The 72,089-nt window shown below is 44.8% G+C and overlaps 1 protein-coding gene across 1 annotated transcript; it reads right to left on the bottom strand.

Annotated features, from left to right (window-relative positions):
- Window positions 1-33,031: 33,031 nt before the first annotated feature.
- LOC118079120 (neuronal acetylcholine receptor subunit alpha-7) lies at window positions 33,032-69,418 on the bottom strand. The gene is made up of 8 exons (XM_035103153.2): window positions 69,379-69,418; window positions 63,279-63,388; window positions 48,810-48,889; window positions 44,562-44,729; window positions 41,243-41,437; window positions 36,804-36,890; window positions 35,893-36,002; window positions 33,032-33,810 (listed from the first exon to the last, which is right to left on the bottom strand). Exons 1-8 carry the CDS (start codon window positions 69,379-69,381, stop codon window positions 33,292-33,294), a joined length of 1,272 nt encoding a protein of 423 aa, XP_034959044.2. The 5' UTR covers window positions 69,382-69,418; the 3' UTR covers window positions 33,032-33,291.
- Window positions 69,419-72,089: the final 2,671 nt, after the last annotated feature.

Below are 72,089 nucleotides of genomic sequence, written 5' to 3'. Positions count from 1 at the left end.
TCTCCCCTCGGGGTGCCAAAATTCTTCATAAACTTTAATTAAGGCTTCATAATATTCCATACAAGATAACCCAAGTTTATTTTTACAAAAACCTTTAGGATGAAAGACTCAATGTGCTGAGTCAATGAGGAATAGCCCTTTCTCTGTGAGGAGGCCACAAATATGGAGACGCCAGGCTAATCAACACACCTGCAAAGCCTCAGTCAAAGCCTTGCTGGGATCCTACCTGCCCTACATCGCTGGCTGCATATTGTCTCTCCAATCTGAAACTTGCAGGAGTTGGTCTCACAGTAAACCTTTGCTCATCTCCAGCCGCAGGAGAAATGTGGGTGTCTCAGCCTTGCCAAAGGGACTCTAAACTCAGGAACATGTGAGAAGCCTTGGATCCAGCTGTGGAACACTGCGAGTGCTTGCATTCTTGTTAAATGTGCAGGGAATACCTCACCCGTTCTCCATGTACTCACTTGTTTTTTCAGGGTACCCTCTAAAGTTACATGTATAATATTTTTTTCAAGTTAAAATTATAACAACCATTTCACATTATTAAACATGAGTCATCCTCTATTGAATTGTCTCTGACAAGACAAATAACGCCATTATCATTGGTATTTTCCCTCCACAAATATGCTTTTAAAAGAACAAATAAGTTTAAAGGAAATAACCTCTTTTTGACATTGATAAATAGGGAATAAGCAAAGGGAGAAAGTCCTGGCTGTGTTTGTTATGTACTTCCTTTTTTATTGTAAGTCTCTACTATTATTTCGTTATGCTGAATTGCAGTCTGAATGACAAATATTTCTTTAGGGAGTTGAAAGTGCCCTGAATAATATATCCCCATGGTTTTTGTGTTCCACAAAATAGTAAATCAAAATGGGTGGACCTCTGAAGGACAACCCAATTTGCCTGCTGCCTGAAATCAGTTTTTCAAACACCACGAGGCTTCCTATTCTGCATTGCTATCTTCCTCTCTCTCTCTCTCTCTCTCCTTGCTTTGCTCCACTAAGGTTGGTTGACAATTTTGTAGTATCTCTCCCTGTTGAGTGCAGGTCAGGTGAAAGGAGAGATGGGATCCTGATCCAAGTAAGTAGCACAGGAAAAATCACATTTCACAGTGCTCCTGATGTCTGTCTTTTCACCCTGTCAAGAGGAGAGAGGAGCAATGAATAAACTTCCCAAGAACAGTTCATATATTTTGGCCTCAGTTCCTGAAAAAAGCCCACAACCCACATCTTGTCCCTGTTCACATCTTTTGGGAACACCTTGTGAAAAAGTTGTTGTCCTTCTTCAGCGTTCCACTCCCTCCTTTAGAAGTTAAATCTGTCAGTGGGGAGTGAATGCCTTGATATTCTTCTGAATGAATATACAATACATGCACACACTTGAATGCCCATGCCCCATTTGGTAAGCAGACTGAGGGAGACCCACCTTGCCCCTTCTTGAACAGTTTACTGGCTTTTAGAGCGGAGTGAGGAACTAGATCCAGCAGGTGGGCTGTATTCTTATCCCCCTGCCTCCCTGAGCAAAGCATGGCAGGTAAGTGGAGCGATGGCATCAGGTGACCTATTCCTGTCCAGGTTGTAGGGTTGCCATATTTGGAAGAGCAAAAAAGAGGACACATTTGCCGACTTCTACTTTAAACTAGGGATCTCTATGATGACTCTCATCATGAAAAAGAGGACATATCCTGGAAAAAGAGAACATATGGCAACCCTACCAGGTAGTTTGACATCAAAGTGTCTGGGGCTCTACAGGTCCACCCACCTGCTGATCCACAGGGCCTGAAAAGCTCATGTTGGGCCTGCCATGTTGAGATGTTGCCCCGCCTGAAGCCATGTATCATGTTGTGTGTAGGGCAGGCGGAAATGACTTGGCCAAAATAAGCCTTGCCAAATGAACAGGAAGGGGGGGGGGAGCCAAATTGGTCCTGCAGGTCAGCAGCTCTCCCTTCCCCTCCCCTGCCTTCATCTTTGGTTTGTTTTCTTGATCAATTTGGAATCACTGCTGACCTGCTGACTGGAATTACTTGATCAATTTGGAATCACTGCTAGATGACTTGGGGCTTACCCCCCCCCCCGACCTCTCTCTTTCAGAAATGTAAGATGTGGAACAAAGCTCATCAGAATATGCCCCCCATTTATTTATTTATTGCCCCAGCCTGCACGTATCACTGTACTGTACTGAATGTGTGTGAAAGGTCATGCATTTCAGCTCTGAGTAGCAAAACACAGGCACATTTACAAATTCATGTGCAGGTGTGTGTGCGTGAGTGAGTGTGTGACCAGTTCCAGAAGGGACAACCGGTTAGGCTTCAACAGAGTGTAATGGATTGCTTCAGGTCATTTCAGAATGGGGGGGAACGATGACAAAATTGCCCCCCCCATCCTGTATTTTGCCAGAGCAAAAGTGGCAACTCTTCTTTCTTCTTCATGAACATCAAACTTGTTCTACTGGCAAAACCATAGTTTTATCACTACCGTAGATTATCTGCTGAAATTTGCTATTTCTTCCCATCAGATGAAATAAAGGCAGGAGAAGGGATGGTAGATATGGAAAATAACAGCATATTTTTCCTTTCCTTTCCTTTCCTTTTTGAGAGCCAAAATTTAAGATATGATAATCTTTATTGTCATTGCCCCCCTGCAGGAACAACGAAATTACTTGGCTGCTCCATCTACTCAGATAAGGCACTTCACATAAATTTAAAATAACTACAAGACATTAATTAAACAATACAATACGAAGTGGCAAGTAAAAATAAGATGACTTCAAAGTCCAGACTTTCCATTTAAGGCCGAAATTGCTCTAGGGAAGAAACTGTTCTTGAGATGGCTTGCTCTCGCCTTCATTGTTCTGTATCTCCGTCCCGATGGCAGGAGCTCGAAAAAGCGGTGACCAGGATGCGATGGATCTCTTGATATGTCTAGTGCTTTCCTGTGGCACCTGGTGATATAGATTTGTTCTAAGGTGGAGAGTGAGCAGCCAATATTGCTGTACCAAGAGCTCAAGTTCATCTGGTTTATTTCCCATGCTCTGTGCATTAGTATACAGACATTGAAGACCATTGATCACTCCCCCTAGTCTCTAATTTAAGAATTTTTTTCCTCCCACCACTAAGTCTGCGTGCTGTTTGCTCCATTTGGTCCTTGACATTGAGTTGCATGGCAAAAACATTCCTCCCAATCCTTGTGAGGTGCAGCCCATCACTTGCCAGAAGTCCATCTTCAAGAAACTGCAGACCGTGATCTAAGAATCCAAACCGTTCTTCTTGCACCATTTGCGAAGCCAGTTGTTGACTTCCCCTATTTTGCCCTCTCTCCCTGGGCCACATCGTTCAACTGGGAGGACAGATGAGATGACAATTTGTGCATTTAATTGCTTCAACTTCCTGCCCAGAGCCTCATAATCACTTTTGATCTTTTGAGGCTATGGCTTGCAGTCTCATTGGTTCCCACATGGTATTTGTCAGTGGGTTTTATGATTCCTTGCAGCCGTTCTGTTAAATCTTGGATCTTGGCCCCAGGGAGACAGCACACCTTTCGAGACATCTTGTCAGGCCCACAGATCACTGCTTCTGTACCCCTCACCACTACACGCCTCCTCATAGGCTTGGTCAGTCCATGTGCTGTCCCTTCCCAGGTCACTTGCATATTCCCGGAGGACTGACTTTGCTGCTGCTCTTCATATTTCTGATGAACTGTTTACCCATTACAGTGGTGCCTCGCTAGACGAAATTAATTCGTTCCACGGGTCAATTCGTGTAACGAATTTTTCATCTAGCGAGTCCGTTTCCCATAGGAATGCATTGAAACTTAATCAATGTGTTCCTATAGGCTCTGGGGGAATGGCAGCAGCATGCGACGGGGCTTCGGAGAAGGTCTCCGAAGCCCCGTCCAATGCCGGCTGTGTGCGAGGCGGCGGGGGGAGAAGCTATCTTCTCCCAGCCACCGCCTTGCCTGCCTCCCCTGACATGGAGCAGCTTTGGAGACCTCCGAAGTTGCGTTCAATGCCGGCTGTGTGCAGTGAGAGGCGACGGCGGAGGAAGAGCTTCTCCCACTGCCGCCTCCCGCCTGCCTCCCCCATGCCGGCTGTGCACGGCGAGAGGCGCTGGCGGGGGCCGCTGGTGTGTGGCAAGGCGGCGGGGGAGAGAAGCGCTTCTTCCCCCTCCGCCTCCCGCCTGTCTTCCGTGGCGGTGTGATGGCTCCGGGGGACGGAGCCGAATCGCAACGGGCGCTGCTTGCCCCCACATTTCGGCTCCGTCCCCCCTGGCAAAGGGAGATTAGCTGTCAGCTTCCCGCGCTGACAGCTGATCTTCCTTTGCCACTTTCTATGGCCGCGCTTCATAAGACGAAGCGGCGGTCATAGAAAATTTTGTTGTCTTATGAATGCCTCGCGCAACGCAAAATTCTTTCATCTAGCGAGTTTTTCGTTGTGTGAGGCATTCGTAAAGCGAGGCACCACTGTATTTAAGTCAGTGAGGTTAGTTGTATAAGTCCCTGAGAGGGTGGGCACAATGTGGGCACACACTTTAATGGAACGTAAAACATTCCTGTAAAAGAACCAGGTATAATCAGTGGCTGAGCTTCATGCTCTGGCACCGGGTGCGGAGAGCATCCTAACCCTAACCCTAACACGCTCCCATCATCCCCCCCCCTCCTAAGCGCCTGGGTATAATATTGCATGGCTTTCAGCAATATTACTTATAGGGTGAATTTCATATTGGATGCATTACTCCCCATTAAAACTCCCTCTAAAAGCAACAGTAGCTAGATGGTGAAAACACAAAGATTATTAACATTGAAGAGCAGAGTGAGGTCTTTCATTGAGAAATCTGTGGTAACTCAATGAAAGTTTGGTGTTGACAGACTGGGACTGTCTGTCAAGCTTCTGCAGTATACTTGAGTCTGCTCTTACATGTGAATACTTCTGGTTTTTGTACTTCTGGTTTTCCCATCACAAAAGTATGTTAGCTTAGAAGTGGGGAAATGGTAGTGAAGGAGGAGGAGGAGGAGGAGGAGAAGGAGGAGGAGGAGTTTGGATTTGATATCCCGCTTTATCACTACCCAAAGGAGTCTCAAAGCGGCTAACATTCTCCTTTCCCTTCCTCCCCCACAGCAAACACTCTGTGAGGTGGGTGGGGCTGAGAGACTTCAGAGAAGTGTGACTAGCCCAAGGTCACCCAGCAGCTGCATGTGGAGGAGCAGAGACGCGAACCCGGTTCCCCAGATTACGAGACTACTGCTCTTAACCACTACATCACACTGGCTTTCAGTGTGAGCTGTCTGGTGTTGAATTTAGTCGGTTCCAAATATATAATGGAATTTGGGGCTCAACTTGTATTGGATGTAGGATCCTGAAACTCTGAATCCATTGACGTTGCTGGAATTAACTGTATCTGAGGCAACTATCATGCTATATACAACTGCCAAAACGTCAATCCTATGTACAGTTATTAATGGGACTTATTATTTCATCCCATCAGGGTTCCTTCCTCTTTGTTTCCTGCTTAATTTTCTTAATGTTCAGCTGAACTTCCTGGAAAGCTCAGTTGGTTGGAGCAGATGCTGATACTTTTGATTCCCACATGGGACAGCTATATATTCCTGTATTTAAAAGAGTTTAACTAGATCAGGCATCCCCAAACTTCGGCCCTCCAGATGTTTTGGACTACAATTCCCATCTTCCCCGACCACAGGTCCTCTTAGCTAGGGATCATGGGAGTTGTAGGCCAAAACATCTGGAGGGCCGAAGTTTGAGGATGCCTGAACTAGATGGTCCTCAGGGTCCCTTCCAGTTCTACAATTCTATTATCCTAAGTGCCCTCCTTTCTTTCTAATTTGAGAACAAGTGGAAGGGTCAGTATTTTATTTTATTAAACATGGATTGATTTTTTTATTATAATAAAAAACACCCATGATTGTAGAGCTTGGGGAAAAGAATACCCCCCCCCAAAAAAAGCTGTCTGAGAACAAATTGGTGTGTGTGTGTGCATGCATCTCTGTCTGTCTGTCTGTCTGTCTGTCTGTCTGTCTGTCTGTCTGTACAGCACACTAAATTTAGAAAATAATTACTTTCACTTGCTTTAGCTGTATTCTTATTTGAGTACAACCCCCCCCCCACACACACACCATGGTGGCTTGTAATCCAAGGCAGCCATGGTGAAAACTGAAGCAGAGCACTCTTTATTCTGGATTAGTCCTTCCAGAACCCTTTGCCTCTGGCCCCCTGCTGGCATGCAGCCCCACAACATCAGCCTGGGGGAAGAGGACCCTTGACAGCAAAAGGCTGCCCACTCTTAAGGACTGGCTCAACAGCAGAGCGTCTGTATGGCATGCAGAAGGTCTCTGGTTGAGTCCCTGGCATCCCCAGGCAGAACTGGGAGAGAACCCTGCCTGAAACTCCGTGTGGAAAGTGCTGAGCTAGATGGACCAATGTTTGGACTCACTGGAAGGCCACTTCCTACATGTTCCTATGATATGACAGAGCAATAAACCCAACTGAAATGTCAACACATTTTCTTAATTTTTAAACTAATCAGGATATCTATCAGAGATGCAGCCAACCTTTTACAGACATCAATTTTCACAAATGAATGAATTTTCAAATAAAGTTCTGGAAAGTTTATAAATTTTGGCTACATTGTGTTCTGACATTTTAATTTCATGAAAGTATTTATGATAGCTTTTTGTTACCATAGCTTCCCTCTAGAAAAGTGTTAAAATCTCTTCTAATCCTCAAAATAGCAATCAGTGACAAGGGTTCCCTAGCTGAAATATCCCCAACTGAATTTAGGAGACAATATAATCAAGGAAAGCAGTATAGTCATGGTCTGCAAGCTGGCTGAGCCACAGAGACACCGATAATTCCCTAAGTTTTGGAGAGAGTTGCATTATTCATCAGGTGGTTGATAATGAGCTCACATTACTTGAAACTTTGGATCTGTTTAGAAGCCACATTGCACTTTATAAGACTTATCATAATGTGGGGGGGGGGGAAGGCTCTTCAGTACACAGCCTGGGCCTGACCTCTGATCACCTAAAATACGCTAGGTAAAGGTAAAGGTAAAGGGACCCCTGACCATTAGGTCCAGTCGTGACCGACTCTGGGGTTGCGCGCTCATCTCGCATTATTGGTCAAGGGAGCCGGCGTATAGCTTCCAGGTCATGTGGCCAGCATGACAAAGCCGCTTCTGGCAAACCAGAGCAGCACATGGAAACGCCGTTTACCTTCCTGCTGTAGTGGTTCCTATTTATCTACTTGCATTTTTGACGTGCTTTCGAACTGCTAGGTTGGCAGGAGCTGGGACCAAGCAACGGGAGCTCACCCCGTCACAGGGATTCGAACCGCCGACCTTCTGATCAGCAAGCCCCAGGCTCAGTGGTTTAACCACAGCGCCACCTGGGTCCCTAACATACGCTACCACAACACAAATAATGAATTCCTCACTATGGAGATAAAAGTATGATGCAGAGTATATGTCTTTTCAGTTATAAAAAGTCCTCTGTTGCCAAGCTAATAAAATGTGATAGGTCCCCCACCCCCAAGATTCTCTCGATAATTTTAAAAGTTTATGAATGCTTGGATGTCTGAAAAGGAATTAAATGGAAATTGTAAAAAGGAATCAGATGTGCTTTGTGTACCAATCAGCTGTTTTTCATAGCTGGGACGATCTGGTTTAGGGCTCTGAATGCAGATGTGAAATGAAGATTCATCAGCTTCTGATGCTGCTAAGGCCACTCAAAAGCAGTATAAGTGAGTGCAGTATAGAACTTGAGCTAAAGAGACTTCACCTTAGACTGGCCTCCCCTACCCAATGTCCTCCAGCTGTTGTTGAACTGCAAGCCCATAATCCCAGACCATTGGCTAATCTGGGTGATGCCAATGGAGCTGGCAGTCTAAGAACATCTGGAATTGGGGAAAGCTGGGTGAGATGCCATTTAAGAAAGGACCTACAAAAGTTGACAGATTTAGCAATGGTTATAATGCGCCTTAGGTGAGCTTTAATCATATAATTGTAGATTTTAAATTCTAGTCCAAATCCCTGCAATGCAGGAATCCTGCCCACAGTTGTCACAGCTGTATGGGCTTGAATCACCAACCTTCTGGTTAACAGCCAGATGACCTGGCCCATTGTGCCACAAGGCCTGTTGGATCCAATGCAACAGTTCACCTCGTGGGAGCCAGTGTGGTGGTGTTAAGAGCGGAAGACTCATAATCTGGGGGACCGGGTTCACGTCTCCACTCCACCAAAAATTGGGAGGGGACACCAAATTGGGAGGGGTGGCTAATACCCCAGAGGACAGATCACAATTCAAAATGACCTTAACAGATTAGACAACTGGGCCAAAGCAAACAAGATGAATTTTAACAAGGAGAAATGTAAAGTACTACACTTGGGCAAAAAAAGGAGAAAGGCACAAATACAGGATGGGTGACACCTGGCTTGAGAGCAGTACATGCGAAAAGGATCTAGGAGTCTTGGTAGACCACAGACTTGACATGAGTCAACAGTGTGATGCAGCAGCTAAAAAAGCCAATGCAATTCTGGGGTGCATCAATAGGAGTATGCATCTAGATCTAGGGAAGTAATAGTACCACTGTATTCTGCTCTGGTCAGACCTCACCTGGAGTACTGTGTCCAGTTTTGGGCACCACAGTTCAAGAAGGATACTGGCAAGCTGGAACGTGTCCAGAGGAGGGCAACCAAAATGGGAAGGGAGAAAGGTTGTTTTCTGCTGCTCCAGAGAAGCGGACACGGAGCAATGGATTCAAGCTACAAGAAAGAAGATTCCACCTAAACTTGTCTGCTTTAAGAGCTACACTAGAGATCTATTGTACCTTAGCTGTAGGTGTGGCTGAGGATTTGTCGCTCAGCAGAAGACAGGACACTCCATGGCTTTTTGTGATCCATGTCAGAAGTTCTACATCCCCTGTGGGGACCAATGGGGGGGGCAGCAAATGCCTGTCACACTCCCTGATGGGCTGCAGCGAGGGGCCAGGCCAGTTCAGGTGCTAAGGAACAAGACTCAGGAGGGCAGTGAGAAGTGACCTACAGATGGGCTGGAGGTTAGGTGACAGGCCAGGCGGGTGAGGAGCAAAGGACCAGTAATAAGGACAGAGTCGGAACAGAATATGTGCCCAAAGGGGCCTGTTCCTTCACCTTCAGTGGGACTGCCTGGAAATTAAGACATTTTGAGATTAAATTGGATCCGAAATACAAAAACATCATACCTGGTCACGTTGAACTTACACCACAACTCTTTTTACTCCCTATCTTTGAAGGGGCTAATAAACAGTGTGAAACAAAAGAGCTTGTCTGTTAACTGCAACCTGTCTATCCATTGTACCAAAATGGAAAGAATTCATAAGGATTCGTACAAAAACATCTGGAAATGGGCTATAGCCAAAAAGCTAACACACAATCTCCACGTTGCTATAAGCACAGAGAAACCAGACACTTTATGATTTGATGGCCTTTTATTTCATATATTAATGACAATCATGGGACAGGCCAATTATCATCCATTCAGCCACAGATATGGATATCATAGCATAAACAAATGAACATCACATAGCATTGCTGTGACAGGATGGTGGCCCTTCTCTTCATTTCTTTGGGAATGACCGCTCCTCACATAAAATGGGAGGCGCATTTTGCGTGGTCGCGGACAGCCCCCTTGACCCCAAAAGGCGACTCCCTGGAAGTTCGGATCTGGCACCACCTCACCAGGCAGGATGCAGGGGGTCTCTGCCTACCCCAGCCAACTGCCCAATCCTGCCTGGGGGAGGCATTTGCCAGGGGTCTGGCCAGGTAAGGGGAGGGTCTTACAGCTCACACAATAGAAGTTGAATCCTACTTACAGGCACCAGTTGGCTATGGAGCTTCTCCCACCCTCCACACCCTCAGGGACCATTTCATTGCAGCGCACTGACTTTCTGTTGCAGATTAACCTGCTTTTTCCACAGGTCGCTGTTGAAGGGCTGGAAAGGAATTTCCCTGCATTGGCAGGTTTCACCTTTCCCGTAGCAGTACGTCACAACTTTGACGGTGTCAGGCCTTGGGCAGAATTCTTTAGGCTATCTTCCCGATGGGAGGGGCGTGAGGCGGTGACCTCACCCCCTTTGCGGCGAGTTGAACGGGGTCCCCCCCTTAAGGGGTATGGGGGGGAAGCATTGTCCATGCCAAGAGGTTGACGTTGCTCCCCCCTTCCAGCAGCAGGCAGCGAACAGGGGGCGGGCTCTTTCTGCTTGAACATATGTTCTCCAGAGCCACCCCTACCCCCCATACATTCTGGATAACCCCGAAGCCTCCCAGAACCCCGGCTGGGGCCTGGGAGAGGATAACGCCCAATGCCTGAGCCAAGGTCTCCCTACATCTGAATCTCAATAAAGTTGTGGCCAATTTTTTAATCCCATAGCACGTTGTCTTGCAGCATTATTCCGCTCAGGGGTCGCCTGGGTTTGGGGGGACTCTGCCTGTCCACGCAAATTGTAGTCAAACATAACTATGCATATGTGCTAAGTTAGTGCACAAAGGAGTTAAGACAATACAGCTGGATTCCTAGACTCAGCTGTCACACCCCCTCTTCTCTGACAAGGGAGGAAGTGAAGCCGCCTCTTCCTGTTCCCTTTCTCTCCATGCCATGTAACTCACCAAGGAAGATGTGCCTAAGCAAGCTCCAAGCTTGGAGCATGTGTTTGAAACTATCTTTCTGTATTTTCTACCCCATAGTATTCTGCCTATGTTCTCCTTGCTGCTGCTTGGATAAATGCATGAATTTGACCTTTGAATCTGTAAGCAAAGCATTTTTAAAAAATATATTTTTATTGAGTTTTCAAAAGTTTAACATGTATATTTCAATACATAATTTTATCTTTCTCTGAATTCCCATCCCATTTTCTATTGTGTTTCAATTTCTCCTCTTCTGCTGCATAATACCTTCTAAAGCATGTTAAACTCACTTAGCATTGGAGAGTGAGTTTACCCTGCTGTGCTTTGAATCCAGGCACCCAGCCGATTATTTTGTTATTTACTGCACACACAATGATTCATATTTTCCTCACACAATTTCCACTACGATGGCAAATGAAATTCTACTCAGACTCATTCTGATCACTTGTAGTTGCACAATGAAATGAAATGAAACCAACAAGCATTAGAATTTTTAAATGACTTATAATTGAACAGTGCCACTGAGGGCTACAGAGATCGGAGAGTGGGGGAATCTGTGATGTTTCCTTTTCATTATTATGCTTTATGTTTTCATTTTTAGCTTTGTAAACTTATAGAATCCAATCATCCTTTTTAAAAAATAAAGAATTAATGGAAGGCTGCATTCCAAAGCAACAAATAGAGGGTTGGAAAGGGGCAAAGACCACAGTCAGGCAGGGTCACAACCCACAGTCTTCAGGCAGGGTGGTAGTGCTAAAGGAAAGCTGTTTGGACTGATAAAGCTTGGCTTTAAGGGCATTATGGGGCCTGGTGTGTCCCAATTAGTTTGTAAAATCAGCTGGCACTGTGCAAGCCAGAAGATCATCTGATTCGCTTCTGTGGCCCTCCATTTTCTGCTGGACTCCAACTCCCATTTTTCCTGCCCATTGGCCATGCTGAATGGGGCTGATGGGAATTGGAGTCGCAACAATGTCTAAAACAGTGTTTCTCAACCTTGGGTCCCCAGCTGTTTTTGTACTACAACTTCCATCATCCCTGGCCACTGGTCCTGCTAGCTAAGGATGATGGGAGTTGTAGTCCCAAAACAGCTGGAGACCCAAGGTTGAGAAACACTGATAGAAGGTCACAAATTTCTCATTCTTGCCCTACGGCCTCATCCACCTGACCTCCTGAAGAGCCAGAGTGCAGATGCTGCATGAAGGAAGGCTCTGGAGACTGGCTGCTCATATCCTTACATTGCTAGCGGTGGAGTTCAGCTGTTCAATGACCAGCCATGCCCAGACGGGGGTGGGATTATGATATCACCAGCTCTGCATTGTAGTACATGTATCATCTTCTGACTCACAGTGACACCCACCAGTAAGGCCACTGACTCCCTCTCCTCCAACACACCTCATTGGCTGCCATGATTGTTTTTGCCCTCACTGCTGCTTCACCAGATCCTCAACCTCCCAATGCGTGAGTTGACGGGTGATTCCCCACCCCACCCCACCCCCGAGATTGTAGGAACTTGGTGTGGTTCAGAAAGAAACGGATCTTGAATTCAGCAAGAGCCCCGTCTTTGGTCATTCATTTGTGATAGCGGTTTAATCACACCAACATCTCATCATTTGATGCTTACCATTTAATAAGCAATGAGCATCCATGCTCATGAACTTGATTCTGAATGCTCATTGAAGACATCCAAATGACTAGCATTAAAAGATTCCAAGGAGCATCTCTGTCTCTCTATCTAGCTATGAATCACAGTCTCTTTAAATTACTTCTGTCCATTTGAGATTATAATGCTAGTAAATTCTTTATCACATTCTTATAACAGCTAGCAGCTCCTTAGCAGATAATAGTGATTTCTCTGTAAAATCTCCCTCTATTTTTAAGTCAGCACATGTGATTGTGTTCCATTAAATTTGAGTGTAAGTTCATTGCATGGACTATACTGTAGCTCCTCCAGGAACAGAAGAACTGGGTCTTTTAAAGGTAGGATGTAATCAACTTGTGCTCTTAAACTTTCATGTCTTTTTAGGTAGAAACACATGGCCAAATATGGTGACAGCTACTTTCCCTTCTGCTGGACTGCAATGATTTGCCTTGTTTAGTTTATAACACTCCATAGAATCATAGAGTTGGAAGAGACCACAAGGGCCATCCAGTCCAACCCCCTGGGAAACTTTCCCATTTCCTATACTCCAGGGATGGAGAACATCTGGATCTCCAGACATTGTTGGACTCCAATTCCCATCAGCCCCCAGCCAGCATGGCCAATGGTCAAAGATGATGGGAAATGTGGTCTGGAGCGATGCCGGTTCATCACTTGGCTTTGAATTCCCATCATCTCTGAGCTGCATATCCAGCTATTCAGTGTTGCTGATAGTGTTTAGATTTGCAAATGATATATAATAAGCACAATCAGTTTCATTCTGAGGCATAGCATTCTATTAAATGTTTTCCCCCAATTTTTTAAAAGCTATTTTTGAAGTTGTTGATCCACCTCAATCACCATGAAGAAAATGAAAAGGATCTGTTATTTATGGCTAAATGCTATATAATTATTTTCCACAAAGGGCATCAAAGTTCATTCCATAACTACTACTCTGCCATGAAAGATCCTCTTTTTGCTTGAAGAGCGGGAAACAGATAATTTGGGTATTAATAAGGACTGCATAATATGTACACCAGCTATTTGACGACAAGAAGGTTACACATCCAGATGGTTGGATACCATTTCATGATAGCACTGAGAGGAGGGGGACATATATTCCCCAAATGTTTATACAGACAAAGTCTGAAGTGAAGGTAATGAAACATGAAGAATTGACAGGAGTAATTAAAGCCAGGGGAATATGAATGAGACTAGTGAAGGGCATGGCAGCCAATTCTTCCCCATATCAGTGTCAAAATACTTACACCAAACGACAGAGAACTTGGAAGAGGGCGACTGGTTAGAGAAAAGATTTATGCTATGCTGTACAAATAATATAATCTACCTTCCTTAAAACTCAGTCATGAAGATATCATAAAACCCTTTAAAGCCATCTTCAAAAATGCATACAGAATCATCATTATGTAGCCATTGTTAATAATATCTCTTCCACCTTCAACCCTTTCCTTGTACTTCCAAAGGGGGAGTGGTGTCTATTGAAAAGAGGAGCATCAACAGGTGACCATGTCAGACCATGTCAGACCACTGGACCATCTAAGCAGGTTTTCTGTATTCTGATAGGCACCTGTTCGCCAACCCATTAGGCAAGTGGAACCCTTTGCCGCAGGTGGCAGACCATGAGTTAGGGTCCCCTGGCTCACCCACGTCTGCCAGCTCCACCCACCAAGAGAACCACTCAGTGCTGTTTTCCCAGCTGGCCAATTTAATGTTGCTGTGGTGAATGGAACTGTGGTGAATGGAACCAGCCACTACAGCCCTAAAAAACCAGCCACTACAGCAGCAGCTAAAAAAGCCAATGCAATTCTGGGCTGCATCAATAGGAGTATAGCATCTAGATCTAGGGAAGTAATAGTACCACTGTATTCTGCTCTGGTCAGACCTCACCTGGAGTACTGTGTCCAGTTCTGGGCACCACAGTTCAAGAAGGATACTGACAAGCTGGAACGTGTCCAGAGGAGGGCAACCAAAATGGTCAAAGGCCTGGAAACGATGCCTTATGAGGAACGGCTTAGGGAACTGGGTATGTTTAGCCTGGAGAAGAGAAGGTTAAGGGGTGATATGATAGCCATGTTCAAATATATAAAAGGATGTCATATGGAGGAGGGAGAAAGGTTGTTTTCTGCTGCTCCAGAGAAGCGGACACGGAGCAATGGATTCAAACTACAAGAAAGAAGATTCCACCTAAGCATTAGGAAGAACTTCCTGACAGTAAGAGCTGTTCAGCAGTGGAATTTGCTGCCAAGGAGTGTGGTGGAGTCTCCTTCTTTGGAGGTCTTTAAGTGGAGGCTTGAGAGCCATCTGTCAGGAATGCTTTGATGGTGTTTCCTGCTTGGCAGGGGGTTGGACTGGATGGCCCTTGTGGTCTCTTCCAACTATGATTCTATGATTCTAGCCCAGATACAGCTGCCTAGGACTCTAAGAGCAGCAGCACCCTCCCTCCCGCTGAAGCAAAGTGGCTCTAGTGCTCATAAATCCCTGCCTCCCTTAGCTGTGCCTTGGGCCAAGGAAGAGGCCTTCTGTGGAGTGAGGTGTTTGGGGCGAGGCAACCCTGGAGAGCAGCAGGAAGGACACCATGTCTTTCAGAGCAAGACAGTACTGAGGTTGGAGGAGGTGGGGGCAGGTGGTTAATGGGGGGGTGTGCAGTTGTCACTGTGCATAGGGAAGTAGAGGCAGCTGGTCTGCCTCTGGTCAGGTGGCAGAATGTCTTGTGCCAGACTTGGAGGCCTTTATAAGCATCACCTGTTACCTGATCCTTTTAACCGGAGGTGCCTGGCATTGGATTTGGGTCATTTGGCACACAAAGCATGTGCTCTGCTACTGATCCAGGGTATCTCCCCTTGATAGGAGTTTCAGCTGAAGGAGTTGAGGCTCATACTGTGGCTAAGGACTTAAATAAATAGCATGAGTCAATGATGCAGACACTGTCTTAAAGAGGAATGCCAACAGCTGCACCTGTGATTAAAAGAAATGTGAAAGTTGCTTTGGTTTCTCAGACCCCCTGTTCTAGAGAATGGAATCTACTGAAAATATTTTTCCCCTCTGCTCTAACCTAACCTCGTTTTCTTGTTTAAGAAAGCCAGAAACTTAAACTGTCATCAGAAACCAATCTGTCAAGGCAGAATGAAACTCTAAAAAGAGAGAAAAATATTTCATTTGGTGCATGAGGCTTAAAATAAGCTCTTTGCTTGTGCAATTTATTTCTCTATTTACTCTGTTTCACATGGCTCATATTGACAAACCAGAGTGGGAAATATGAAAGACTACAGTGTGTAAATCGTTTTACACTCCATCTGAAATCTAAATGTGTTTTAGAAAGATTTCCCTTCTGTGTACAAAGTATAAAGCCACTGATTGTTCCATTGCTTTGGACAGCAGAAGGCAGCAGAATGTAAATACTTATTTACATTCATACTAATTATATAAGAGCCTTCAAGATATTTCTGATACAGTTGTGCTCTGTTTTCATGTGAGGGAATCAATACTGCTATTTTTATTTTTCCTGCCTTACAGAGAATTTGGGGGGGGGGGTGTCAGTAGGTCTTGGAAGAGATTGTCCCCATTTGAAGAAGCATCAGCAGAGCACCTTCAGAGACCACCAGTTGAACTAAGGCAGGAAGGATTCGTTTCATCCCCAGCCATTTGTGATCTCCCCACCACTTATGGGGCAATCCTATACATATACTCCTCACTGAGTTCATATATGCAGCCCATGTGCTCCACAGGGGGTAGAAGAATGAATCCCATCCATCTTGTGAGCCCCCATACACACATTGAACATCTCTGCAAGAAGGAGGCCTATCTCCATACAGGTTAGTCATGCCACACAAGGCAGCATTTATTTTCATGTGCAACCAAAAACATTGAATATGGGCTGTGTGTGGCTGCAGTGAGGACTAGCTGTACCTGCCCTCTATGTTTTACTGTCTTCTTTGAATGCCCCAATGACCATAGAATCATAGAGTTGGAAGAGACCACAAGGGCCATCCAGTCCAACCCCCTGCCAAGCAGGAAACGCCATCAAAGCATTCCTGTCAGATGGCTGTCAAGCCTCCACTTAAAGACTTCCAAAGAAGGAGACTCCACCACACTCCTTTGTAGCAAATTCCACTGTCAAACAGCTCTTACTGTCAGGAAGTTCTTCCTAATGTTTAGGTGGAATCTTCTTTCTTGTAGTTTGAATCCATTGCCCCGTGTCTGCTTCTCTGAAGCAGCAGAAAACAACCTTTCTCCCTCCTCTATATGACATCCTTTTATATATTTGAACATGGCTATCATATCACCCCTTAACCTTCTCTTCTCCAGGCTAAACATACTCAGCTCCCGAAGCCATTCCTCATAAGGCCTTTGCTCATTTTGGTTGCCCTCCTCTGGACACGTTCCAGCTTGTCAGTATCCTTCTTGAACTGTAGTGCCCAGAACTGGACACAGTATTCCAGGTGAGGTCTGACCAGAGCGGAATACAGTGGTACTATTACTTCCCTTGATCTAGATGCTATACTCCTATTGATGCAGCCCAGAATTGCATTGGCTTTTTTAGCTGCTGCATCACACTGCTGACTCATGTCAAGTTTGTGGTCTACCAAGACTCCTAGATCCTTTTCACATGTACTGCTCTCAAGCCAGGTGTCACCCATCCTGTATTTGTGCCTTTCATTTTTTTGCCCAAGTGTAGTACTGGTACTTTACATTTCTCCCTGTTAAAATTCATCTTGTTTGCTTTGGCCCAGTTGTCTAATCTGTTAAGGTCATTTTGAAGTGTGATCCTGTCCTCTGGAGTATTAGCCACCCCTCCCATCTGCAAACTTGCTCAGGATGCCCTCAAGCCCATCATCCAAGACCCTTTCGCTTCTTGCTAGAGACAACACTTTCAAGTCTTCCTCTATCATTCAATACCATTTCTTGCCTTTGACCACTGCCCCCGATGGTGGTGGTGGTGGTGATGTTATTCATACCCCGCCCATCTGGCTGAGTTGCCCAAGCCACTCTGGGCAGCTTCCAACACATATAAAAACATACTAAAACTTCAAACATAAATAACTTCCCTGAACAGAGATGTCTTCAGATGTCTTCTAAAAGTTGTATGGTTATTTATCTGCTTGACATCTGATGGGAGGATGTTCCACAGGCCACATCCCATCTAGTTCAGCACTCTGTCCTCACAGTGGCCATCCAGATGCCTCTGTGGGAATTCTGCAAGCAGCATCCGCGCCCATCCACATTCCCTTATCTGCAGTTCCCAGAAAGAGGCCTGACACCTCCAACAGGAGAAGATTCAGGACAGGTAAAAGGAAGGACTTCTTCATGCACCACATAGGTAAACTATGGAACTCACTCCACAGGAAGTGATGACCATTAACTTCGATAGTGTTAAAGGAGGACTAGACACATTCATGGAGGAAAGCTCAGGGAATGGTTACTAACCAGGATGGCTCTGTTCTGCCTCCACAGTCAGAAGCAGCAATGCTTCTGAATCCTAGTCACTGGAAACTGCAGGAAGGGACATCTGCTTTTGTGCTCAGATCCTGCTTGCAGTTTTCCCACTTTGAGAACCGGATGCTGGACTAGATGGGCCAGTGGTCTGAGCCATCGGGCTCCTCCTAGCTTCTTATGAGACAGTGCATGAGGTTGAGGTGCATGGACCACCCTCATGGTCCCACCCCTCCCTGCTTGAAGACTACATCCTAAAACTTCCGTGTTTCTCCAAAAATATTTTTCCTCAAAACAAAAACAAAAGCACTATGCCTTATTTTCAGGAGATCTCTCCCCCCCCCTCTCCTCCTGCCACGGCCAGCATTGCTGCTGTGCCTCTCACTAGGTCTTATTTTCGGGGTATGGCTTATATTCCTTGAATGCTTAAAAATCCTGCTATGGCTTATTTTATGACTACGTCTTAAAATAGGGGAAAGAGGGTTTGTCCCGTCCCGTCCCACCCCCGCCATCCACACAGGAAGAGATCATGCCTCTGGTTTTGGAATGAAATTCTTCCTAATCCCATTACCATTTTAATTGTCCCACGTTTTAACTGTATTTCTGGTCCAATGAGAACTTGTCACTATAGATTTATTATCACCCCCCTCCCCGGGTCGCCTATATTTATTTTGCTTAAGCAGCTTGATTTTTTATAAAGGACAATATTCAAACCATATCCCTTCAAATAATTCTCAACTTCTCCATGCCTTCTCTCCTACTCCCCCCTATGCCTCATTACATGAGATAAAGTCAGTTAGCAAGGGAATGTCTATTTTGGCAAACACTATGAGGTAAATGATAAAAGTTCTGGAAATATTGTGATTTCAAAAAGAATAGATCTTCCTTAAAACATAAGCATATGGGAGAAACAATGGATATTACTGTAATATGCTATTCAAAGCTGCTATCTGCGCTTTTAAAGAAAGATAACAAGTTTGAATGAGATGCTTCTGAAATGATACACAATGCATTTTGTAGTGAGTGATCATACAGTTCAAGCTACCTTGTTTAATTCTCACCCCCCCCCCAATGACCCCACCCAGGCAACATACTCTGGGCTTAATTTTTAATTTTGTTTTTCTCCTAGAAAATTGGAAACATGTATACAGTAAGGCAGTAAGTCTAAGCCTCTTCATTTGGCTCCCTGGACTTCCCTCAGGCTATAAGCCCCACCTCTTACCCCCAGGCCATGCTGCTCACCAGCCCCACTTTACTCCTTGCCAGGCCCCCCCCAAAGGCCATTTTAGTGGCAGGGATGTACATTCCAAGCCACTGCATTTGGGGTAAATGAAAATGACGGATAAGCATTGCCGATGGCAGTTGAACTGGCTGCCCATTCAAAAGTGTTGCTGCCCCATGTGGAGGGCCATAAGTGATGCTGCTGCTGTGGTGAGTGCAATGGTGGGAGGGGTTGACAACACCCCCCCTCCCAAGACATGCCTCCCCTTTTCTTTCCGGCCAAGCACATAAAGCTGAATTTGCATGAGTTAAATGTGCTTAAACTGCAAGTCACCTGTACCAAAATGTAATTAGGTAAGGTTTTGGGGAGAAGATGATTGGCAAGGTCTGAACCCCTTTTATGGCCTTTAGAATAAATACAGATATTGATCAATCATGATAGCCAGATCTCATGCACCTACTTAGAGGTGCATTGCCCATACAAGTTTTCTCCAAGGACATCTAAAAAGTATAGTCAGAACTGAGACTAAGGACTGCAGTTCATGAGTTTCCCTTGTGCCATAATTAGTGACCTTGTTTTGTGTGTTTTTCTTACCACTGGTGGCAAAGCCATGAAATTCAGAAAAGTGTCTCCAAAATGATTGGTATATGTCAGTACATAAGTTATTTAACCCTTGTACGAGTTTACTGAGCGCATGTGGATTAGTTGAGCTTCAACTGTTATTTTACTAGGCTGTTTAAAATTCAGCCATTGCCCAATCTGATATGCATTCTTTTTATGAATCACAGATGTTGGCTGTCCTTGTTTAAATGATACATCATTGCTGCGCACCTCACAAGAAGGCAACTAACTCATTGTTCTGAATCTCAGAGCCATTTGGGTGAGAGTGCTAAAAATTACATTGGTGAGTCAGTGCAGTGTAGTGGTCGGTGTGCTGGATTAGAGAGATCTGGGCTTAAATCCAATTTGTACAAGAAGCTTGCAGAAAGATCAGCTGCCACCTGTCAATCTGACCTCTCTGGCAGGGTTGTTGTGAAAATTGTCCCTAGAGCCCCTACAAGAGCAGAACAAAGCCAAGGCCAGTCTCCCTCCAGATGTTATGGACCACAACTCCCACCCTCCTTGGCCATTGGCCATGCAGGTTGCTGAGAATTGGAGTCCCAAGCAGGGGGGGGCGGGCACTGGGCTGCACTTAAGCTGACCTAAGACCTGAATACTTTCTGCTAGCTCTCTATTTTGTATCCATCCACTGGAAAGAGCTCTAAAGCTATCTGGAGTTATTGGATGGACTATGGGAGACCTTTGTCTTCTTTGATATATTTAATGTAATTGTCCCCCCTCTCTTTCCAAGCAGATTTAGCCAATGAGCTCTATAAATAATGGTTCCTGGTGACTAACTGTCACTTCCATCCTCACATATTTCCAAGCCTTTGCTAACTCAGCAAGGGCACATTCTGCACTTCGACAGAAAATAGCCTGATCACATCCTCTCTCTTTTTTTCCAATCTGATAACTGAAATATAATAGCACATGGTTTCCTCTGGACCACTCTTCTGATGAAAAATAGAGCTGGCATCCATGGGTTTTTTCTAAATGCAACCTTTGGACATCTGTTTCTTGTTCCAACAGTCTCAGCCATTTTATCATCCTTTGTTAGACACAGCACAAATCAGAGACATACTGAAGGATTGCAATGGTGTTTAATTCTTATGGGGCTGGGAAGAAAGATCATAAGGAAGATGAAATACAGTAATGGCTTTATATGGAGGGGCTCATAGCAGCAACACCCCAGCAGAGATGGCTTCCTGCTTAGTCACAGCTTAGGAGGTCCCTGCCTCTCAACTTCTGTCTGCTTTCTAACCCAGCTGTCACACAACCCACCTAGCTATTGTCCTTCTATTTGCCACCCACCGGGGGGGGGGGGGAGGGAGGAGCCCACCTATTTATCCTCCAGCACAGGGTAATACTAATGAAGGTACTTAGCTAGCAAGCTGAGTCATTATCTTAGAATTGAATCTTCCATCAGATTTTAACCCTTGATGAGTACAGGACCCCAAGAATTGGGAAGCACTCAAAGCATCGTGCAGACTGACCCCCTGAACCTACAACATAGAATCATAGAACCATAGAGTTGGAAGAGACCACAAGGGCCATCCAGTCCAACTCCCTGCCAAGCAGGAAACACCATCAAAACATTCCTGACAGATGGCTGTCAAGCCTCTGCTTAAAGACCTCCAAAGAAGGAGACACTCTCTGTGTGTATCTCTGTTTATATTCTGGGATAGCTCAGTTGGTAGAGCATGAGACTCTTAATCTCACATTTGTGGGTTCAAGCCCCAACTTTGGCAAAAGAGTCCTGCATTGCAGGGGATTGGACTCCATGACCTCCATGGTTCATTCCAACTCTACAACTCTTTGATTCTATGATTATATCATTCTGCCCTGTCCCAAGATAACAAAAAGCAAAGCAGCAAACAACAACACTACAGCAAAACAGAGCACAATTCAATTTAATCTGATGGCATTTCTCCTTTATTCCTCTACTTCAGGGACTGGCAACCTAAGGCCCATGAGCCGGAAGTGGCCCATGGAGGCCATTTAACTGGCCCACAAGCCGCTCCAGAACCGAGCCACCCGCACAGCAAGGCCTCACGTGCTGCACTAAAGCGGTGCAGCATGGCGTGGGGACTCTCTTCCGCGGCTCCGAAAATCGCTTCTGCACATGCCCAGATGCCAGAAATTGCATCTGCACATGTCCGCGGCACCGGAAATCACTTCTGTGCATACCCAGGCGCTGAAAATCACTTCTGTGCAGGCATCTGGCCATGCACAGAAGCGATTTCTGGCGTCGCGCTGCGCCGGCCAAGCCCACAGAAGATCTCCGCGAGAGGGATCCAGCCCATGGCCAGTAAGCCTTGCTGACCTCTGCTCTACTTCATCCTGATAGGTCAGACCCCGAAAGGCCAGTTACTCAAATCTGGACTTTGGTGGATCTTTGGTGGGAAGAATTTCATAATTTGGGGTGGGATAGTGGAGCAGTCACCAAGAACAGCTGTTCCTCCCCCCTCCCCATAACCCTTTGGGGTCCGATTCCCTGTGTATGCAAAAGGGACCCTAAATTGTATCCTTTCTCATTATTCTTCCAAGATTGTCAAGGGTGGACCAATACAATTTTCAAAACAAGTCTCATTCCAGCCTCAAGTCAAGGCTTAAAATTAGGTTCCTCTGCCATGGACTTTGATCTAATGCATTCACTCATGCCGCTTGAGTTTCAGTCAGATGAATAGATTTGACATATTCCTTATTTAAGGAGAAGGGAAACATTTTCAAATGGTTTTTATGGCATGTCTAGTTTCCTCCCCTCTCCCCCCGAGGAGAATGGGAAATCAATGTTGCTGCCATCTGTGGAAAGGGGCTATGGATTATTTGTAGACTTGTGACAGTTCCTGGCATACATCATTTTGCAATTCAATTATGCAGTTTGTGATTCTGCAGGAAGGGATATTGATGGCTTTTGAACCAACTCATGGAAGGGATTCGAGCCAAACGCTGGGCCAAACAGCAAAAAATACCGTATAGCAGCAGATTTGGGGGGCTGGTGAAATCCTGAGGTCAAGAGACTGAGCTCTGAACTACATATCTTGTTCAACATCTTTATAAATTACTTAGATGAAGGATTTGAGGGAATGCTCATCAAATTTGCTGATGGCACCGAACTGGAAGGGTTAGCTAATATGGCACAAGACACAATCGGAATTCAAAATGACCTGAACAGATTGGAGACTTTGGGCCCAAATTAACAAAATGAATTTCAATAGGAACAAATGTAAGGTTCTGCTCTTAGGCAGGAAGAACCTGATGCATAAGAAGCTGGTAAAATGCGGGCTAGACAATGCTACCATTCAGTGCTCATCAATGGCTCCTCTTCATCTTGAAGTGACTAGTGGGGTGCCACAGGGTTCTGTCTTGGGCCCAGTCTTATTAAACATTAGGAAGAACTTCCTGACAGTAAGAGCTGTTTGGCAGTGGAATTTGCTGCCAAGGAGTGTAGTTTGAATGCATTGTAGTTTGATGCATTCAGCCCACCCTCTTTCTCTGTTCCCGTCACTTCCACCCCCCTACGCTCCTGTGCAGAGGGAATAGGCAGCCCCTCCCCTTCAGTCCTGGAACTGCTCAAGAGGTGCTGAGTCTCCCTGCATGCCTCCGAGACCCCCTCCGCCTCAGAGTGTTCTTCCGTTAACTCCTTATCTCCTGCTTCTCTCCCTTCCTGCCTGTCACTGCCTAGAGACTCCCCTTCGCCTTGCTCCGACCCTTCCCTCCTTTCCAGTCCTCTCAGGGCCGGCCCTACGGCAAGGCTGGGTGGCGCAGGGCGCCAGGGCACCGGGGCGCCAGGGGGGCGCCGCACTGCTGAGCCCGCGGATAGCCGCACTGTGTCCGCCAGACAGCCGCGCTGGGAAACGGGGCGGGGGGCGCCGGAGGGATCTTCGCACCATGGTGCCAGGGCGCCAGATATGCTTAAGACGGCCCTGAGTCCTCTCCCTGGCAGCCCCGTGTCAAACGACCTTCTCGGAATCCTGCTTGCTCATCAAGAATGTTTTCTTGTTGTAGCCAGTATTGGAATTTCCACTGCAAGTGTCTTGCTACAATTTACTTATTATGTTGAGAGGACTGATTGGTCTATAGTTGGCAGGATCATCTTTTTTGCCTTTTTAATGTATTGGGGCAATTATTGATAGTCCCCAGTCTTCAGGAATATATCCATAGGTTTCTATGCCAGGTTAGGGAATGGCAGGCAGGTTATTTCATGTGAGCACTAAAGGTCCATATAATCCCCTATTGGGATTCAGGTAGTGACCATCGATTTCTAATGTGGTACCCTCTCTGCCAGCATGGCTAGTGGTCAAGGAGGTGAGAAATCTGGAGGGTACTGCATAGACTACCCCTGTCCTAGGAAGTCTAATGCCATGTTATTAGCAGACTTTGGGCTCTTAAATTTGAGTGGTTCCCAGTGTGATGCACCTCCATTCTCCAGCATTGTGGTGGCGCTCAGTGCGGCTGAACCAGTCATGCTACCTGAAAACTGCCTCTGGCCACTTGGCATGAGTCTCGCTCTAAATCCCTAGATTCAGTGACATCCAGTAGTGAAGTATCTTTTATAGCACTTGCTCTGCAATCCCCACTAAGGGGGGCTAATTTTCTTTGATCCAAGCATGTGTTGGGGGCTACTGAAGAAGGAAGGGGCTCCTTTTCCCAAGGATTCCCCACCAGGTTCTGGGAGATAGCAGAAGAAAAAGTTACAAGGAGCCAGTGTGGTGTAGTGGTTAAGAGCCGTAGACTTGTAATCTGGGGAACTGGGTTTGCGTCTCCACATGCAGCTGCTGGGTGACCTTGGGCTAGTCACACTTCTTTGAAGTCTCCCAGCCCCACTCACCTCACAGAGTGTTTGTTGTGGGGGAGGAAGGGAAAGGAGATTGTGAGCCGCTTTGAGACTCCTTTGGGTAGTGATTAAGCGGGATATCAATTCCAAACTACTACTCCTCCTCTTCTTCTTCTTCTTCTTCTTCTTCTTCGGGGGACTTAATCTGTCACTGCCCTCATTCGTGATAAAATCCTCTGGCAACTGTAGTTGCCAATCAACTCTGCAATGAAGTCATTTCCCATTAGTGATGGTGGGGGCATGTTCTGCTGACCAGCACATTCACACCCAGGGGTCCCAACAGCTCCCAGGTTGCATGCTGCCAGGTGCCTGGGAGGTAATGAGATAGTCGGTCTGCTGCTGCTGCTGCTGCTGCTGCTGCTGCTAACTTTGCCTGGCTCAGCTGGGAAAATTAGGAATGCAGCACCTATGAGATGGATGCTGAAGATAAATGGCAGCCAAAATGCCAATCATTTCTGGAGCTTCTCTGAAACGGGGGTTGTTTCAACTCCATCAGCTATTGGCATGGGGGAAGTGATGAGGTGTCTTCATTTCCCCACACAGTCCAAGCAATCTGCTGATTCATGGGAGGTTTTTGTATTAAAACAGGGACACGGGCACCTTGGAGATCTCAGAGGGAGCAGCGGAACTGTTCGCCTGGTTTTTATTTTTTATTTCATGAAATCGATGTACCCCTTGATTGCTCATAAGCACGCAAACCTCAAAGCGATCTACAAAAAGAACAAGGCAACAAAATTGTCCATAAAAAGTTTAAAAACAGCTATTTAATTCATCCAAAAAAATGAAATCAATGTTGAAATCAACATTAAACTAAAAGCTAGATTGAAAGACATGTCAGCATTCTATATATCTGGGTAGGCTTGCCTAAACAAAGATATTTTTAGCAAATGCCAAAAAGAGTACAGTGAATGCGCCTGCCTGATGTCATTAGGCAGGGAGTTCCAAAGTGTAGGTGTTCTCATGCTAAAAGTTAAATTTCTTACAAATGTGGAATGGGTATTATGTGGCACACATAGCAGTACCATTTCACAGACTGAAGTGGTTGAGCAGACATATGTTGGGTAAGACAATCTGCTTGTAAACTGGCCATAAGTTGTTAAGGACTTGATATACTAATAGTAACACCTTGAACATGGCCCAGTAGCAAAGGGGCAGCCAGTGCAGATCTCTGAGCACAGGTGTTGTATGCTGACAAGGTCCTACTGCTGTCAGCAATCACACTGCAGCCTTCTGCTCTAACTGCAGCTTCTGGATCAAGCACAAGGGAAACCCCAAGAGGTTTAGAAATTCCTTTAAATAGATGATGCCTTGGACTGGACTGAAGCCTTTTACTCCTCCAAGGCTGGACCATCCATACTGGTCTCCACCCCCTCCTTGAGGAGTAGAAGACCCTGAAAGGGGAGGCTTGGGGCCCTGCACTTCTGTCCTCAGGCAATGTCCCCCAGCACTGAGGGGGTCAAAAGGTGGAATGGTGGCGCGTCCTTGATGTGGAGGATCTTCTTCTTTGGCGATCACTCATAGCCGAGTAAGATTGTCTTCCATAAACACGGTTTTAACAATGGGTCCGTAAGTGACTGTGGAGGCCATGACACCTTTGGTAAAGGCTGTTCTCCAACTGGAGCTCTCGCAGGCCAGTGTTTCCCAGTTGTCAGTGTTTATACTACATTTTTAAAGATTTGCCTTGAGACAGTCTTTAAACCTCTTTTGTTGACCACCAGCATTATGCTTGTCATTTTTAAGTTTGGAATAGAGTAGTTGCTTTGGAAGACGATCATCAGGCATCCGCACAACATGACCAATTGAAGAATCATTCCTTCAACACTTGCTTCTTCCAGTACACTGGCATTAGTTCACCTGTCTTCCCAAGTGATGTGTAAAGCCTCTGAGTACCAGTTCTGGGAATTTATTATTTTGATGGATTGAAGACATTCATATGACTTCTAATTGTAGGCGGGGAAAGGACTGCTGCACTCGATTGGCCTCTGTGAAAACAAGATGTGGACCCAGATGGACCTTTGGCCCAAGGGAGCTGAATTTGTCTATGTGCAGGCTCACAAGGCTGCAGATTCCTTATTTAGGGTTCCAGATTATTCAAACTCAAGCTCTGTGTCCAGCATGGCCATGATAATGGGGTTTGGATTGTTCTCCCCCTCTTCCTCTGATGCCACTGGCCTCACCTGAGCCAGATCCCAGGCTGGTTTTTCGGAGGGTGGGACGGTGGGTCATGCCAGCACTAAAGAATGCCTGAGGGTGTGGCTGTGAGCAACCTTCTCCCCTTTTCTAACTGGACCCCTTTTCTAACCTTCTCCCCTCCTCTAACTGGACCAGGGCAACCCCCGCCCCCAGCTATGGCACTGCCCTCCTCTCTCCTTCTAGGGGATGTACATGTGGTTCTGCATGCATCTCCCCAGCTGGATGAGGAATGTCTCCTGTCCCTACTGCAGGAGTTAGGAGCAGAACCCTCCTTTATACTGAGCCAGACCATTGTTGTGCTTCCTGTGTATTGTCTACATGGACCAGCAGCTGCACTCCAGGGTTTCAGGCTGGGGTCACTCCCATTTCTTCCTGGAGAAGCCAGGGACTGAACTTTCTGCATGCAACGCAGATGCTCAGCCACCCAGCAATGACTATTGATGTGAAAGACTTGTGGATGAGCTCTGGAATGGTCAGCCTTCCCCAACCTGGTGCCCCTGCAGATGTTGTACTATAAATTCTGTCAACGCTGACCATCACCCAACTGAATGCAATACAGATGCAGACTGGGATGATGATCTTGGCTTAAAAGGCTTATTGAAAGAGGAAGGTCTTCTGCAACCCTGATAAGATGGTATCTGGAGGAGGCCCTCGCCTGCAGAGCACAGTGCTCAATTGGCTTTATAATGGTGAGGTGATCTTTCAGGTATTCTGCTCCCAGAAAGTACGCAGGCAAGTAGGGTCTCAGCCTGCGTACCAGATGGAGCTAGCTGTTTGTTCTGTCCTCTGGTTATCTCTCATTAAAGAGCTATAAAGAGGAGGAGGAAGAAGAAATATATCTGCCCATGTTCTCCTGGATAAATTTCCACTTTCTGCTTCTCTGTTCAGCAGTTAAATCTAATGTAAATGAACTAAGTAGGATTGGATTGATCAGACGTCAAAATTATTCAAGCTTATGATCTATGCTTCATTTTTGGGCAAGGATTAATTCCCCTCCTGTACAAACAAACTTATGGTTGCACGCTCATCTCGCATTATTGGCCGAGGGAGCCGGCGTATAGCTTCCAGGTCATGTGGCCAGCATGACAAAGCCGCTTCTGGCAAACCAGAGCAGCGCACGGAAATGCCATTTACTTTCCCGCTGGAATTGCTAGGTGGGCAGGAGCTGGGACCGAGCAACGGGACCTCACCCTGTCACGGGGATTCAAACCGCCGACCTTCTGATCGGCAAGCCCTAGGCTCTCTGGTTTAGACCACAACACCACCTGCATCTCAAAGTGAGTTCAAAGCTGAATTGCAGGCATTCTCCTTTTTAACAAAATCTCAGTGGGATTTTGCAGGAAATCAAATTAATTTCAGTTAGGAACTCAACATAACTTTGGGTGGGGATAGGGTGGTCTAGTCTCTTGGGCTTCCCGATTGGAAGATTGGCAGTTCGAATCACCACAATGGGGTGAGCTCCCATTGCTCTGTCCCAGCTCCTGCCAACCCAGCAGTTCGAAAGCATGCCAATGCAAGTAGATAAATAGATACCACTGTGGCGGGAAGGTAAACAGCATTTCTGTGCACTCTGGCACTTGTCACGGCCCTCTGTGCACCAGAAGCGGTTTAGTCATGCTGGCCACATGGCCCGGAAAGCTGTCTGCGAACAAACGGTGGCTCTCTCGGCCTGAAGCAAGATGAGCATCACAACCCCATAGTCGCCTTTGACTGGACTTAATCGTCCAGGGGTCCGTTACCTTTTTTACCTTTACCTAGGACAGTCTAGTACCCACAGTTGTCAGTGGAATTTCAAAGCAGACTTAGAGGCATCTCTTTAAGCAAAATCTTTAATGAATATTGAGGAAAGCCAAACGATTATCGAGAGTAGGAATATTTTTTCAGTGAGATTTCACACATCCAAATGCCACATCAGTTATTTTTTCATGATGCATTTATATCCTGACCTTCTTATGTGTTAGAACTCAGGGCAATGGACAGGAGGTTCCTTCCCAGTTGGTTGCCCATCTAGGCATTGACTTGAAACAGACATGCTTTGCTTCAGAAAGTGTGGTTAGATATGCCTTCAAATCATAGCTATCCTTTGTCATCAATAAGATTTTTGTCATGAACCAGGACAAAATTCAGGATATGAAGCCATGTTCATGAGTGAAGTGTCAAAGGAGGAAGAAGAACCAGCTTCAGTGCTGAGCCTGAGTGATGGCCCTTTGCACCAAGAGCCCATCTCTCTACCATCTCCCCAGTCTGAGGAGGTTGTACTCCCATTATACAAGGCTTTTTGCCCAGAAGTCCCAATGAAGCCACAGTGAAGCAGGCAAAGCCCCTTTAACTAAAAGAGCTAACCATCCAGACAGGTATCATTCTGAGACTGAATGAAGCCTGCTCAAACCATTTTCCAGCTTGAGAGCCTGCATGGAGCTCTCCAGGGCACTAGCTAGAACCTGAACTAAACCTTGCACTGCTTTGCACTGAGCTTTGCTTTAGTTTGGTTTGCTGAGCCTTCAGTTCTAGTCTGTCCCTCCTGAAATTGCTTGGTTTAAGGAAGCTGTTTGCTTTTTCTGTTGAGTCTGTGTACATTTTTCCACCTGCTGTTCAAACATTGTTTTTATTTGGTTGTTTTATATTTATTGTACTTTCCCTTTTATGTTCTCTACACAGCTTCCAGAGTCCTTTCTGGGGTGGTTTATAAACTATAATGCCAACTATCAAATAATAAATAAATGTGATGGGCCTAACGTAATGTAGGCCGATTCACATCTGCTTCAACATGAAGGTGTTTTGACAGAGCCAAATAGCATTATTGAGCCAAAAAGAGCTGTTAAAATGTGGTTTTTAAGAAGGCTGAGCCAAAGGTTATCCACAAAAAACTTCACACCTGAATTTGGGCACAAGAGACATGGGAAAGTGGGATTGAATGCTTCCTGGCCATTTTCAAGGGGGTAAAATGGGGGGGGGGGCATTACTTGACATCACTGTTGAGCTCCTCTCAGAAGCCCCATTGGTGACCACACTTTTCTTACCACAAAACCCCTCTGATGCTACATTACTTGGTGGTGTAGTGTCACTGTGATGGAGGCTTCTGGGGGCAAAAAGGGGTCCAGCCATTTTGTTTCAAGAGTCCCCACCAGATCAGTACTTTGTTAAGATGTAGCATAGTTCCTGGGAGGGGGCGGGCAAAGAATATTTCAGTGGCAAACTTCCTATGCACTGGAGATTGCTGTCCATTGGGACTTGTAGGGTGGAAGGTGGAGAGGCCAACATGATGTGGGCCCAGAGCCAATGAAAGGTAGAACCAATTAATAGCTTTGTCCCAGTCTTCCTCCCTACGGCTGAGATGTGAAAGGTGCAATACTGAGATCAAGGAGGATGCAGCTGGCAGACAAGGCAAGCCCTAGACTACTTGTAAGTAGGAAGGCAGGTGGGGCTGGCTGAGGGCAGGCTGAGGTTGGTGGGGCAGTGCCTCCTGCCCCCCAGTGGACCAGCCTCCACAGTCATCAAGACCAAATCTGGTACGTGTAGAGACAAAGTCAGAAAAGCTAAAGCACAGAATGAACTCAGGCTTGCTAGAGAGGTTAAAAGCAACAAAAAGGGCTTTTATGGGTATGTCCGTAGCAAAAGGAAGAACAAGGAAACAGTGGGGTCACTTAGAGGAGAAGATGGTGAAATGTGAACAGGGGACAGAGAAAGGGCAGAACTCCTCAATACCTTCTTTGCCTCAGTCTTCTCCAAAGAAGAAAGCAATGCCCAACCTGAAGAATATGGAGCAGATGATTCAGCAGGGGAAACACAGCCCTGAACAAGTAAGGAGGTAGTACAAGAATACTTGGCTAGTTTAGATGTATTCAAGTCTCCAGGGCCAGATGAACTACATCCAAGAGTATTAAAAGAACTGGCAGAGGTGATTTCAGAACCACTGGCAGTAATCTTTGAAAATTCCTGGAGAACAGGCAAAGTCCCAGCAGACTGGAGGAGGGCAAATGTTGTCCCTATTTTCAAAAAGGGGAAAAGAGAGGACCCAAACCATTACTGCCCAGTCAGCCTGACATCAATACCAGGAAAGATTCTAGAGCAGATCATTAAGCAAACGGTCTGTGAGCACCTAGAAAGGAACGCTGTGGTCACTAAAAGTCAGCATGGGTTTCTGAAAAATAGGTCATGTCAGACTAATCTGATCTCATTTTTTGACAGAATTACAAGCCTGGTAGATGAAGGGAACGCTGTGGATATAGCCTTTCTTGATTTCAGCAAGGCCTTTGACAAGGTGCCCCATGATATTCTTGTAAAGAAGCTGGTAAAATGCTGGCTAGACAATGCTACCATTCAGTGGATTTGTAACTGGCTTACTGACCGAACCCAAAGGGTGCTCATCAATGGCTCCTCTTCATCCTGGAGAGAAGTGACTAGTGGGGTGCCACAGGGTTCTGTCTTGGGCCCAGTCTTATTCAACATCTTTATCAATGACTTGGATGGTGGGCTTGAGGGCATCCTGAGCAAGTTTGAAGATGACACCAAATTGGGAGGGGTGGCTAATACCCCAGAGGACAGGATCACACTTCAGAATGACCTTAACAGATTAGACAACTGGGCCAAAGCAAACAAGATGAATTTTAAGAAGGAGAAATGTAAAGTACTACACTTGGGCAAAAAAAAATAAAAAATGAAAGGCACAAATACAGGATGGGGGACATCTGGCTTGAGAGCAGTACATGTGAAAAGGATCTAGGAGTCTTGGTAGACCACAAACTTGACATGAGTCAACAGTGTGATGCAGCAGCTTAAAAAGCCAGTGCAATTCTGGGCTGCATCAATAGGAGTATAGCATCTAGATCAAGGGAAGTAATAGTACCACTGTATTCTGCTCTGGTCAGACCTCACCTGGAGTACTGTGTCCAGTTCTGGGCACCAGAGTTCAAGAAGGATACTGACAAGCTGGAACGTGTCCAGAGGAGGGCAACAAAATTGGTCAAAGGCCTGGAAACGATGCCTTATGAGGAACGGCTTAGGGAGCTGGGTATGTTTAGCCTGGAGAAGAGAAGGTTAAGGGGTGATATCATAGCCATGTTCAAATATATAAAAGGATGTCATATGGAGGAGGGAGAAAGGTTGTTTTCTGCTGCTCCGGAGAAGCGGACACAGAGGATTCAAACTACAACAAGAAAGAAGATTCCACCTAAACATTAGGAAGAACTTCCTGACAGTAAGAGCTGTTCGACAGTGGGATTTGCTGCCAAGGAGTGTGGTGGAGTGTCCTTCTTTGGAGGTCTTTAAGCAGAGGCTTGACAGACATATGTCAAGAATGCTTTGATGGTGTTTCCTGCTTGGCAGGGGGTTGGACTGGATGGTCCTTGTGGTCTCTTCCAACTCTATGATTCTATTGTAACCATTTGGCAGGAACACAAATGATCAGAGTTGCCTATATTCTGTATGTACTCCAGGTATGCTGGCTTTCCATGCATGGAAATGAGAACCTGGTGCTCAATTTGCCATCCCAACGGCCTCAGACAGTGTCTAACATGCAGGGTGGGAAAATGTGAAGGCATATAGGAACACAGGAAGCTGCATTGTGCAAAGACACAGGAAACCAGCTTCGTCATATTCCCCTCTGCTGGAATGTCATCCAGCAACAGCCATACTCTCATGCTGTGCCAAAGGGCCATTCAACTGCTTTTCCTGCAAAGCCAGCAGCATCAGGCTATTCCTTGCCATCAGCTGTCTGTCATCTGGCAGCATGCTTTATATAAGACAGGAGGAGGAGGAGGAGGAGGAGGAGGAGGAGGAGGAGGAGGAGGAGGAGGAGGAGGAGGAGGAGGAGGAGGAGGAGGAGGAGGGAGGGAGAGAGAACCATTCTATTGCCTTACCTGAGAGACCGGCAACATTTTACTCCTTCACTCCTTGAATAGTATGTATTCCAAGTGGTCATTCTAGGAACTATGTAACTACGATAAGAACTAATGTCTGGATTTACTTTTCTCTTTCTCCCTCCCAGTTCCTTCTCCATTTGTGCCAGGAGGTGAGGGACTGTCTTATTAATGATCTTTATAAGCCACTGTGGGAAATCTCCCCTCCCCACCCCCAAGGACCAGGGTAAAAAGCTTTTAAAAATCGACACGCCAGATTATTGGTCCATTTAGTTTTGTATTTGTATAATGACCTCTGGGGTCCAGGTCAGACGCTTTCTCAGCTTTACCTAGAGATGCCAGGGGTGAAACCTGGGACTTTCTGCAGACAAAACATTGCTCCACCAATAAGCAATGGCGAGTCCCCAAAATCAAAGGATGGTCAGGCAGCGTTTTCTCTTATGAGGTGCTGGTAAGGACTCCATGTATTTTCTAGTACCAATGTCTGTCTTTCTATATTTACAACCAGCTCAATCCTTTTCCAAATTCTAAATACTGGAATAAAATAAACAATGCAAAGAAGATGCAAATAGACTTAACTTAAATAATTTATTCTGGGCACCAGATTTGTAAATTTGTGAAGATGGTGCAGTATACAGAAGGCCCCAGCAGTTGCCAAGGCTATTAATACTGACACTGTCTGTTTCTTTCACTGTACCTCCCAAAAGAAGTTTGCATCCAAACATCCTACATAAGCCAAGTGCACTGAATATGCTATTGCTACTTAATATATTTTAATAGATTGCCAACATAAAAAAACTTTTTTTGCAAGTCCACAAGTGCAGTTCAAGCAAAATCTTTAGAAACAGCCTCTACAAAATTGGGGGCCGACATTAAAATGCCAATGGTACAAATTATTGTGAAGACCGAGAAAGCCATCAAACAGAGGCGGTCCACGACAGAAGCGGCAAACTTCCACTCATTGCAAATGGCTTCTGCCTCATCCTGGTCTCGGAACCGGTTGGCAATATATCGGACCTCCTCTAGGATCTTTGCCAGTTCTGGGTCAGTTTCAGATGGATGTCCACTGTGAAGGAGGTTGTCTTCATCAGTCGGGGAGCAAGTCATTCTCCCACAGATCACACCGGAATCAGTGGTAGGGGTGCAATGGACACCTTCCAGGCCTCTGAAGCCTATGTAGAGCATATTCCCATTACTGGATTGCTGGCCACTCACAGTGTTTACATCTATGCTGGACATACTGCATCGACGCTGTTTATGCTGGCATGCTGGTCGCACTTTGTCCTCCCCTGGTCTTTTCATTCTCAGGAACCAGGCACACCAGTTGAGAAGGATGATTCTGGTCTGGGAAACATGTATAAAAACACACCGTAGCTGTTATATCTTGGAAGATATCTGGCCCCTTGCATGTTACTTGCTTGTCTAGCAATGGTAAAGTCATTGACCAATTAGCCCTGTGCCTGCACTCCACTCTGGTTCATACATTCAGTTGGGGGCTAGCACTACAAGAGTGTGGAGGAGGAGCAGAATTAAAGGGGAGCCCACAGCACAGTGGAAGAGCACATTCTTAGCAGGCAGGAGCCGCCAGGTTCCATGCCTAGAATCTCCAGCTGAAACAGGGACATGGGCACCTGCGACAGAACTTTAGGAAGAAAGTAGGTGCTGTTGGACAATGAAATGGACTACCGGAGAAGGTGGTGGAGCTTGTATGGCCGGCCATCTGCCAGGGATTCTTTAGCAGTGATTCTTCATTGCAGGACATTGGGCTGGATGAGCCCTGGGGTCCCTACCAACTCTACAGTTCTATGATCCTTTCCATCCCTACCTGTGACCCTCCAGGTGTTATTTGACTCCTGCTCCCATCAGCCTCAGTCAACACAGCCAATGGTCAGGGATGAGCGGAGATTTAGTTCAGCAACATCTGGAGGGCCACATGTGCCAGTTACATGACTTGCCAGTCACATGAAGGCCACCTTACACAATTCTCCCCTCAAAAGAGTGAGGGGAGGATTGCATTAATTAGGTACACACTTGGATGACCCAGGTTGTAGTGGATGCTACAAAAAGGCTTCTGTTGCTTCTCCACCACTTCTACTGCCAAACTGTCCTAGCTGAATGTATGAGCAGGGCTGGCCCACCCATGAGGCAAGATAAGGCAACCGCCTCAGGCAGCAGGATCCACAGGCGCAGCAGATTCCAATTTAGATCTTTCTCTCCCCTCCCCACCCTGTTCCTGATGTAGTTCTTCCCTCACCCTTTCTTCCCTAGTGAGGAGAGGGCACCATTTTCAGGTCGACCTCAGGGGCCAAAATGTTTCTGGCTGGCCCTGTGAATGAGCCAGGGTCTTGTGAAATCAAACCTCCCCATTGGCATCTGAGCCACACATGTGCACCAATTGTGAATATCACACTGCAAAGTGTCTTCCAGATAAACTACTTTACAAAAACCTTCTTTTTGTTCAGATCTCTCTCTCTTTTTTTTAAGACAACAATGTCTAGGTTTTGCAATTTGCCCAGTTTCCTCCTGTTTTCATCTCAAATTCTCCAAAATCAAAATACTGTTTTCAATCAAATTTAACACACTATTTTTAAGAATCTTCAGTTTTGCATTTTCTATTGACAGTTCAAACTCTCTCAGTGCAGGAATGTTTAAGAGCTATTCTTAAACCAGATGTTGTGGATATATATATCACCTAATGCAAAAAAAGATCTCAGAGAAACTCATAAACCACTTTTGAATATCCTGTCTTCATCCTCTCTACTATTTGTTTGTTTGTTTGTGCATTTGTTAAGAAGCTGCCTGGTGATTAGTGAAATCATTGGTCCATCTTGCCTAGCACACTCAGCCCTGACTGGTAATAGCTCACAAGGGTCTCAAGCAGAAGTCCTGATATCATTTTTATCAGAGGGCATCCTAATGGACCTTGATAAGGAGTATGTATTTAAACATAGTGAAGTCTGAAGGCACAAAGGCATACATTTATTTTTTTTGAATGAGTAGAATCTGCCCCAATGGCTGAGATCTGACTGCAGTTTGAAGCACGTCCAGCCACTTCATAAGCAAAGATTTTTAGAAATGTTTTTTGAAGTTAGAAGGATAGGAGACCAGGGCCCAGGCAGAAAAATCCAAGGTTCAGGTCACCTGAGCCACTCGCTAGAAATGCTCCTGACCTGTTGCCTCCAGAACTCCACCTCCCATCATCCATGACCATTGGCTGAAGGGCCACAGGTCCCCCATCTCTGACGTATGGCTGAACTAGGATTGCACAGACATACGTGCTGTCAAACCATTTCCCTTTGTTGCCTCATCCAACTAATATCTGGGGAACAAAAATGACTTGCCTGCTCCTGAAGCTAGACTGTGATCTGCAGGGTTTCAGTTATATATAGACAGGGAGGGGAAAATATGCATCATCTGGGCTCTTACCCACTTGGGCATTTTCCCCCCATCTGGATCATGGTGGTGATACTGCAAAACGATCACGGTAACCACAACTGAAAGTCCAACAATAATCATGGTGCTTGCAAAATACTGTGCTGCAAATGGAGAGAAGAAGAAGAAGAAGAAGAGGAAGAGGAAGAGGAAGAGGAGGAGGAGGAGGAGGAGGAGGAGGAGGAGGAGGAGATAATGACCAGGTTATGGGGAGAATTTGGGCTGCAATGTCACTTCCAATAGCTGTCACTCACCTGATAGTCTAACATTGTAGTCCAAATGCTGTTGGACTACAATTCCCACCATTCCTGGCCATTGGATATGGGCATTTTATTCTATCCTACCAGAAAGTAAGCACTGGATGAGTGCAAGACAGGAAATACTTCTGCATATGTGCAGTATTTAATTCCTTTTATTTATTCATTGCATTTATACCTCACCTCTCCTCCAAGGAGCCCAAGGTGGTGTCTGTGGTTCTCCCCTCCTCCATTTTATCCTCACAACAAATCTGAGTTGGGTTAGATTGAGAGGCAGTGACCCAAGGTCACCCAATGTGGATCTGAACCCTGCTGTAACTACACTGACTCTCTTTTTATAGAATGAATGAAGAGATTAGAAGCCCCTACATGTTGGAGGCTCTAAGTCATGGCAGTAGAATTAACCATTTACAGTAATTGGCTACCAGCACCACAGCATAAACCTTTTACTTTTAAGCATTGTAATTTCTTTCCTCACCAAATATTGGCCAACTGTGCAATTTCCTACCCCCAAACCACAAGCCAAGACTTCTAAACCAGTAAATCTACTGGACACATACAATTCCTGGTCTATATTATTGTGGCCCTGTTCTGTTGCAAGTTTGAATATAAAATTGCTCATTGAACATTAATACTGCTGTTACTCACCTATTAATGGCACTGAATCCGATGTTGCTGGCATAATTTCAGCCACCAGGAGCATAAACACTGTGAGGGAGAGTAAAACGGTGATTCCTGAAAGGCAAAGTATTGGGTATGGAATCAGGACATAAAGGCACTCTTGGGGTTGAGGAAAAGAAATTATTAAGAGGCTCACATACTAATGAAAATATGTACGAGGAAAGGTTGCAGAGCTTGGGGCTTTTTTATTTTAAAAAAGGCAAGTAAGATAGAAGTTTATAAAATTATGATATTTATAAAACACTTTTGTAAAAAAATGATAGAAGTTTATAAAATTATGCATTATACAATGAGAGAAGATTTTAAAAAAACCTTTCCCCCACCCTCTCTTATAACACAAGGACATGTGGGTGAGATCCTGTGGTTGGAAATAGTCAAAGAGAAGGGAGTCGAAGAAGGATGGGTGTTTCTATAAGGAGAAATATTGAAGGCAGAGAATTCCAAAGGCAGACAATTCCAACAAGAATGAAAAGTGGGAGGAATCTAAAGAAACCAGTGTGGCAGCATAAGAAGCTTACTGATAAGCTGAGGTTTAAGAAGGGAATGTTTAAGAAATGGAAGAAAGGGGAAATCACAAAAGAGGAGTATACACAACTAGCCAACAGTGAAGGTCAGGCTGGCTAAAGCTCAGAATGAATTTCCAAGAGAGGTTTAAAATAATTTAAAAGGTTGATTTGGCTATGTTTGAAGCAAGAGGAAAAACAAGCAAGTTGTAGGTCCTCTGTATGGAGAAGATGGAGAAACGCTATTGGATGACAGAGAGAAAGTGGAACTGCTCAGCACCTCCTTTGCCTCTGTCTTCACCCAAAAGGAAAGTGATGCCCAACCTGATGAAAACAGAATAATTGATGTAAGGAGGGAGCTGCAGCCCAAGGTAGAAAAAGAGGTGGTAAGAGAACACTCAGCTACTTTAAATAAATTCAAATCTCCAGGACCTGATGAACTTGATCAACCTGATGAAGGAGCTTGCAGGTGTAATCTCAGAGCCTTTGAGAATTCTAGAAAACAGGTGAGGTCCCTGCAGACTGGAGGTGGGCAAATGTTGTCCCCAACTTCAAAAGGAGGGGGTAGAAAACCCAGGTAACTACTGACCAGTGAGCTTGACATCGATACCAGAAAATGTCCTAGAACACATAATTCAACAGTCAATCTGTGAGCACTTAGAAAAGGATGCTGTGATTATTAAGACCCAGGACCGGTTTCTCAAAAACAAGTCATAGAATCATAGAGTTGGAAGAGACCACAAGGGCCATCCAGTCCAACCCCCTGCCAAGCAGGAAACACAAAAGCCATGTCAGATGAATCTCGTTCCTTTTATTTTGATAGAGTTACAAGTTTGGTGGATAGGGGGAATGCTGTGGACCATAGCTGCCAAGTTCTCCCTTTTTTTAAGGGAAATTCCCTTATGCTGAATAGGCTTCCTCGCGAGAAAAGGGAAAACTTGGCAGCTATGCTGTGGACATAGTGTATCTTAACTTCAGTAAAGCTTTTGATACAGTCCCCCCTGAGGAAGCTAATAAAATGTAGGTTGAATGAGGTAACTTTTAGGTGGATTTGTAGCTGGTTGACTGACTGAACCCAAAGAGTACTCATTAATGGTTCCTCATTATCCTGGGGAAAAGTGACAAGTGGGGTGCTGCAGGGTGGTGTCCTGGGCCCGTTGTTGTTCAATGTGTTTATAAAAAAGACTTGGGTGAAGGAATTAAGGGAATGCTCATGAAATTTGCAGATGACACCAAACTGGGAGGGGTAGCTAATACTGCAGAAGACAGAATCAGGATTCAAAATGACCTTAATAGATTGGAAAACTGGGCACAAGCTAACAAAATGAATTTCAGTAGGGAGAAATGTACGGTTCTGCATTTAGGCAGGAAGAACCAGATGCACAAATATAAGATGGGGGACACCTGGCTTGCCAGTAGTACATTTGAAAAGTATCTAGGGGTCTTAGTGGACCACAAGCTGAACATGAGTCAACAGTGCGATGCAGCAGCAAAAGAAAAGCCAATGCTATTCTAGGCTGCATCAACAGAAGCCTAGTGCCCAGATCAAGGGAAGTAATAGTACCACTCTCTTCTAACTTGGTCAGACCACATCTGGAATACTGTGTCCAATTTTGGGCATGCACCACAATTTCAGAAGGATGTTGACAAGCTGGAATGTGTGCAGAGGAAGGCAACCAAGATGATCAAAGGTCTGGAAACCACAAGGAGAATTCTAGACTATATCAGAGGCCTGTGTTCTTTGAGGACAAGTACAAGGCCTCTACAATCCATCATAGAATCATAGAGATGTAGAGATGTAGAGTGGGAAGGTTTACCAAAGGTCATGCACTTCAACCCCCTGCAATGCAGAAATTACAACCAAAGAAATTACAACCAAAGAACCAAAGCTCTTCCCATCTGAAAGTTATTCCTATTGTTGAGCCCAACCCTCCTTTCTTGTAATCCATTGGTTCAGGTATTGCCCTCTGAAGCAGCGAAAAAGAAGCTTGCTGCTTCTTCCATATGGCAGCCCTTCAGATATTTCAAGATAGTTCTCATATCACCTCTCAGTCTCCTCTTCTTCATGCTAAACATACCCAGCTCCCTTAAACATTTCTCATAAGGTTTGGTTTCCAGACCCTTGATCATTTTGGTCACCGTACTCTGCACACCTTCCAGCTTGTCAATACCTTTCTTAAACTGTGTACATACAGCCACCGGGGAATTCTGAGGAGGCCCCTTCCTTGAAAAAAAATTGGGGGGCTCAATGACACACCTCCCCACATCCACACAGCCCACTCACATCTTCCCCTAATTGAAGGCGGTTGGAATATCTTGACTTCTCCTGCGGTGGGACTGAGTGGCTGTGCAAAGAACAAAGAGCAGCACCATGTTCCTGGGTCAGAGGGGGCAGGTGGTGGAGGTATGGGGTGCTGCTATTGCCTGGGTTTAGGGAAGAAGGAGGCATGGAATGGGGTCAGGGCCATCTCTAGGCCTGGGCTGGGTGGTGCAATGCGCCAGGGTGCCTGGCCACCAGGGGCACTGCTGCACCCACCAGACAGCTGATGGCTGAGCCCTATGGCTCTGCCGCCTCCTCCTCTCCTTCAGCCCGTGGGAATCCCCTCAGCCGCTGCCCGCCGAGCCGCTGTCGCCTGCGGGAGCGCCGGTGGCGGGTGTGGGAGTGGCTCCTGAGGGGCCTCCTCCACATCTGGTGCCCGCCGCCCCACCACCACCACTCCCGGGGCACAGGCGGCAGCGTGGCAACCGCCTCCTGCTCCTCAGGTCGCTGGGAGCGCAGCGAGAGAGCACAGGCGGAGGCAGCGGTGGACCGTTCAGCCAGCCGGGGAACAAGCGGCACACTGCAGATGGCGGTCGCTGGGACACGCGGCCTCCGGGCCAGGGAGGTGGCAGGAGCTGGGGAGAGGGGTCGGCGGTGTGACCTGGGCTGGCAGCAGGACACCGCACAGCAGGTGAGGGGCGGCGGGAAGCCTGGGCTGGTGGTGCTGGGGACCCTGAGCTAGGGTGAGAGAGAGCAGCTTGGGGAAAGGGAGGGGGCGCCGGAGGGACCTTTGTGTCACGGCGCTGGATTTGCTTAAGACGGCCCTGAATGGGGTGCAGCCAACATCATCCTAGGAGAGGGAGGGGAAACACTTTAAAACTGTTGTCCCTACTCAGCCACACATCCCAATACATTAGCAGAAAAATATCACAATATCCCAAGAGAGCCAGTGTGGTGTAGTGGTTAAGAGCGGTAGTCTTGTAATCTGGGGAACCGGGTTCGTGTCTCCGCTCCTCCACATGCAGCTGCTGGGTGACCTTGGGCTAGTCATACTTCTCTGAAGTCTCTCAGCCCCACCCACCTCACAGGGTGTCTATTGTGGGGGAGGAGGGGAAAGGAGATTGTGAGCCGCTTTGAGACTCCTTCGGGTAGTGATGAGTGATGAAGCAGGATATCAAATCCAAACTCTTCTTCTTCTTCTTCTTCCTCCCCTTCTTCTTCTTCTTCTTCTTCTTCTTCTTCTTCTTCTTCTTCTTCTTCTTCTTCTTCTTCTCATGGCGGTGCGGATACTTGAAAAATGTCTAGCCAAAATTCATGCAACAAATGGATGAATTTAAAATCTGCATTAGAACTACAGACACATTTCCTTCTTTTAAAAAAATGCAAACTGGTGCAGAAATGTAGTGAACTGAACTTCAGATTGGGGGGGGGGATGAAAGTGAAAGAAATTGCATTTGACAGATTGATCCATCCCATTTCCAGGGTACATATCCAGTATCACTTCAGTGGGCCATGCATTCTGTGACTTCTTGAGAGTTTCCACTTGTAACTACTTTCTCCTTGCCAGAAACTGACTGTGACATTTAAGCTGAAAATGCATGCAAAATAGCTTTGCTTATAAACAAATAGAATAATATGTTTACCGAGTGAAATCTTCTCCCCAGAGTCAGCTGGAAGCAGGAAAACAAGAAGGGCAAGAGCTGAGATCAGCACGCAGGGGATGAGAAGGTTGAGCCCATAATACAGAGTCCTCCGTCGCATCGTCACCGTAAAGGTCACATCCGGATAAGGCTCTTTGCAACAGTCATAGAAAGATTCGGTTCTTTTCCCGGGAACACCTGTGGGGGTGGGACAAAAGATCTCGTGTGAATTTCACCAAAACAATTACTGAGAAAAATCTCCCAGATGATGTGGGCAATTCATGGCTCGCAGGCCATCTGTGGCCCTGGCAGAACTTCACTGAAGCCCACATGGATCCTCCATGGTATCTGATGGAGTGTGCATGCACACGAAAGCTCATACCAAAATAAAAACTTAGTTGGTCTTTAAGGTGCTACTGAAGGAATTTTTTTTATTTTGTTTCGACTCAGACCAACACAGCTACCTACCTGTAAATGGATCCTCCAGCCGCCCCTCTGTTACCACCAACTTCACTACCTGCTTCCAGAGGCTGCTGCCTCCTCATGCAGGGAGCTTGGCAAAGGACAGCAACTGATACAAATAAATGATCATCAGAAATTATCATTCTCCAGCCTACCAAATACTGTTTTGGTTGTATGATACTGGCACCCTGCCTGTCAGAGTAGCAGTATGATGGTGATGGGAGTGACAGTGTGTGTCAGGAGAGTCATCCCATGTGCTTCCCCCCACATGTAAAACTGCTCTGCCTCCCACCACCCCACCAAGCAGAGGTTTAGCAGCTGAGGGAGCACATCTGTAAGGGAGAAGATAAGGCTAGCAGCGACCACTAGCCAGGATGACTATGTTCTGCTTCCACTATTGTCAGTGGCAGGCCTCTGAACACCAGTAATTGTAAATCACAAGCAGGATTAATGCCGTTGCATCCATGCCCTACTTGGCTGGCATCTGGTTGGCCATGGTGAGAAGAGGAGGCTGGACTAGATGGGCCACTGGCCTCATTCAGCAGGGCTCTTCATATGTTCTTAGGATAGTGCAGATGTTACTCCAACTTGTAGCCTCAATAGCTTACGAAACAGGGCATCAGTATGAACAGTGGGCTCCTCTTCCTCACACTCTCTTTCCTCAGAGTTAGAAACCCCTGGGAGATATATTTTTACAAGACAGTGCTCAGCACCCACACCAGTCTACAGTTCCCAGGTTTCCTTGGGGGAAGGTCCATGGTCTGTTAGCCTCATTCTGGGTGTGAGCTGCACACAAGGTGCCCAGAAGCCAAGAAAACAAGGGGGAGGTAGAATTACATCTCCTCTGCAATACAATGCTAAGGTCTTGCAGAATAGGGACCCCCCTGTGAGATCTCATGAGGAAAGGGAAGGCCATTTTGCCATGAGAATTACAATTTCACTGGGTCTTCTAGGCCACTGGTTGACATGGCCCCCTGGTTGGCGTGAGGGTCACCTTTCCCCAAGTGGACTTTCCCCAAGTGGACACATTGAATGAATTCTGTATAACTTGGCAGAAATGGCATTGGGCAAGAATAGCACTGGAAAGGGGCCTGAGGGGGGTGCTGGCTGAGGGATGCCCTAAGCCTCTGCCTGACTGGAATCTCTGTCCCTGGATGCCCAGTGAGAACCTGGATGCTTGGCTTACACCATGACAGGGTTCAATGCTGTGTGATTCCCATGGAGCGAGGTTGGCACTTCCCCAACCAGGTAAGGTGCCTTTGCAATGGCAGGGGTTGAGGGCAAGGAGGAAATGATCCTTACCCTGCTGCCATGCCAACTCTGCTTACCTTCTGTATTCAAAAAAGATCGAGCCTGATTTCACCCAACACCTGTGCCCTTTCTCAGTTATTACATCATTCTCACTGGACTGCAGTTTGCATCTACCTGGGCAATGCAAACTCCAGATAAGTGTGTGGTGTAGAGCAGCATGTTCAAACTGTTTAGCCTGTTTCGAAGACTTGTATAATGCAAGGGGCTAAATTCATCTTCAGGCTTATGAGAATTAGACATTGATAATGCAGGCGATGTATAAGAGCATTAACTGAGATTCTGCTTATCCTTTAGGTGCTTTAGAGAAGAAAGGCCCAAATCCCTTAGCCAATTTTTGCAAGTCTTACCCCCAAACCCTTTCATTCAAATAGAGCTGTAGCTCTGCAGTAGAGCATCTGCTTTGCATGAAGAAGGTTACGGGTTCAATTCCCAGTGGCATCTCAAGGTAGGACTGGGAAATCCCCTCACCTGAAACCCTGGAGAGCAGCTTCCAGTCAGTTTGGGAAACACTGAGATAGATGAACTCAAGGACCAACTCAGTATAAAATAGCTTACTGTCTTTTAGTTTACTTTCCTTTAAACTGTTCTGAACATTTCATTATAAATTGCTACGATGTACTCTGGGAACTTATGGTGAAGGGAGAGTAATAAAACAATTAATAAAGTTTCTGCTCTGCCAGACTCATGGACATGCCATGAAGCTGAATGTTCTTCCCCCAGGAGGCAGTGATGGCCACCATCTTGGATGACTTTAAAAGAGGATTAGATCAATTCGTGGAAGAGAGGCCTATCAGTAGCTACTAGCAGGGATGGTTATGCTCTGCCTCCTGTCAAAGGGCAGCAATGCTTCTGAATATCAGTTGCTGGAAATCACAGGAGGAGAGAGGGCTCTTGTGGTCAAGTGCTGCTTGAGGGTTTCCAACAGGCATCTAAGTAAAAAAGAACCTGGGTAAAGAAAAACATTTTGACATGATACTGGGCGAGATGGGCCATTGACCTGATCCAGCAGGCTCTTTTTATGTTCTTCCAGCAAAGCACTGGACCATTGAGGGCTAGCACCCTAATTTATTTTTAAATTAAACATGTAGGAAAGAGGACTGGCCCAGCCTTGTATTGTTCAAGGAATATTATGATCCTTCCCTAATCCCTGGAGCACTTTCCTGCTCTGAGAATCCAAGGAACAGAAATGTGTGTGAACATGATGACAATGATCTAGCACTACTTGTGTTCCAGAGGGAATTGAAGATCAGGGCCGTCTTAAGCATATCCTGCGCCCTGGCACGAAGATCTCTCCGGTGCCCCCCGCCCCGTTTCCCAGCATGGCTGTCTGGCGGTGCCCTGGCGGCCTGCGCCACCCAGCCTCGCCGTAGGGCCGGCCCTGTTGAAGATTGACATAAAAAGACTCAGCTAAACATTTAAACAGGACCCAGGAGAGTATCCCAATGCCACTGGCAATGTTCATTCAAAGGCACATCAGTTCCATCTCTGGAAGCGGATCTCCCTGACTGAACTGAAGGCCACTGCACTTAGGAATATCCATACAGCTTACCGACTAAATCCCACTCGCCATTTGAAATGTATCCAGATATTTCTGCTTCTTGCATTTGCAAATCCAAAGACCATCCACCGTAAGTCCAGGATCCAAACTTCAATTTACATTTCTGGACATCAAAAGGAAACCAGCGCACATCTATGGAGCAAGAACTCTTGAATATTCCTAGATGGATGTTTCGGATGAAAAGAATATGAGCAGGCATTTCTCAGCAATTCTCTCTTTCCATTTTGTATAGCTGCTCACAGGAAAATGCTCCCACCCTCTGACATTTAAAACAACTGATCTGCTTGAAAGTGGTTTTCCCCAAAGCTGAATGAAAATAAGGGTATCAAGGTCAGTACTGTTGTTATTAAAACAGTGACATTCTGTGCTGTCTCATTTGAGGATTGCTGTTCATTTCACTTTTATTTGACAAAACAACATTTCCACTTACACCCACCCACCACTGAATTATTTCATACGCACATAAATGCTCAACCTCAGGTATTTCCAAATGTGAACCTCATAGATCCATTGCAGCTGCAGGAACAAGGCATCACTTCACGTGATTATTTGCAGTTGTGACTGATTCACACCTTCAGTGAATTCAACACACTGAAATGATCTTGTGTGAATTGAGATGCCAGAAAAATTCATATGGTTAGAAAATGAACTCTCATAAGATTTATTTATGTATGTTTATTGCCTGTCCATCGCTGAATGGCTCATGGAATATCACAATTTAAAACAACATGCAAACTGTTCAAACTATTTCATTGAAACCACAAAGCTCGACACCATCGCAAGAGCAGCAAAACTAGAGAGCAACGCAAGCACACCAACAGGGTAAACATCCACTCACCCCAAGCCCTGGGTAAAGAAAAACTCTTTGGCATGATGCCAAAAATGGTACCATGAAGGCACAGCTCAGCAGGGAGGGCATTCCACAATCTGGGGGTCACCAGCACCAGGAAAGCATTCTCACTTGCGCTGAAATCTGTCCTCCAATTTCTCAAAAATGTATTCTCCTGAGAAAGAGGCTTCCATTTTCATTATTAAATAATGGAATATTCTTTCTAGCTCCTTTTGAATACAGTATTGGGGATAATGTTGAATTCATCTGCTCATTGCAAGTGACCAAGGGTGGTGTATATGTTTGCAAGTGTGTCTATTTCCAGGAAGCATTTCCATCACACCCATAAAGGAGACCCAAGGCACAATGACTAAAGAGGGAAAAGGTTATATCTATTTATAGATATAGCATAGCAATATAGCATAGCATAGCAATATACAGGTTCTACAGGGGAAAAACCCATTCACCAAAATTGAACATAGTCCAAACAGGTAAGTTCCCTAAGGAGGGAGGAATCATCTCCCTCCCAACTCCTGGACAGGTTTCCAGGTGCCTCATGTGGCCACGCAGCAAGGGCTCAAGGGAATTCTTCCTCCCTGCTACCAAGGCCTTCGGTCTGTTAACCTGACAAGTGCATCATTGCTCTGCTGGCTCATCATTCATCCTGGTGCACATGCAAAACCCACAGGGCATCCCCAATAACCCACAAAGCAAATGCTGTGCAGGGTGACCAAACAGTGCCCTCACCTCATAAATGCCTCAGGATTTTAGCCCACTAGATCTTTAATTTCTCTTTCCTACCCAAACCAGACACCAGATGGAAACAAATTAGATGCTTTCTAAATAAATTACTCCCAACTGTATGAAGCAGGCAAAAAGACGAATTGCAAGGCCAATGAGGAGCTATAAAAAAGGAAATCCTACTCAGTCCCTTTTATGGGTGACTAGCAAAACCCACACTGTATAGGGAGGGAGGGTGCCATAGTGAAGAAGAGGGGAAAGTTTGGGGAAAGAACTGGCTTATAAATTCACCCCAGGAGTGGGAGTGATCTTTCTGTTAGAAAAGCAATCGGGGCAAACGCCAAAGTGCCCCAGACTCCAAGCACTTCTCTGTGGCCATCCTGGCTGCCGATGCCCTAGCAGTCCAGAGGCCAGTGATATGCGACCTCCCTCCATAGAGAAAAGCACACCCATTTCCCTGCTCCATGCACTAGGAAAGAATGAGCCAAAAGTAGGTCTAAAGCTACTTAATTAAAAGGCTATTTACAAAGTCCATTCTCTGTTTCTCTGTTCCCAAAACTCCAACAGAACAGAGCTCGGCATCTTGCTTCTTACTCCATTGAGAACCAGAAGCGAAACTAAAAAAACACAATAACATCACATGGTAGAAAGGAGATAAAACACAGACTTCCTTTCTCACACAGGGTTCTGTCTTGGGCCCAGGCTTATTCAACATCTTTATCAATGACTTGGACGATGAGCTTGAGGGCATCCTGAGCACGTTTGCAGATGACACAAAATTGGGAGGGGTGGCTAATACCCCAGAGGACAGGATCACAGTTTAAAATGACCTTAACAGATTAGACACCTGGGCCAAAGCAAACAAGATGAATTTTAACAAGGAGAAATGTAGAGTACTACACTTGGGCAAAAAAAATGAAAGGCACAAATACAGGATGGAGGACACCTGGCTTGAGAGCAGTACATGTGAAAAGGATCTAGGAGTCTTGGTAGACCACAAACTCGACATGAGTCAGCAGTGTGACGCAGCAGCTAAAAAGGCCAATGCAATTCTGGGCTGCATCAATAGGAGTATAGCATCTAGATCAGGGGTCAGCAAACTTTTTCAGCAAGGGGACGGTCCACTGTCCCTCAGACCTTGTGGGGGGCCGGACTATATTTTGGAAAAAAATATGAACGAATTCCTATGCCCCACAAATAATCCAGAGATGCATATTAAATAAAAAGACACATTCTACTCATGTAAAAACACCAGGCAGGTCCTACAAATAACCCAGAAATGCATTTTAAATAAAAGGACACATTCTACTCATGTAAAAACATGCTGATTCCCGGACCGTCCACGGGCCGGCTTTAGAAGGCGATTGAGCCGCATCCGGCCTCCGGGCCATAGTTTGGGGACCCCTGATCTAGATCAAGGAAAGTAATAGTACCACTGTATTCTACTCCGGTCAGACCTCAGCTGGAATACTGTGTCCAGTTCTGGGCACCACAGTTCAAGAAGGATACTGACAAGCTGGAACGTGTCCAGAAGAGGGCAACCAAAATGGTCAAAGGCCTGGAAACAATGCCTTATGAGGAACGGCTTAGGGAGCTGGTATGTTTAGCCTGGAGAAGAGAAGGTTAAGGGGTGATATCATAGCCATGTTCAAATATATAAAAGGATGTCATATAGAGGAGGATGAAATGTTGTTTTCTGCTGCTCCAGAGAAGCAGACACGGAGCAATGGGATTCAAACTACAAGAAAGAAGATTCCACCTAAACATTAGGAAGAACTTCCTGACAGTAAGAGCTGTTCGACAGTGGAATTTGCTCCCAAGGATTGTGATGGAGTCTCCTTCTTTGGAGGTCTTTAAGCAGAGGCTTGACAGGCATATGTCAACTCTATGATTCTATGATTCACACTGAACACAGACACTCACATGACAAACACAAATCATACCCATAGCTGCCAAGTTTTCCCTTTTCTCGCGAGGAAGCCTATTCAGCATAAGGGAAAATCCCTTAAAATAAGGGATAACTTGGCAGCTATGATCATACCACTCCTCTTTCACTGGAGCAGCTCAGAGAACAATTATCATAACATTCTCCCCAGCGCTTCCCCAGCAGCCTCCCTGGCTGTCTAGACTTCCTGATCTGATAAAGGAGGCACTTCATGATTTGACTGACACATGGGCACCTAGAAAGGCTGCATAGAGGAAATGATTTGAAGAATGAAAGGAAGGACAGTCACAAACACCCCTTGGCCACCTCAAAAGAAAAAGAAAAACATGACACACACAAACAAAATATTCCACCCAACCCATGAGAATTTCAACTAAATTTTCCCTTTCCTTGCATAATTTTTGAATGCAATTTCATTTTTCATTAAATGATGGAGAATGGTTGGGTAGAAAAGTTGGGGGGGGGGGTTCAGCACAGCAGTACCTTCAATAAAAAGGTAACCATTGATGCTTTGAGTTTTCTCTATCTTGGGTTGCATTTAATCTGAGCCAAAGAAGAATGCCTATATTATTCCATCCTGACATTACTGAGGTGGTGGCAAAAGCTGTTATGGCTGTAGCAACAAGGGACTTCTGTCTGCCTATTGATCTCCTCTTCTCATCTATGAAAACACGCCAGGTTCCCTGCAAAGCACAATTTTCACAGGGCAAAAGACCATTCTTACCTGGGGGGAGGTACTGGCAGTATCCTGACGAGTTCACCAAAACATTGGTGTGAAATGTAGCATCAAAGCGCTCATCAGCACTAAAATGAATAATGAAGAAAAGCAAATTTAGTCCTTCAGTTTAAAAATAAAACATGGTTTACTGCAGAGTGTGAAGCCTGGGTGGTATAGCGGTTTGCGTCTCAGACTAGGAACTTGGAAACCAGGGATCAAATCCTCCCCTTGGCCAGGAAGCTCAAGGCCTCTCACCTTTGGGCAGTCATAGAATCATAGGACTGTAGAGTTGGAAGGGATCTCAAGAGTCATCTAGTCCAATGCAGGCAATGGAGGAATCTCAATTAAACCATCCCTGACAGAGGGCCATCCAACCTCTGCTTAAAAACCTCTAAGGAAGGTCCATCACCTTCCAAGGGCTCCACTGTCGAACAGCTCTTACAGTCAAAGTTTTTCCTTTTTAATTTATTTTTATTGAAACTTTTCAGCATAGATTACAATAAAAAACAGACTACAGTGGTACCTCTGGTTGCAGACACGATCCGTTCTGGGGTGCCATTCGCACCCGAAAATTCCGCAACCAGAGTGGCGATTCTGTGCATGTGTGAAGCGTGATAGAGTGCTTCTGCACATGTGTGAAGCATGAGAGAGTGCTTCTGCGTGTGCGCGAAACGCACAGAAGCATTCTGCGCTTGCGGCAAAACCCAGAAGTCAACACTTCCGGGTTTGCCGCGTTCTTAACCTGAAAAGACACAACCTGAAGCGGACACAACATGAGGCATGACTGTAGTCTAAATAAAAATGAAAAAAGAAATAACAAGAAAAGAAAAGAAAATACAAAGCCCTCTATCAGAGGTAGATCGTAACCCTTGTCTCACACAAAGGATGTGGACCCTCCCACCTCTATGGGACCGCCTCCTTATATGCCCCGCAGAGGACCTTAAAGTCCACAAATAACAACACATTGGAAATCTCGAGCCATAAGGTGGTTAGATTGTACTCAACTAGGGCCAGGGCCTATTCAGTATTGGCCCCAACTTAGTGGAACGCTCTCTCACAAAAGACTAGGGCCCTGTGGGATTTGACATCTTTCCACAGGGCCTGCAAGACAGAGCTGTTCCGCCTGGCCTTTGGCCTGGACAGGACCATCTTAAGCCTATCCAGCACCATGGTTCAGAGATCCCGCTGGCGCCCTGCCCCCCCTTTCCCAGCCGGAAAGCCATGCACTGCCTTGGGGGCGCGCACACACACACTTTGTTCAAGCAGCTGCACCTCACAAGGCACCAGACCTGTTGCCGCTCCATTGTCACTGGCGCTGCGGTGGTGGCGGCGATGGGGACCGAGCACCTGGGAAGCGCCCAGAGGAGGAGAGGGGCAGCATTTCTCTGGGAAAGCAGCTGTTGCGCCCGCCCGTCTCTGCACTTGCCGCTGCAACTTTACCGTCCGCCGCGGGGAGGATGAGGAGGGGGGCACGCCGGCATTTCCTGCCCACCACCTGCCGACCCAAAAAAACAAAAAAACCCCCACCCCACCCCTCTAGAAACTTCTCCCCACCAACCCTCGAGAACTTTGCGCGGGGATTTTTTTCTACCTGCTCTTTCCCGCCTCGCGGGGTTCTTTTGGTCTCCAGACCGGGCGCAAAAGTGCGCGGCCAAGTTACCCGCCAGGCTGCAGTTCTTACTTGAGGAGCAGCACGCACCACAGCACAGCAAGGTGGCAAGCAGCAGGGGCGGTAGCAAGAGTTGCAGCCGAGCTTCCAGGCAGGTGGTGGGCAGGAAATGCCGGCGCGCCCCCTCCTCATCCTCCCCACAGCGGATGGCAGGAGCGGCTTGGCTAGAGGGGCACTGGGTTGCCCGTCATCGAGGGGGATCTCAAGTGGTGGCGGTGGCCCGGGCAGGGATGCGCAGCGTGCACAATGCGAGTGCACACAGCTGGCAGCGCTGATGCCCGCTAGCACCTGGTGGCCAGGCGCCCTGGTGCATTGCGCCACCCAGCCCTGGGCCTGGACTCAATCTGACTCCTATGGTATGTTTTCCTCCCTTATGGTTTTTGACTTGGGTCTTTTTAAAAATGAGGCTGCATTTAAAATTTTAAATGTAAATTGTATTTTAACCTGTATTTTAACTAATTGTTTTTCTTTCTTTATCTCTTATTGTAATTTTACTGCTGCAGTTTGTAATGGTGGTGGGAGTTGTTAAAGACCTTTATTTCCCTTCCTGTGAAGAGGGGTTGGCTGTTAAACCACTGGGAATTGCAGCTCAGTGAGGGGAACAATGTGTCTCCTAAGAACTCTGAGCACCTTTAACAAACTACAGCACCCAGAATTCTTTGGGGAAAGCCATAACAGTTTAAAGAGGAAGCATTGTGCTTTAAATGTTTGGTGTGAATGGGGCCTTAGGCATGATCATCAGAGGCTTTATGTCACTGAACTGCAGGGGTTGAAGACTAACAGCCAGAGAAAATCCCCTCCCCCTTCTTTGTGGGCTGCTTAGAGGCATCAGGTTGGTCACAAAGAGAAGCAGGGTGCTAGTCAGATCCAGCAAATGCAATTCTTACATCGGATGGATCTATCAATGGAATTTACCATAGTAAACCAAAACAGAACTGCCACATACAGGGAGGTTTGAGTATCAGACACTCAGGATAAATTATGAATTATGAGACCATCTTCAAACAGCTGAAGGGATTTTACATGGAAAATGGACCAGGCTTCTTTTTGTTGAATTTTTTGAATAGTCAAATTACTTTAGAGCCGGTCTAATGTAAATACTGTCTGTTTAAGAGAAACAGGTGCCAGTGTTTCTGTTAATTGCTCACAGGCGTGGGCTCTGCTTTTTGTATATAAGGCTCTGCCAGAAAGCCTTCTGTATCTCTTAGTTAGATCTTTCCATTTGATTCATCTCCAAGTAGATCACTCTCTCAGTTGTTCTCAGTTTAAGAGATTCCTCAGTTGAATCTTAGTATGAGAGTTGCTTAGTTATAAAGCTAGTTTACTGTTAATTCTCGGGTAGTTTAATGGGAGCTTTGTGGGAGTTTGTGGGAGGTTTGGAATGTGGGAGTATCTTTAGTTTAAAGTCTCTTTAGATTCAGTTTGTTTTTCAGTTAAAGAAACCCAACCGTTTGTATTTTCATCTGCATACTTTTACAAGTGTGCAGCTAGTAAGGGGTTTCATATAAGGGAGATAATACCCTACGCTCTTGGTGGTGTTTTCTTAGCCAGGTTGACTTCTGACTGCGTATACTCTGCGTGAAGCGTACTTTAAAGGGCCACTGAAAACTGGGATATATGATTTAGGTTAAGCAAGTTTCAATACCCAGTTTTCTCCAATATTATTCTTATTATATATGTTATTTTCCAATACTTTTCTGTTGCTCCAGAGCATAAATTCCAAACCAATGGATTCAAATGACAATAAAAGAGATTCCAACCAAACATTAGGAATGACTTTCTGCTGGGAAGAGATCTTTGATAGTGGAGCAGACTACCTCAGAAGATGATAGACTTTCCTTCATTGGAAGTTTTTCAACAGAGGTTGGATGGCCAGCTGTCAGGAATTATTTAGCTGTGATTCCTGTATTGCAGGGGGTTGGACTAGATGACCCTTGTGTAGATTCCAACTCTACAGTTCTATGATTCTACACTGTCTTCTGCCTGTCAGTCAAAACTGTATCTTCTCACTGTGTTCAAAAGTTGTGTACTTTACTATGTTTTACGTTATTTATGTACAAAATATATGGAGATAAATTTGTAGGGTTTCTTAAAATGGTCCTGACTTTTCAATCCTGTCTCTGTATCACTGCAGAGGTTGACCAATACACAAAGCCCCTATGGTATTCCTTCAGTTTTCTTTAAATTGGAGAGAAACCAAATTTACAAGGGGGCAAATGATTTCAACAAGATTAATGTAGAACAGAACACCTGCTCTGAACATCTGCTAACCCATCTCATACCTGAAAGGTTTCAGAGAACTCTGATTTCCTCTCCTCCAAAACTAATCCATGCAGAACCCAAGCCAGGACTCAAATGCTTAAGGCTAAAACAGCCATTGGACTTGACAGGTGGACGCGGTAGGCACAGTGAACCTTAGAGCAGGGTTCATCCCAAATCATTTAACATAAAGCACACTGCAGGTAGAGGTTCTCAGAGTATACCAAAAGCAAAGTGGGTTTGTCAGCTTTGAGAGGAGCATTCAGGGGGGTGACAGAAGACCCATCTTCTCCACACACAGTGAAAGCAATATTACAAGTCAACACCACCTGGAAGAGCAACATTAGTCAAGTGGGCAGATGGAAGGAGGAGGCAGGCGCAACTGCAGCTGACATTGGCTATTCTAAGTAGATGGGAAACCCAAAGAAAGATGCTGTTTGACATGGAGAAAAGCGATGTGGTTTCTTTGTACCCAGCAGGGATGCATTCAATCAACAGACATATGGCAAAGAGAACTGAAACCTCCACAAGGCAGCAGGGTGACCCCAAACTTGTGTTGCACCACAATGGATGAAAAACAGTGGAAGAAAAGCATACTTTTGATGTGGTGCAAAAACAGATGTCTTGATTGTTTAATCCTTTCAGTCTTGGACCTGGGACATGGCATTAGTTGGGAAGATACTGGGAGTTGCTCAGGGCCTCAGTTCCTCAACTGCAGTGTCCAATCAACAGTGCTTCTAGTCTTGGACACAGATCTTAGATAAGATATGCAGCATCTGCTTCAAAGTCCTGTTGAGCCAATGTGGTGCCAATGCTAGAGGGTTGGGCTTGAATGGGAGAAGGGGATAGGTAGAAATGCCCAGTACCAATCTGAAAAGTTTCAGCAGAGGCAGGAAGGAATCCATCCTCCTCTAACTAAAACAGGACTCAAGGTGCTAAACCTGGTTCTCCCACTTGGGTTCTCCCAGTCCTCATTTAATCCCCACAACAACCCTGTGAGGTAAGTTAGGAGGAGAGGAGGAGAGGCAGTGACCACCCCACCTTGTTCCCAGAGCCCCCACATTCAAATGTGCACTAAGTAGCTTGCTGCCTGATTGCAGCTGAGGTTTTTTGTGTGTGCACCCCACCAAGTTGAACGGGACTTGTTTCTCTGTTAGAGGGCAAGGGATTGTTGTCCAACACCCACAGCCCAAGATGAAGGATGAATGGGAATCTTAAAGCAGCCTCACCCCCCACTTGCATCATGACGCTTTTGCTTTCACCCAAGGTAGCATGTAAAATCATATAAAAACTAACAGGGGCTTTTGATCTTCAGCTATTCAAAGCCAGTAATAAATTAAAAAATGGTTCAGTGCAGAACACAGACTCCAGATGAATCGAGGGCTATGCTGCTATGGAAATGTGTTGAATTGCTAAAGAGAAGCAGGGATCCCTTTGATCCTGCAAAAGCTACCCAAGAAGAACTGACATCCCCCAAAAGCTTATATTATTCTATGTTTTTACTCTAACCAAGGCAGGACCAAAGAAAGCAAATTTCCTGTATCCTCACAAAGCCAGGCTCCAAATTATAATGCAGTTCTGGTGCACTTACATGGGCAGTTCACCTTTAAGGATGTTAGCCAGGCAGTGTCTGCTCCAGGTTTGGGGTGGTCCTTGTCTTCAGGGGACCTCCCTCCCTGAGCAGACTGTAGCTGTAGCTCAGTGGTAGAGCTTTGCATGCAAAAAGTCCCTGGAGAGTACAGAGGAACAAAAGAGTGAAAAGCAAGAAGACAAGCGACCTGGGAATCTTTAAGCACCCTGCCAAGCTTAATTCCACTCTCAGACACGCAGTCACAAGGCAGGCACTTCTCTCCAGCGCATAAATATCAGTCACTGTGCATGGATACAGTGTCCAGCTCGGCAAGGTAAATGAGCATGGACAGCCATGAATTGCAGAACATCATTTCCAAAGGGCAATTTGCCAGCTAAACAGCAGGAGACGAGAAGGCAGCTTTGGAAAAGGGATGGCATAAGTTTTTTAATGATGTGCCTCAGATGTTTTTATATATGTGCACACACGGGAGGGGGGGAGCTTCAGAAGGCATCTCAAGGCAGCCCTGTTTCGGGAAGCTTTTAATGTTTGATGGATTTCTGTATTTCAATATTTTCTTGGAAGCTGCCCAGAGTGGCTGGGGGAACCTGGCCAAAGGGGCGGGGTAAAAATAAATTATTATTATTATTATTATTATTATTATTATTAGCCGTTTCTCAGCATTCAGCAAGGAAATTTGAAAGAGTACAGGGGTTCCATGCTGAGCACCCAACTCTTGCATCCCAATAACTGCACTTCCCATCTACCAGTATTTGCAGAAGCACAGCCTCTACATGTCACAGGAGCAATCAGTATAGATCTGCTAGGCTAAGAACTGCCATAGCTGCCCTCTGAGCTGAAGGGTTTGCTGCCTCTATAAGGGATTTCCAACTGCCATGGGGGGAATCACACCCCCAGATATTGAAAGCTGGAGCGTTGCTTGATCATGTGTCCATCTAAGCACTATTTATGTGGGCTTGTCTCTTGGACAAGACCGTCCCCTCCATTTTGGAACAATTTATATCTAGACTGCCAGCCTTACCAAGTTGCCACTGAGTACCTGCTCCCTGGGGCTGCTGCCTCACTCTGCTAACAGAAAGGCTCACCCAAAGTGAGCTGGATTATTTGTGGTTATGGTTACCATCAGCTTCACCAAACATATTGACATATAAACCAGTCTTGTACTGAGGGCTTATTCACACTTACCTTCCCTCTGCTCTTTCCAGGCATGCGCCACACTTTAAAAGTCCATGTCCAAGCAGCCTCCCCCCCCCCCTGGAGCTTTCCCAAGGAAAACACGTTCCTTAAAGCTGAATGGGAGCAAACGGCAATCCATGGAAAACTCAAATGCACTCCAATTGAGTGCTAAAAAGCAGGTTTTCATGGGGAGAGCTTGGGGTATTGATATTGAACCTGTTCCTGGAAAGAGCAGGGCAAAAAAACAAGTGTGGGGTAAACCATATGTTTTCTTTTATTTGTGGCAGGTCTCCAAGGTCTCAGGCAGAGAAGGGTCCACCACAGATCTCAATGGAGCCTGATACCTGATCTTTCTGGTACATAGAACTGTAGAGTTGGAAGGTACCCAAGGTTCATCTAGTCCAACCCCCTGCAATGCATGAATCCCAGGTAAAGAATCCCTGACAGATGGCCATCCGACTTCTGCTTAACAACCTCCAATGAAGGAGAGTCCACCACTTTCTGAGGGAGTCCTTTCCACTGTCAAACAACTCTTACCATCAGAAAGTTCTTCCTAATGATGAGTTGGAACCTCCTTTCTTGTAATTCAAATTGATTGCTTTGAGTCCTACCCTCTGGAGCAGCAAAAACATGCTTGCTCCATCTGTGACATGAAATTCCTTCAGATATTTGAAGATGGTCATCAAATCACCTCTTAGTCTTCTTTTCTCCCGGCTAAACAGACCCAAATTTCTCACAAGGCTTGGTTTCCAGACCATTTATTTTTTTGGGTCAGTTGAAGATGTCAGGGGTTGAAGTTGGGACTTTCTGTATGCAAAGTGTGTGCTCTGCACCTGAGCTGTGGGCCATACTTTAACTTTAAAAAGAAAAAGAAAAACTGACATGAATTACTCCTATTTGTCTTAGAGCTGTTATCTGAACCCATGGCCACTTGTGCAAAATGTTTTGCAGGAAATCTTATGAAGTTCTAATGAGATTTTATAGTTCAAAAATGAGGTACATGTTTATTATTCAGTGTAAAAGCCTCTTCTGGTGAGATTGTTATATTAAGGAAATGACATTCTTGGTATAGACGTGAATTACATTGAATCAAAATTAAGTGCTCTTTGTCATAATGCAATGTGACTTTGCGATTAAGGCTAAAATGAAAGAATCATAATGACAGCAACCATATTGCACAATTAAGTGACAATTCTGTGCAGTTTGCCAAACCATAACTTGATTATCCACTGGTAGAGATAGAAAGATGTGTTAATTTCAGTTTCTCTCAATCCCTCATTTTTTCGGTCTTCAATTCACTTAATCTCATTTCTGCATCACTTTTCAGTTTTTAAAAAAGCTACATGAGGGGTTTAAAGAGACTTCCGGATTGGTCACGATCATGTTCAGGTCATGAGTTCATCCAGTGAGCTTGTCGGGATGACTCAATCATAGAAAAGGTTGAAAGGGAGAGTGAAGGCAACGCAATACCCCTAAAAGGGCTCAAAAAGGGTTCTGAGCTTTGACCAAGCCAAGCAGCACAAAAAGGGGGTTCCCAAAGGCTCCTGCACTTAGTAAAGTGGCGGAGAGAGAAGGAGAACCCCAGCCTTCCCTTTCTATGAGATGCCTCAAACGCCTGAGCAATTCAGCTACAGATCTCTCCATAATTCGAGACTAAAATATTAAGACTGCTGACTGGCAAACAAAGAAGAAAGACCTAAGAAGGTATGCACAACAATTGGCAGACAATTCGTTAACAAAAAGGAGTCTAATGTTACAAGGGGGAGGAAGGAGGCCACCTTCAAATGTGGTTTTAAAAGACACTGCGCTCTAAATATTGCAAAAAGAAGAACTTAAGGACTTAATTCCTAATTTGTGAGTCAAGGATTTTGAAATACAGAAAATTGGAACCTGTTGGAGAAATCTCTGAGATGGGTGGGAAGAAGTGACGGACGCCCTGATTCTTTGTTGTGGCCGTGGAGTATCAGTGGGGGGAGGGGGAGAGAGAGAGAGGAGGAGGAGGAGGGGAAGGAAACGCTGCATTGTTGCAGAGAGGACTGGTGAAGAGTCTCTGATAGCCAGCCCCACACAACAGAGCGGCACATTGCCTGAAAATGGGAAAACTGGTTGTGGACATTTGGAGGAGGGGGAAGTGACAGCAGCAGAGGCAATGTCTAAAGTGAGAGGCTGCAACATGGTGGAGAGGAAATGCTGAATCATGCCGCTTCTGCAAATTGGCCCATGTAGAAGGAAATGGAGGAGCAAACCAAACAAGCAAGCAAGGAGTGGGACAGAAACTTTTTTAATTTGCCAACAAACCAGGCAGAATGCTTGCCTGGCAATTAAAGAAAAAGCAAAAAGAGAGAACAATAGAGCAATTGAAAGAGGAAGGGAAGATAATAGAAGAACCTAAAGCAATATGCGAAAAAATTACAAATTACTATAGGAAGTTATATCAAGCAGAAGATGAAGACCAAAAAGCCATGGAAAAATATATAGCACAGAACAGACTCCCGACAATAACAGGCAAAAAAATTAAACAACTAAACTCCCCAATAACCATGATGGAGATGCAACAATCAATTTCCGAAGCGAAGACAGGAAAGTCACCAGGTACAGACGGTTTATCTGCCGTGTATTACAAGAAAATTAGAAGACATATTGTCAGAACAGATGAAAACAGTCATGAATGGCATTTTAAAAAAATACCAAAATCATGGGAAGAAGCTTTTATCAATCTGATACCCAAACAAGGAAAGGATCCAATGCTAATTAAAATTATAGACTGATATTATTAAATAACGATTACAAATATTTGCTGACATAATAGCCAACAGATTAAAAATATTACTTAATGGAACCACACATAAATCACCCCTCTGTCACCTCTACTGTTTATTATGGTGCTAGAATCTCTAGCGATCGCAATAAGGAAAGATCCAGCAATAAAAGGAATAGTAGTAGGAAGGAAATCACATAAAATAAAAGCCTTTGCGGATGATTTGAGAATAACTACTGAAAACCTGGAAGAAAGTGTTCAAAAAATATTAGAAAGAATTATTGAATTTGGAAACGTGGCAGGATTTAAATTACATAAAAATAAAGCTAGTATCTTAGCAAAAAAATATGTCTACACAAGAAAAAGAAGAATTACATCGCAAATGAAAATAAGAGAATATTTATGCAACATCTGCAGCAAGAATACTAATTGCAAAAAACTGGAAAAGTGAAACAGTACCAACAAAAAAAAAGAGTGGCAGGAGAGATTATTTGATTACCTTGAGTTGGCAAAAATGATGGATGCAATTAGGGGACAGTCTAAACAAAAATTTCAAAAAGAATGGGGAAAGTACAGAGATTATTTTTTTAAAAAAAACAACAACAGTGCACTCAAATTAAAACCTGGACTTGCTTCAAATAATTTTTGCAAAACAAAATATGGTTTACAAATACAACATATGGAGAAGGGTAGAAAAGACGAAATGAGAAAGTTTATTAAGTTTAAAATCAGACCCCTGTTGAAGAGGAAGGAAGTCTACTAGAATAGAATAAGAAAATAGAATAAGAATTAAAGATTGGCTAACATAAGTCTGCGTGCAGATACTTGCAAATTTATGGATATACTAGCTGGCCCTACCACGCATTGCTGTGGCTTTGTGTGTGAAATTAGGAAGAAAGGAATAAGATAGTTGATGTTTGGGAGGTGTGTGTGTGTGTGTGTGGTGGAGTGGGAGGGTACTGGGGCAACTTGACATGGCATGAAGTTTGGGGACTTTCGGTGTATTACCTAGCCACCTGGTAGTGGTTGGTTCAGTGGGGGGGGGGGGCTGCTTGTGTTGGGAGGTGTGGTGTAGCGAGATAAAGCCTGTCTTTTGATGTGTTGCCTTTGGGGGCAGGGGCTGCGGTGGCAGTGGGGCTCGGCCTGGCTCTGATGGCGTTGCTTGTGTGGGCGGAGTTGGCAGCGCGGCTCACTTGGGTGTGAGAGCGTATGTGGAGTATGTGGTGGTTGTGGGGGGGGGCACGGTCTGTCTTTCTGTCTTTCGTTGCGATGTCAGCGATGCCGGAGTTGGCGGCGTCAGGGCTTAGCCTTCTTCTTGGGGCGTGTGTGATGGCAGTGGTTGTGGCGATGGTGTGGGGTGGCCTGTCTCCAACGGCATTGTTGGCGGTGTTGGCCCAGCCTGGGTGCCTCTCACTTAGCTGTTGGCCCAAGGGGTAGGATTCTGTCATTGCTCTTTGAGCAGGAGTTGGCGTGGTGGCAGGTACAGCATGCTGTGTTTTATGATGTCAGGATATTGCCCCCACCTTTGGAAAAGGAGCTGTTTGAGTCGTGTATTGTAGCTGTAGTTGTGTCAGTGGCCATTAGATGGTGCTGTGTTGAGTTCCTAAAAACTGGGTTTTACCTGCCTCAGGTGTGAAATCTGTCTACACAAACTGCATAAGATCCCTCGCGTATTCGCATGTGACGTTCTGTCAAAATTTTATCGCAATTGGTCCAGCGGTTTCGGTGAAAAGTGGAGACACGCAAACATGGCCTGCTTACATTTATAGATGGATGATAGATAGATTAGATAGATAGATTTTTTTCATTTATTTTGTGTTTTCTTTCGTAGTTTGTTTTCCAAGTGTTGTGTGTGTATGTGCTGTAATAATAAGTTAATAAAAGGCATTTACCCCCCCCCCCAAAAAAAACCCTACATGGGAATCCGTATGAATTTTCATGCACATTTCTCTGAATACACACATTTTTGTCCAACAGATGCATTTTTGCAATCCATTTCCCCCTTTGGCAACATCATGAGAAGAGAATTTGCAGCAAAGATATGGTATTGCGATCGTAAAAAAGGTACAATACCTTGGAATATGGATGACAACCAAAAATATAAATTTGTTTAATGATAATTATGAATTGGTATGGAAAGAAATAAAGAAAGATTTAGAGATATGGAATAGGAGGAAGTTGTCATTCCTCGGTAGAATTGCAGCTGTAAAGATGAACGTATTGCCCAAAATGTTATTCTTGTTTCAAACAATACCTATTATAAAGGGGACAAGACAATTCAAGGAATGGCAAAAAGATTTACAAAGATTTGTCTGGCAGGGGAAGAAACCAAGAATAAAATATAAAATATTGGTAGACAAGACCGAAAGAGGCGGATTCTCCATGCCAGACTTGAAATTATACTTTGAAGCGTCATGTCTCTGTTGGATAAAAGAATGGATAACATTGGAAAATACGGACTTGTTGGACTTGGAGGGATTTGACAACAGAGCAGGTTGGCATTCATATCTATGGTATGATAAGAAAAAAACCCATAAAGGATTTACGAACCATGTTATAAGAAGATCGTTATTTGAAGTATGGGAAAGAAATAAAGCCTTGTTAGAGACCAAGACGCCATGGTGGATCTCACCAATGGAAGTGATTATAGTGAAAAAAGTGAATATGGAAGGTGAGAGACCAACATATGAAAATTTTCTAAGACAATCGGAACAAGGTTGGAAACTGAAACCGTATGAAGAGGTGAAAGTATATTTGACGAGTTGGTTGCAATATCATCAAATTAATGATGTATTTGTGCAAGATAAAAAAATTGGTTTTGAGGAGAGAAGGTCCAAATTTCAAACAGAGTTGCTAGGGGGCAGAGTGAAATTGTTGTCCAAAATGTATAACTTGCTGGTAGAGTGGTATACTAAAGATGAGTTGACGAAAGAGGTAATGATAAAATGGGCTAAGGATTTTGGGCATAATATTGAATATGATGCGTGGTTGAAATTATGGAACCAAACAATAAAATTTACAGCATGTACTGCTTTGAAAGAGAATGTTTGGAAGATGATGTATAGATGGCACTTAACTCCAGTGAAATTAGCGAAAATGTATAGAATGAGTAATAGAATGTGCTGGAAATGTAATGAAAAGGAAGGGGACTTTTATCATATGTGGTGGAAATGTGAAAAGGTTAAAGGATATTGGGAAATGATATATAACGAACTGAAAAAGATATTTAAATATACTTTTCCCAAAAGACCAGAGGCCTTTCTGTTAGGACTGATAGGCCAAGAGATAACAAGGGAGGATAGTACCCTTTTCTTATATGCGACAACCGCGGCGAGGACATTATTAGCCCAAAAATGGAAAACCCAGGACTTACCGACAATTGGAGACTGGCAGACAAAGATGATTGAATATGCAGAATTAGCGAGACTGACTAGCAGGATTCGAAACCAGAGGGAGACAAGGTTTCTAAGGGATTGGAGTAAATTTGTGGACTATATGGAAATGAACTGTAAAGGTTTAAAGACACTTGCAGGTGTGAAATAAATCCTACGAATTGACCCTAAAGATTAGATACAAAGGAACTGCGAGATAAGAACTGATTAGAAAACCTTTTGAGGGGAGGGAGGGAAGTCAAGCTCGGCGGAGCATGTTTTTTTGGGATGTTTGTATTTTTGAATGTTTGTTTATGTGTTTGTTTGTCTTGTATAATGTTTTAAATGTGTTTATTTTGGAAAATTTAATAAATAATTATTAAAAAAAAAAGAGAAGAGAAGACTCCCTGGAAAAGACCCTGATGTTGGGAAAGATGGAGGGCACAAGGAGAAGGGGATGACAGAGGACGAGATGGTTGGGCAGTGTTCTCAAAGCTACGAACATGAGTTTGACCAAACTGCGGGAGGCAGTGGAAGACAGGAGTGCCTGGCGTGCTCTGGTCCATGGGGTCACGAAGAGTCAAACACGACTAAACAACTAAACAACAAGAGCTCAAATGTTTGTTTCCCATACTCTGTGCATTTGTGTAGAGACAACTGAAACCATGAGTTGTTCCCTCCAGCTGCCTTCTTGCAGTTTCCTGCCCTTTAGCAGGTTTCAGCAGCACCACCTCATTTTCTGGTGCATCAGTGAAGCTATTATTCCCAGTACCAGGTGTTCCCTTTTCATCTGTAATACTGTCTCTCTCCTCCTCAGGATTTAGTTTAACACTCTCCTGATCGGGTTCACAAGAGTCTTAGCAAACACATTCTTGCCAACCGTTGTGAGATACAACCTATATCTTGCCAGAAGTTGTTCCTCATGGAATTAGGACCTTGGTCCAAGAAGCCAACCCTTTCCTGACAACATCACCTGTTCCCCCCCCCATCAAGTAAATAAATAAAAATACAGAACTGCTGTCCTTCCTCCTCAGCAAGGTGTCTGAGATGAGGGCATGAAATCGATTTTGAAACTATAGTGACTCAGCATGGCTCCTGACAGTCCTGGCTTCTGTGTTTCACATTATTCCTGCATCTCTGTTCCAAGACAGTCCACTCTGGTATCGTGATAATTTCTTCATCTTGCCCAGTATCTCAAAGTGTGGATAGGGAGGCCTCAAGTTGCTATACGTTCTCTTCCAGCAAGGCAACCAACTTGCACTTGCTGCAGGTACTGTATAGTTTTGCACATTCTCCAGCAGAAATGCAAACATGGCACAGGAGTTGTAGGTCACTGCAACAGCTCTCTCACCGCCCATGTCTCTTGGCCCTGAACACACAGGATTCAGCTCAGTAGAACATAAAGAGAGTGTGCTTATTACTTGATGCGGCAGATTTGTGCTTAAAGTGTCTTTGATCGTGGATTTGAGACTCAATTTATTATATATTTATTGTGCTCTATTGCATATTCTATGTCATCAGCTACCCTGTGTTCCTATCTTGGAGTAAGGGCAGGGTATGAAAACTATGTATAACAACAACAACAACAACAACAACAACAACAACAACAACAACAACAACAACAACAACCTTTTGCACCATGTAAGCCTACCTGTTATATAGAAGGATATCCGGCTTCCAAATCTGGCCATCAGGAAAACGGACGTTCTTCACTCCAGGATATTCTGACATATTCCACTGTAAATAGTAGTCTGTCCAGTACTGGAAAATTAAGAATAATAAGCAAACACACACAGGTTAATTTTATTTTTCTATTTCTTCCAGAGTATGGCAGAGTTAGGACTCAAATGAATGTCTGGAACTCTCAAGAAGTGGCATTTTACTTGCAAAAAACACCCCAAATTCTACAAATTGTGCATTTAGCCACTGAGGCGGGGTTAGAGGGTGGGGGGTACAACTGAAGGCATTAAAATTTCATTTTTAGGTCACCCAGTTGCACACAGCAGCCTATAAAAGAAATGCCGCTCTGCTTGTGACTTACAGTTTGTGCCATCTCAAGCATGAAATTGAAATATATATATTAAAGGTCCCACAGAGGAAATAGGAAGCTGCCTCAGATGGTTCATCTAGCTCCGTATTCTCTCCTGCAGCCTTCCCCAACAAGTGTCATCCAGGTGCTGTTCAGTTACAGCTCCTATCAGCCCCAGCATGGCTACTGGTAAGGGATAATGGGAATTGTAGTACTGTATGCAGGAAGTGGCTGACACACTCGTGGTGTCAGCCTGATGGCCATCTGTAGAGATGAACCAAACAAACCAGGAGAGGCTAGGCAGGTTGGCCCTGCCAGAGAAGAAGCAATGCTCAGCCAGCTGAAGGATGAAGGTGTGGTGAGTGGCACATTAATAGAGTGGCTCAAGCTGGGCGGAGGAGAAAGGATGGAGATGGAGTGGTAGAATAAGGAAAGAGTAAAGAGCTAGGCTGTTTAGCAAGCCTTGCCACAGTGACTTGGGACACAGCAGGAGAGAAAGGAAAAGGCAGCAGTTCTGGAGCTAGCCAGCCCAGTGGTAAGTCAAAGAAGAACATAAGAGCCAATGGCCTATTTAGTCCAGCATCCTGTTCTTACAGTGGCTGACCAAATGCCCCAGGGGGAAACCCACAAGCAGGATTCAAGTTCAAGTTCCCTTCGTGTGGCTTCCAGAACCAGCATTCAGAAGCATTGCTGCCTGCAACTGTGGAAGCAGAGCACAGCCATCCTGGCTAGCAGCCATCACTAGCCCTCTCCTCTTTGTCTAATCTTCTTTTAAAGCCATCTAGGTTGGTGGACATCACTACTTCCTGTGGGAGTGAGTTCCATAGTTTAACCATGTTAGCTGAAGAAAGCAAGTGGCTTCTTACACACCTGGTGATAGAAGACTTAAGGGGGAAGCAAGAGTGCTTAGCTAAGCAGATCTCAGAATAAACAAAATAAAAAAAATTCCTTCCAGCAGCACCTTAAAGACCAACTAAGTTTTTATTTTGGTATGAGCTTTCGTGTGCATGCACACTTCTTCAGATACACTGAATTAGAAGTCCCCAGACGCTTATATGTAGAGAAAGGGTGGGGAGGGGTGGTGGAAATGGGTGATAGACCGACTGATAGCTGTTGACTGCAAACGACTGCAAATGGACTTGCATGAAAAAGCAAGGGGTGAGGTGGCTGAGGATCGCTTTATCATGTATAATGAGATAATAATCCAACGTCTCTGTTCAAACCAGGTCTCTCCATGGTTTTAAGCTTGGTGATAAGTTGCAATTCAGCAACTTCTCTTACCAGTCTATTTCTGAAATTCTTTTGTAGTAAGACAGCTACTTTGAGATCTTGTATAGAATGTCCTGGGAGATTGAAGTGTTCTCCTACTGGTTTCTCTGTCTTGTAATTCCTGATGTCAGATTTATGTCCATTTATCCTTTGGCATAGGGTTTGGCCTGTTTGTCCAATATAGAGAGCTGAAGGGCACTGTTAGCATTTGATGGCATACACAATGTTAGAAGATGAGCAATTAAATAGTCCTGAGATGGTATGTTGGATGTTGTTGGGGCCAGTAATGGTGTTGTCCATGTGTATGTGGCAGCAAAGTTGGCATCTGGGTTTATTGCAGGCTCTGGTACCAGTGTCCATGTTAAGTCTGGTGGTTGTATTATTGTGGGTGAGGAGTTGTTTAAGATTGTGCTCATTAAGCCTGACACTCCTGTACAGATCCTGTTCTGCTAATAAAGAGTTAACTCCAGCTTGCTTGGTGTTATTTTCTGCTGGCTCACCCTTGTCACTGTAGGAATGTTAAGGGTTGTATGAAAGGATATATTGAATAAATATTATCCTTCCTTCACTCACACTAGTGAGTGATGTAGCAGAGCAAATTCCCCTTAATTTAGCTGGAAGCTAGTTTGCAGATTTGTTTGAATCTCTAAGTTAAGATTATTTCCTGGTGTCCCCTTTGATCCCTCTTAAAAGAATAAAGACACAAGAGTCTTCCTGATTAAAATAACAAAAAGTTTACTCACATTTCAGTTCATGATTTGATCCCTGAAAGGCAGGCTTTGCTTAGTAGTTACATAAACAAAGGCAAGCAAGAGGCCACCTTCCAGCCAGGCAAGAGCACTTGAACAGAGCGTGGTGTGGGGCTCATGAGGGGCAGGGCTCGGAGAGAGTCCTGTGGGCCAGATAGAGGAGTCTGGCAGGCCACGTTTGGCCTCTGGACCTGAGGCTCCCCATTCCTGCCCTAAATGTTTGCAAGGCTCATCCTCCTTTGCATTGTGTTTATCTTGACTGCAGCCTTGTGAGCTACCAACCTCAAACAATGGGGGACAAAGAAACATGGTGGGATGAAGATCCTGTACTGATTTGCACTAACCAGCCAGCTTCTGCACAAGGTTAAGTGGAGATCACCTAAGGCAGGTTCCTATAATTTCACATCAGTGCTCCAATCATTAGTTTTAGCTTCAGAAAGTCACACATTTCCCCCAGATGATTGTTTTGCTCCACGCAATGCATGATAGCCTCATTCTAGGGAAATTTGACCTCTTGTTTAGCTCCATGGTTTGCTGCAATCTGCACTGTGCTTTTTCCTTTAGTTTGTATTGGGCAATTCTTTTGCAACTCAGTATGCTGTTTACAAAGCAGTGCTCCTGTGTGCCCTCCAGCTCTACAGATGTCAATTGCTGGAGGTCGACTCCAGTCAGGATGCCCAGTGATGAGCTCTTGTCTCTCCCAGGGCTTGTGACACTGATAAATCTGTCCTTGATTAAACTGCCTGGTTTTTTCCAGGACCAGTTTTTAAAGCTGATGAAAAGTTTTCTTACTTTTATAAATAACTTTTATAAAATAACTTTCCACATCTTCTTTTAAAATGCAATGGCAGCAAAAGATAACTTCTTTTTTTGTCTCATCAACATCAGTCAGCCAATACGTTTAACTATGCAACATATACTTAAACCATGGAACTCACTGCCATGAGAGGCAGTAATGGCTTTGTAACAAAAATAAATATATGAATAAAGGACCTAACCATGTGATGCTGACATAAAAACCCTGCACAAACACTATGCAACAGAACGAAATATAATTCCCCCCTCCTCTCACTTTCCCCCCAAATAGCGTACATTGGTACCTCATTTTGAGCATCCATTTTGTTGAACGTCCGCAGCAAACCTGGAAGTAACCTAACCGCTCCACATGTGTGCGCAGAACGGCGCTTTGCCGTGCGTCCTTTTCGTCTAGCATCCGGGGCTCCGGAACGGATCCCGGTTGCAAAACAAGGTATGACTGTATATGACCGTGTCTCATACTGAATGCAAATGAACTGTCAATTGAAAGCGGAAACACTATAGGTACTCCTTTTTGTTTATTTGTTACAGAAGACAATCTTTAATAAAAAGTATAAAAAAGAGGATTAGAGAAATTCATGGAGGAGATGGCTGTCAAAGGCTACTAGCTAGCCAGGATGGCTCTGCCCTGCCTCCACAGTGGGAGGCAGCAATGCTTCTGAATGCCACTTGCTAGAAAACAAGAGGGGGAGAGCGCCCTTGTGTTCAAATCATGCTTTCCCCCTTTTCTTCCTAATGTAACACTAATGTCTCAACAAATGGAACTTATATGTAGAAAACGTAACTTGAAAAAAGAGACATTTCACATACTTCTGTAAACCAAGAAATCTTTAATAAAAATATGTTTAAAAAATCCTGCTTGTATACTCATTTTTCAAATAATCTAATTCAAAGTACTGTAGTAGAAAAGCCTTGTCTTTGTTATTCAATAAATGTTTCCCAGTTTGTTTCAAAAATATCTTGTCACTGTTTTTTTCTGGTTTATTTTTATAAAATGTGTTAATTTTGTCATTGACACAAATTCCCAGTGTTTATCAATCCATTCTATTGATTGGTGTGGTTTGTAATCTTCACTTGCTTGCATACAGTAACCCTGATGCTTTCAACACATATGAGATAAGTTCCTTGTGTCCATTCCTTACAATGCAGTGTTTTTTTAAATCATATGTTGATAAAAGTGCTGTGAGTGCCAGCACAAAATGGATGCCATGAGCAGCAAAAACAAAGGGTGATACTTGGTACTGGGGAGGACTGTAAAAAGAAGGGGGGAACCTTGCATATATGTAGCTGGTCTCTTATTAAACTCTCAACTTTTCCCCATTTTTAAAATATACTGGCATTTCCACCACATATGAAAATAATTCCCATTTTTTTGGCATTTCCAAGAATTGAATACTGTAGTTCTTTATCTTCCGCAGTGTCCCCTGTTCTGCATCCTGTAACCCTCCCCTCACTTTGTTTAAAATGGAGTTGTGTAAATACACTTCATGTCAATTTCTAGTAACACACTTATGTCACTGTGTCCTGAAATACAGTCAGTTGTGAGCAAATTGCTCTTTGATGTAACTGATGGTTGATACTGAAGGTGTTATGTACTGAGCTTGGATCCTAGAAAAATAGGCAGGTAGAATCCTAGAAGGCAGCAACTTGATTGGGCTGCAGGAGCAGCCCAAATCAGGCTCCAGGAGGGGAGTTGAATCAGCCAATCACACGGGACCCGTTGTGTAAATAATGTATATATAGCCAGAGGGTTTGGGGGAAAAACTCACTCACTGATGACCATGAGCTGAAATAAAGAGCATGAAATCAACACTCAACTCCGAGTATATTTCAGAAGGAAATGAATGCAATGAAAAAAGTGGAGGGATGGAAAAAGGGAGTAGAAATTTATGAAGTTAACTTCCAGATTCAGACGACTTCAGGAGTCCTTGTGAGTACTCCTCGCTTTTGATTAAGGGATGTTTGCTCATTTGATATGTGTACAATCCATGTCAGTGGCAGACCTTGGGGTTTCAAATTTCAGTGGTGCTCTGTACAACACCAACATTTGGCTGGCACGCACACACACACACACACACCCCGCCTCTCACCTTCCATTACACATCGTAGTTGTGGTGCCACCGGAGGAAGGTGAAAGTCAGTGCTGTCCATTTGCTGTCCAGTGCTGTCCCAAATGGACAGCATCTGATAGCTGGCCTACCATAGCAGTCGGGAATTCACAAGAGTGGACAGCTGACATACTGACTCATTCAGTATTTCTGACTATATTTGACAGCTGGCATGCAGTAGCAATTAATGTTTGACACTCTCTGATATACATCTTACATTGGAAAACAACCAATATTTTATTACTGTAAATGAATTCTTTCACTAAACCAATCACAAGAAGCAAATAATGGGTTTGTCATATTCTATTAGCCTTTAAGGTCTTTTTGCTGTTTTTACTGTGGAACATCTGCTTTGCATGCAGAAGGTCCCATGTTCAATCCCCAGCATCTCTATGTAGGGCTGGGGAAACACTCCTGTCTGAAAAACTGGAGAGCTGCTGCAAGTCAGTGTGGACAATACTGAACTAGATGGACCATTGGTCTGACTTGATATATAGCAGCCTTCTGTGTCTCTGCAGTTTCAATTTCCATGGTGCCCACATATTTCTTTTAAAGGGAGGAGCTGTAGCTCCATGATAGAACCTCTGCTTTGCATGCAGAAGGTCCCAAGTTTAATCCCCAGCATCTCTGGGGAGGGCTGGGGTGTCCCCTGCTTGAAGTCCCAGATAGCAACTGCTAGCCAGTGTAGACAATATGGAGCTAGATCTTGGCATGTGAGAACTTCCTAAGTTACTGCTAAAATCACCCTCTTAAAGGACCCTTCTGAACTTTAACACTCACCATGTGTAGCCAAATATTGGTGGTTAAAACTTGGTTCTTTTCATCCTGCCAAAGGAAAGGAAAGGAACAAATCAATGTTGGTTGTTGTTGTTTTTATTTTTTAAAAAAAAGCTGTTATGAAGAGTTAGTGAAATAGCTTCCCTCTGCTATGAATCTCAAATAACTGCCTGCTCAAAACCAAAGGATCCAGCTTGAAAGGCATCTAGTTCCTTCATAATACCTTGCATCAAGCACTTTCAGAAATAGGTCGCTGACTAATGTGAACTATCATTCTAGTTGATACTGGGCATCAGGCTATTTATTGCTTGTGGGTTATCCTGTGTGACAGCTCAACCGGATCCTCTAGAGCAGGGGTGGGTTCAGGCTTTTCAGATCAACTCTGTTGTTGTTGTTTTTTAAATAAATTCAGGACTCTCATCTGTATGAAGTGTTTTTATGAAACTTGGATCCCCTTTGCAATCCTGCATCCTGTACGTAGTCAGTAGCTGTTTGATTTTCTTCTGCTGACTAATTAGGCAGCTGCCATCTTGGGCCCAGCACACTTCCAACCCTAGATATGCCCGAACAGGGCCTAAGTCCTTCACTTTGAACTTACTTGACAATTGCTTGGCAAACCTTTTAGTTTGTTTATCTGTTTTGCAAGCATACAATACGTCATCTACATAGATCAGACAGAACTCTCGATCACTGCCTGTACCACACACATAAACACAATTGTCAGCTGTACTCTGCTTGAAGCCAAATGACACTAAGGCCTCATGCAAACATTTGTTCCAAGATCTTGCAGCCTGTTTGAGACCATATAGAGCTTTGTTTAATTTCAGCACTCTATTGGAACCTGTCTCATAACCAGGCGGTTCAGCTAGATACAGGTCTTCTGATAATGATGCATGTAAATATGCAGCCTGGATATAAAAAATGGTTTAACTGGAGTTTTCTCTTTGCTCCAAGCAAACAATAGGGACAACTCCGTACTTTAAATTGTTTCAGAAAAAAACCCCAAATTGACCACTTGCATGTGTTTGGGTCAAAAGCCTGGGTATTAATTCCAAAACAATGGCACAATGGTCCAGACCTGATATTAGCTATGCAGTAGGCATACTAAGTAGATTGGTCTCAAAACCCACACTAAATGCCTGGAAAGAGGTAAAGCAAGTTCTGAGACAGAACTTCAAGTTCAAACAGACAATTGGCTATATGTTACAACTAAATTCTTCAGAGGATGAAATGTTGAGTTGCTACTGTGATAGTGACTGGGGAAATTTGTCAGATAGAAAATCTGTCACAGGATTAGTCATAATGTTCGGAGGAGCTTTAATCAGCTGGCGATCGTGCAAGCAGAACAGTGTAAGTGTGTCGTCAACGGAATCTGAGTACGCTGCATTGAGTGAATTGAGCAACGAGGTGGTTTATGTCAAGCATTTGTTAGAAGATTTAAATGTAAATTGTGGAGAACCAGTACAAGTTTACATTGATAATCAGGCTTGTATAACCTTAAGTAAAACAGAGGGTGATTTTAATGCAAGAGTTGGGGCGAGATTTCGATCTGTGGCCTGGGACTATTGGGAAAGAAGGAGTTGGCAACAGCAACCAGAACGGAATCTTACTTTTGACGATATGTGCAACACACTACCTTGTTATTACCAACATACTCTTTTGACAGAAAAATAAATCCTTGGCAAACCACTGGCACCTCTTAGACTATGTTATTGTCTGTGCTAAAGATCGCCTTGATGTGCTCCTTACCAGAGCTATGGCGAGCACTGATGACTGCTAGAGAGATCACCAACTAATACACTCCACAATGGCTATCAAGATTATACCTCAACGCAGGCTTCAAGGAAGGAAACCAAGGCGCAAAATGAACACTCAAGCCCTTCAAGATCCCATTAAGAGGGATTGCTTCCAAACGACTCTTAAGGATCCTCTGCTTTCAGAATTCCCTGATAATATCGAGGAACACTGGACCAAGCTAAAAACATCCATTATTGGAGCCTGGGAACAAACTATTGGATACCAAACCAAGAAACACCAGGACTGGTTTGATGAGAATGACAGTGAGAACAGATGAAAAGCTCTTCAATCTGAGCAGGCTGAAAGCAAAAAGTAAGGTTACCGTAACTTCTGTCATAGAGCTTCAGTATGCTGATGACAACATAGTATGTGCACGCTCAGAGAATGACCTCCAAACCATCCTAAATATCTTTGCAGAAGCTTACGAAAAGCTTGGCCTATCACTCAACATCCAAAAAACCAAAGTGCTGCAACAAGTACAAAATAACCCTTCCGCAGTGCCACAAATCCAACTCAGTGGTGTAACGTTGGAAAATGATCACTTCTCCTACCTAGGCAGTTCCCTTTCCACAAGGGCCAACATTGATGCCGAAATCCAGCATCGCCTGAGCTCTTTCTCCCAATTGAAGTGCAGAGTGTTTGAGGACCGGGACATTCTCAGGGAAACCAAAATGCTTGTTTACAAAGCTATTGTACTACCAACCTTACTATATGCTTGTGAAACATGGACCACTTATAAACGCCATCTCCAACTCCTTGAAAGATTCCATCAACGGTGTCTCTGAAAATGTTTACACATCACTTGGAAAGACAGGCAAACTTATATCAGTGTACTAGAAGAAGCAAATATCACCAGTGTTGAAGCAATTTTCTTCAACATCAACTTCGTTGGACTGGTCATGTTGTGCGGATGCCTG

The sequence above is a fragment of the Zootoca vivipara genome, chromosome 13, assembly GCF_965207765.1.
Source record: "Zootoca vivipara chromosome 13, rZooViv2.hap1.1, whole genome shotgun sequence".
Taxonomy (NCBI): Eukaryota; Metazoa; Chordata; class Lepidosauria; order Squamata; family Lacertidae; genus Zootoca; species Zootoca vivipara.
The sequence above is the reverse complement of the archived record's forward strand: the minus strand, read 5'-3'. Positions and strand labels throughout refer to the sequence as shown.

Coding starts and splice junctions, on each gene's coding strand:
- LOC118079120 (XM_035103153.2), bottom strand. Junction 48,890..63,278: donor GATATCCTTCTATATAACAG/GTAGGCTTACAT, acceptor TATTCATTTTAG/TGCTGATGAGCGCTTTGATG. Junction 33,811..35,892: donor GGGGGAAAATGCCCAAGTGG/GTAAGAGCCCAG, acceptor CATGTTTCCCAG/ACCAGAATCATCCTTCTCAA.